This window comes from Fundulus heteroclitus, unplaced genomic scaffold, assembly GCF_011125445.2.
Source record: "Fundulus heteroclitus isolate FHET01 unplaced genomic scaffold, MU-UCD_Fhet_4.1 scaffold_614, whole genome shotgun sequence".
Taxonomy (NCBI): Eukaryota; Metazoa; Chordata; class Actinopteri; order Cyprinodontiformes; family Fundulidae; genus Fundulus; species Fundulus heteroclitus.
In genome coordinates this window covers 8,963-71,491 of record NW_023397049.1, presented here as the reverse complement: position 1 = coordinate 71,491, position 62,529 = coordinate 8,963, and the positions used below count along the sequence as shown (strand labels likewise).

General features: G+C 39.1%; 3 protein-coding genes and 1 pseudogene across 3 annotated transcripts in view; 1 reads left to right on the top strand and 3 right to left on the bottom strand.

Moving 5' to 3' along the window:
* Positions 1–2,404: 2,404 nt before the first annotated feature.
* LOC118556347 lies at positions 2,405–18,175 on the bottom strand (annotated as a pseudogene).
* Positions 18,176–20,175: 2,000 nt separating this feature from the next.
* On the bottom strand, positions 20,176–28,285 carry lamtor5 (late endosomal/lysosomal adaptor, MAPK and MTOR activator 5). Its single transcript, XM_012870563.3, has 4 exons — positions 28,143–28,285; positions 27,980–28,041; positions 22,388–22,505; positions 20,176–20,572 (listed from the first exon to the last, which is right to left on the bottom strand). The coding sequence occupies exons 1-4, from the start codon at positions 28,184–28,186 to the stop codon at positions 20,512–20,514; spliced, it is 285 nt and encodes a 94-aa protein (XP_012726017.1). The 5' UTR covers positions 28,187–28,285; the 3' UTR covers positions 20,176–20,511.
* Positions 28,286–35,265: 6,980 nt separating this feature from the next.
* Positions 35,266–39,276, top strand: prok1 (prokineticin 1). The gene is made up of 3 exons (XM_036133375.1): positions 35,266–35,491; positions 36,328–36,453; positions 38,212–39,276. Exons 1-3 carry the CDS (start codon positions 35,417–35,419, stop codon positions 38,329–38,331), a joined length of 321 nt encoding a protein of 106 aa, XP_035989268.1. The 5' UTR covers positions 35,266–35,416; the 3' UTR covers positions 38,332–39,276.
* An 11,435-nt stretch (positions 39,277–50,711) lies between these two features.
* LOC105931777 (zinc finger protein 335) overlaps positions 50,712–62,529 on the bottom strand; it is a gene marked incomplete at its 5' end in the record, with an annotated part of 18,413 nt that continues 6,595 nt past the window's right edge. The window contains 22 exon segments of the mRNA XM_036133374.1: positions 50,712–51,359; positions 52,320–52,425; positions 52,559–52,600; positions 52,683–52,766; positions 54,540–54,626; positions 54,737–54,834; positions 55,727–55,866; positions 55,958–56,100; positions 56,218–56,409; positions 56,503–56,611; positions 56,744–57,000; positions 58,823–58,911; positions 58,993–59,092; positions 59,182–59,402; positions 59,487–59,647; positions 59,923–59,996; positions 60,104–60,220; positions 61,064–61,082; positions 61,168–61,280; positions 61,377–61,554; positions 61,641–61,899; positions 61,981–62,145. Of these exon segments, the coding sequence (XP_035989267.1) occupies positions 51,238–51,359; positions 52,320–52,425; positions 52,559–52,600; positions 52,683–52,766; positions 54,540–54,626; positions 54,737–54,834; positions 55,727–55,866; positions 55,958–56,100; positions 56,218–56,409; positions 56,503–56,611; positions 56,744–57,000; positions 58,823–58,911; positions 58,993–59,092; positions 59,182–59,402; positions 59,487–59,647; positions 59,923–59,996; positions 60,104–60,220; positions 61,064–61,082; positions 61,168–61,280; positions 61,377–61,554; positions 61,641–61,899; positions 61,981–62,145 (2,876 nt within the window). The 3' untranslated portion in view covers positions 50,712–51,237.

Sequence of the window (62,529 nt, the reverse complement as noted above, 5' to 3'; positions counted from 1 at the left end):
ACTGGCTTTAACCACAATACAGGAAAATCCTGAGAGAAAACTGTTTTGAAACTACAAAAGAGACTAAGGCGGGGGTTCACCTTCAGCATGACAATAAACCTAAAGTTAAAGCCAGCTACAATGGTTTAGATCAAAGCACATTCAGTTTTAAAACGGTCCAGTCAAAGTCCTGACCTCCGTCCTACTAAGAATCCATGGCTAGATTTGAAAATCAATGTTCACAGATGCTCTCCATATAAATAACAATGACCCACATTTGTAATGTGCAAAACTGTTTAGAGACCAAAGGTGAAAGACTTGCAGCTGTAATTGCAGGAAAAGGTGGTTATACAAAAAATATGATCTCAGGAGAGCTAAATTTAAAAGCTTCCCACACTTTTCAGATTAGCATTTGTAAATACTTTGGAAACTATATATCCTCTCTTCCTTCCCTTTTATATAAAATATTTTTTTCTTGGTCTGTTATGTAAAATACCATAAAATATAATTGAAACTTGTGGCTAAAATGTGAGAAAACTTCATAGGGCAGGAACTTGTCACAATCCTTTTGTAGACTAGCTATTTTAGAAGCCCTTTGCTAGTTAATTTTAGCAGTTCTTGTGTAATCCTCTACAACTGAGCGGTATGACCTGAATCTTTGTTAACCCGTAAGTGTTGTGCAGTATTTTTAACTTCTATTTCCATCAATTTTTCCCTTTTTTCGGCTGGCTTGTGGTATTTCCCAACAAAAGCTAATAAAAAAATGCCAAATTTTTTCCTTGTAGTATTTAGTTTTTTCAACTTTCCATGCATCTTGTGTCCAATCATCAACATGAAGGCAAAACTTCACTTTAGTATATAAGAATTTGATAAAATTTTAATATCCCTCTTGTGACACCAGGAACAACCCTTATTATTAAGATTAATTAGAGAAAACTAAAGAGTGTTTATCCACTTCTGCAAAAGATACCAGTGTTCAGAGTTGGTACTCTATCTGAAAGTTTGCAGACAACCAAGTGTCAATGATACATTATACATTATAAAACATAAGTGCTTAAATGCAAAGCGGCATTTCAATTATTCACACTGCCTGACAAAGCAATAATAGAATTACATGTCCTTGTGGTTGGCGGTCAAATGTTAATGCCGTTTTCTGGTCATATGGAGGGGCCTCATCAATTGTATACTGCTAAACCCACCCATCCTGGTCAGTGGACCAAAGTTCAGCTTTTATGTAAGCGCAATCATTACATAAGACTGCAGAGTCTGAGCAGCTCACAAATAATTAATGCCTAAAAGTTGACTGAGCACTTCTTTTGCATCACTTAGAAGATCCAGATTGGAAAAAAAAAAAAACGAGATGGTCCTACCTCTTCACAGGCACTGCACAAACCACACGATTAGCCAAAAAGATATGAAGCGTGTTAGAGAAGGGCTCTGTCAGACTTGTAAACTCTGTGTGGCTCTTTGTTTTATACTATAGTGATCTATAAAAAACCCACCAGCTTTGTCTATCATAATAGGAGAATATGTTAAAGTCTAACCAGTTAAATAAATATATATTCTGGCATAAGGGCAATAGACAGGTTATATAGTCCTTTAAAGAGTATAATATCAAGCTTGATAATTTCCCTTAGAAGAATATGCTGTAGTAGAATCCTAAAAGAAGAATACAACTAAACTGAGCACTTTTTCTTTTTTACATGTTTTAAAATGGTCAGTAAATGGTGATCAGTTACTCTAATTGTCTGGTTTCTATGTATTGAAGGCTTTCTTCACGAAAACCTCCTGTCTCTGGTTCTTACATAACAATACTGTTGGTTCAAATTCAGGTGTATGTTAGCAAATTCTAAAGAGGTAATCTTAGTTTTTTTTCTTTTGCAGAAGGACACGTATGCTACATATTATTGCTGATACTGCTGAACCACCCACCACCTTCTTAGCCCTAAGTAGAAACTGCATCTACACGTTTTACTTAAACCGAAAGGATCTGATGAGTTGTCCACCAAACACAACCAAATATACTCTTCCGGCATTCCTCTACCTCGTAAACATATTTAACAATCTGAGCAAGGTTCTCACTAAGAGCAGTTGTTTTCTATTTGCATTCTTAGAAAAAAATCATTGTTACTGAGTGATTTTTCTGGTGTTGGACCCGTCCACGTTAACAAAAGTCAATGCAGGAGCAGTCTTTCTCTGTGTAAAAGATCCCCTGGGATTTTCTCTGAAATTATCTTTACAGGGCTTTCTTTTACAAAACTTTTAAATTTCATTAGTTTACCAAATTAATACATAGAGAACAATGTTTTTTTTTAAGGTTACAGAGATGCTAAAAGTTGTGTTTTCCGTTAAAAAAACAACAACCAAACAAACGGAAATTAGATGTCTTTCCCAAACACAAAACCTTTGTCATGCTTTCCACAAGTAAGTTGAATATTAAGGGAAATTCAAAGACTGATGTTAGTCTCACCTGCTACAGAGATGATGAAAGAGGCATCCATGGCATCGATCCCCAGGTTTCTGGCCCTGGCAGACAGGTGGAAGTACGGGATGAAGTAGGCCAGTTGACTGAACACCAAGGACCAAGTGTAGATGCAAAAGAAGGGGTCCTTCAGTAATGAGAAATCCAGTACTTTGTCTTTTACGACTGCCACCTCAGTCGGCACACTGGCCTGTAAAGGAACTCCAATGGTTGTGGACCTGTTCATGCTACCATTCATCTCCGCCGGGCTGTCGGGGTTGCAGGCCTTACACTGACCCGAGTCATGTTGGGGCTCGTGGCCATTTATGTTATTTAGGACCAGTTTAGTCAATTCAGGGTTCAATGACTGGCTCTCTTGTCCATGAATGCATTGTCCTCTCAAGTTTTCAGTGTCCCTGTCAGGTGAAGGAGAGGATGGGAGGGAGCCTGATTTGGAGACACCATTGGTTAAAGGAGGAGAGCTACTCAGGCAGTTTTTAGGGTAGTCCTTCTCTGCAGAGCTCTTCAGGGAAATGGCAGGGCTCTTTTGGATGGGCAAAGAAGTAGGGTTTAAAAGAGGCGGCTTCACGTTGATGGGTCTCAGAAGCATCCCGGAAGCCACCAAGTTCAGCATGAGGCCCCCGAGAATCAGCATTGCACCTAAGGATGAAAAACCAAACCCACGACATGAAATTTGCTGACCGACAAAGCGTTCATTTAAAGAGTTATCCCACGTACCTTGCCAAGCATACTGATCCAGAAGCAGCTGGGTGAATGGAGCCAGGGCAAAGGTCAAACCCATTCCAGATCGGCCAATCGCATATGCTGTTGCCAGGCGTTTTCTGAAGTACAGCGCTGTTATCACTGAAAACGACTGGTATAGTAGTGCAAAACCCATTCCTGACAGGAGAAAATAGGTTAGTGGGATGAATCTCTGTTTCATTCTGGGAACATTAAAGTCTTAAAAGTAAAAAGAATCAAGAAGCAATTATTTCATCCAAAAAAACAGCAACAACACAACTTATTTTCACAAACTTAAACTCACCGACTACCACTCCCATGCTAATGTAGAGGTATACCACACTGCTGGCAAAAGATGCTTAAGATGAAGCCTCCACTAACTAGCACTGCACCGGAGATTGAGGTCACCCTCGGTCCCAGCTTGGCACAGGCCACAGAGGCAAGGGGCGCTGCAGGAGAAGATTTTACACGGAGTTGGCTCTTTGGACATATTTTCCCCCTCTCAGTTATAAAACATCTAATTATTGCTGGTAAAGCTATTTCAAAGGGTTGACATGAAAAACAAAAAAATATATATATATTTGTTTTTCTCCAAACCTCCAGAAAGTCGTAAACTAGACATGATGGAACCGATCCAGCTGATGCTCTCGGCTGAGCCGCCAAACTCATCTTGGAATGCCACAAAGAAAATCCCAAAACTTTTTAATGTGCCCATCACAAGCACATTTACCTGCAAATACACACAGATGCCAATATACAGAAACGTCAACAAGTCATGTTTTTATCCACTGCCTCATAGCGTAGCGATATGTAAAACACACATGTGAGCTTGTGTAATCAAGGAGGTGAATTCTACCTAAACCTCCTCAACACAATCCATGTAACAAATACCCTTCAATGAAGTGTTTGTAGTTGTTGTTTTTTATTTTACAATTTAACATATATCTACACAGCAAAAGATTTAACTGAAAGTAAGCTTCATGTCAAATCAAGTACTAAAAATGCAAAAAAGAGAAAGGATAAGAAGAAGTAAAATGTCCAAAGTAGGATTTTTACTCAATCACACACCTCTTCATGCTTGTGCAAGAGTGTAAACTAGCAGTAGTAGTACTGCAATAATCAAGGTGAAGAAAAAAATATGCAATGTTTTCAGATACTCATGCTAAACCTTTTTATCAATTAGTCTAAGTTGTTTTTCTGTTTTTGTTTTGAAACTTCTTTAGGGGGAAACATTAGGCTGCCTTCAAGTAATTATTGCCATTGTACATATATCGGGGATACTGGAATTTGTGACAAATTGTGATAGAAATTTTAAAAAAATAATATTTCAGAAATCAGATCAACATACCAAGAAACAATGGAGGACCACCATCCAGCCCCACCCTCCATCTGGAGGGTCCTCATACTGAATCTCTTTCTCCTTCTCCTTCTTTGTGGTCATTGCATCTCTCCCGAACAGGTTCATTGTGGCCTTTGTTTCACTGGAAGCAAATAGAAAAATAATTAAAACACATATTGATTATCAAACAGCATTTTAAAGTTATGTACCAGATGTTTTTTTTTTCTTAGGTTTTCCCACTGCATAGTCACTGATGATTATTTCTGTGTAATAGTCAAAGGTTTTTGCATATATATTTAAAAAAAAATCTAAGCGGCAATGAATGTACATTCTTTCTGTATTTACTCTCAAAATAAAATAAAATAAAAAGAATCCAAGTAATTTCAGAGGCGTAAAAGGTTGTCGGTGTTTTATATCAATATTGCGCTATGACACAGAAGAACACTCTTAAAGCTCAGATATCTCCCTTATTCAACAATTTTGGCAGTGTATTATAGTACCCAGACATTATTGAAACGGATATTTACTTATTAAATCAAATTAATTAATATAAAGTAATACAGGGATAGCCAAACCAAATCCTAATAGTCCAATATTGGTTTGTGTTACCAAGGTATTCAACCTGGAGATGGTGTGTTTAAAAGGGTTGTTATTTAGAACAAAATAAATAGTGATGTAAAAAACAGATTATAAAGCAAGCTTGCTATATATATATATATATATATAATTATATATATATATATATATATATATATAGAAAGTCCTTGCTGGGATTGTCCTTAATGAAAAAAAAAAGCATTCATCCACTTAAAGATTACAGGACACAGTAGGTCAGTGATTTTTCTTTGAGCCTTCTCAAGCTACTGTAGTCAACATGCTAAAATGCGAGCTCTACAGCAGCATGAACACTTTATTTTGCAACGCAACTTTTTATTAAAATGTGTTTCGAGCAGCTAACAGCACACTGTTATTTGGTAATGCAGCTCCTACAAATTAAAATTTTTGTAGTCACACTGAGTTATGTGAATTCATAAATGAACTTTTAGTACACCCATCAAGATTTTAGATATGTCTTAGTTTTTTATGTTCTTATTCATTTATGTTCGTTTTGTCATGAATTAAATACGCAAGTACTTTTAAAGCTAAGTGACAGTGGACAGTAATTCCTTTAGATCTTTATAAGCTTCGGCTTTAACATTACTAATAAAGGATTGTTTTAAAATAGTGTCAAAGAGAAATAGGAATCCCTTATATTTTTTTTACAAAGAATATGCGTGGGGAAAAAACAATTAGAGTAGAATAGATTTTTAGGTTTTTATAGTCTCTCTGGTCACATTTTCAAAAATGGATCCTATATATCTAACACAAAAGTCGCAAAGAAAATCCAGCTATTAATGTTTAAATCGTGACAGTCACGGTGCAACCAAGGCTAGTTACTTTTCCTCCTCTTCTGCCCTTATTACAGCTGCTCCACTGGACTGAATGTCTGAGCAGCGTTCATATTATACAAGTCTGTGTCTCTGCAGGAGCAAATATTTAATTATGCATATGTTGGGGCCTACTGCCAGCATGAACAGCATGTTCTTTTCACATTTTGCTGATGATAGTTTAACTTTCTGGTAATTCAATTTTGCCCAAAGATGTATATTATTCAAGGAAAACAACACAGTGACTGATTTTGATACCCATAGGATGAAATCCAGTCTTGTACTGAAAAAACAAAGAATTGGCGCTGTGGCAACATTTCAGTTTCACATCAAACAACATGAAAAACAATGCTGACCAGTAGAAGAGGGGAGGCACCAGTTTTTGCTGCTCTTCAGTGTGTTGTGGATCATTAAATTGTGTAGGAGAAATGTTGCTCTATTGGTTTTCTTAAGTATTTACAGTGGATGAGCACATGCGTATCATTTTCTCTACATTTCAGTCTTAAATGGCCATTCACCAGAATCCATAATAACAAGGAACAGAAATTTGAACATGATGGAGGAGCACTTCTGCTTTCCCTTTTTAAGATTTTAAGATCACTGTGGACCCTACAACTTGACTGATTGGGTATCTGATTGGTCGGTTTCTTCTGTTCAGTTTATGTCTACGATGGTTTCGCATCACTGAGCAACCTGTCATTGTAATGGTGTAACTGGCGAAGGAAAAAAATACCTTCTCAGGTAAAACTGCTTATCCAGCAACCTTCGCAGTAATTGGCACCCCAGGGAAAGTCATTTTGTTGCTGTGGTCGACGTTGTGCGCCCCAATATCCCTTTCTTTGCTGCAGTTCTCTAAAAGCGAGCTTTGCAGATTTTCTTTTAACCTCCCTTACTCTCCTCCTCGCTGCATCTGTGGTGGCAAGATCAACTTGGGTCCTGGTTAAGCCTTGTGTATCACAGTCATGCTGGTTTTAAACCATCAAATTATGGCTCTGACTGTAGACAATAGGACATTTTTTGATGAGTGATATTTTTTGGTTGCCCTTTTCTGACTCAGAAAGGTCCACACATGTCTTTTTTAATCAAACGCCATGTTCTCTTGTCTTTCCAATTTTGCAGGGATGCTAAGTGAAACCATGTGTTACATTAATCCCCACCCCAGAGAAACAAGAATTCATGGGTTGCAAATATAAAGTTTGCAAGACTCTGTCTACCTTAAAAAAGTATAATAAGTATAAATAACATTTAGAATAATTAATTTATTTTAGGGCTTTTTACATCTTTAATCAGAGGTGGCAATTAATGTGGAGATGGTATGAACTAAAATTAAGGCAAAAAGGAAAACAATATGGATTCCAACTAACCAACATTTTCCCAACTTTTCCTTTCATTGTCAAGTTTCCCACCATTTTCTGCGAGCTTTAGCATCTCAACCATTAATAATATACACAGACCAATTCAATACATATTATTAAAGTTAATTTATTTCAGTAACCATGTTCACAAAGTGAAACACATTACATAAGTTAAACACAGGCTAATGTTTTCAAGCCTTTATTTCCGTTAACTATGATGATTTTTCACCAACAGCAAATGAAAACACAACATTTAAGATACGAACTTCGCATCAGATCAATAAAACAAACTGTTGGCTTGAAAAAGACTATGTTTAATACCTCCTTAAAGGTTATTTTCAAAAGATAATTTTAATCTAAAAAAACAAGTCTCATTGAAGCGCATATTCTAATTTATTGAATAGGACGGTATATAGTGTGCATTAAGACCAGTTAGACACCATCCAACTGACCAAATATATTATTGGCATTGTGACCATATATATAGGCCTTAAAATAAGATATCAAACCAAATATTCAGTATAAGAATCTATTATAATATAACGTAAATAATACACATATAAATACTACTGTACTGTATACCGTGTCACTGAAGCTTTATAAAACAACTCTGTAAAACTTTTGTGCTCCAGTGATTAAGTATCAACCTGTTCATGTTTCAGGCTGTGCTGTGGTCTGACACCCAACAATCCATGGTTGACCTTGGACAGCTTTGAGCATTTCTTGGAATGTTCTTTCCCATAATCATCCTCCCAAGACTTTAACAGATCTTTAACAAACTTTGTTGAAATAACACATTGCAGGTTTTACATAATAATTAATTCATTTTACCTATCTACGGCGAACCGTGCCTCTTGCCAAATGACTGCTTGAGACATGCATGAGCCCCAAAATAATGGATCCCTTGTGGGACAATTGGATGGATTGATAGATGGATGGATGGATGGATGGATTAGGGTGGCTGACAGGTGCAAACGTGCAGCAAATGGCTGAACATGCGGCAGACACATGAACAATGCAAAATCCAAAACACGTAAACACAAAAAACACATGCAACAAAAAATGCTGCAAGAGAAAAATGCTGCAATCACAGAAAATAGAAGCAAAATGAAAAAAAAAATGTGGTGTAGTGGTCTGGCGCAGTTCCATTTTTTTAGAGTGAGTTTTATAAAAAAAAATGTACTTGTTTTTGGTACATGCAGCATTTTCTTTTGCAGCATTTTTCTATTGCATATTTTTTATGTTTTTGCATGTGTATGTATTGCAGTTTGCGTCATTCTATTTTTTCTGATAGCAGCACTTTTCTGTAGTTTGACCATTTGTGGCACCATTCAGCCATTTGCTGTGTGTTTGGACCTGCCAGCCACCACAATGGATGAGTAAACAGCTGGAAACAACGTGAAGACAGAGCAAAACACAATGAACTGCTCACAGACTAAACTACAACAGCAAGATGTGCTTTGCTGGTTAAGAGAAGGAACAACACATCACTATTATTGTAATATGCCCGTATTAGTATTATACTAAATAAATCAATGACTGCTACCTTTTAACTTTAGTATTTACATAAAGACAGTGTAGTTATTTTTTCCTAACTGAATTGTGTAAATTGACACACATAGGGAAACTGTTGCATTCTGAATTTGGGTACCTAATACTACCAATTTACAGAAGCTGAAGTAGAGCATTTTTTGCAGGAATTTAATCTCGCTCTGTGTCCAAAGGATGATACAAAATCTACTAATTTAACTGGGTACAGAGGTAAAGTATGGGAATAAGAAGACATTGGATTTGATCTTGTAGAGCTGACATTATTTTATTTTGACAAATCGATTTAAAAAATTACACTCATCTATTATTTGGGCCTCTTGCTACTGATAACAAATCATTTGTGACAAACATAGTTGGTGAAAATTATTTTTTTTTTAAAGGATATGAAATTAATACAGGTTTTGCTGCTGTAATATGAGGGTTGGGTATACACCATGATACTACTGCTTTCAATTTTGATTTTAAATCAAATGAGCCCTAAATAAACCTTGTTGACAAGCTCATGGGCTTTGTATTTTTCTTTTTTGTTGCCTTACTGTGGAGCTGAGCTCTAAAATCTGCTAGCATCACAGTCCAAAGATGATCCAAGTGCTTTTGCTGATGTAAATGTGCTTGTTTAGCAATAAACATTTTGCTCATCAATTATCCTGCATTCCAGATGTGGAAAACATCACAATAAACCAAGTTCATCCTGGTTAGAGAGGCCGACACAGTTCTTGAGAGGCAAGTAAACCAGAAGTCGTCATGTCTTGTTGTAAAAATAGACTAGCCAGTATCATTCTGCTGTACCTACTAAATAAGGCAATGTGACATAAGATCAAATATTAACCATTTGCTCCTGAAAAACAAACCAGTGGATGGATTTGAGGATGAAGCATCATATAAAGAAATTGGTGGAATTATGCAATAAAAGGGTGATGGCAAAAAAAAAATAACATTGATTATAATTTATTGAAAACTTCATCATCTATAATTATCCTGTGCAAAAATTTTGGATGACTGGACAATTTTATATGGGCAGCAATTTTCTTTTTCTTGAATAAGATGCCCTGCATTCAACCCGGAAGAGATGTGTGATACATTATGCTTTCAGGGCACATCATGCATAAATACTGAGCAGAGTAACCATAAATTCTAAATGTGTGGCAGCGAAATTGTGTAATATATTTGGTTCAACGCATTTGAGGGAAGACTCTCTAAAGGGCAAAACCTACTGCTGGCGTATAAAGCTAATTAGTCAAACATCGAAAGTGAACGAAAAATTATGGCTCTATTAATTTTTCTTATTACAGCCCTGCTGTGTGATATCTGACCAGTGACTGGCTCCCTTTGGTGGTGGTGGTGGTAGGGGGGGGGGGGGGGGGGGGTTTTAGGACTGCTGCGATGCTAGCTTGATTGCATAACCACACATCTTCATGGCACGCCCAGAGGCAGCTTGAAGGAAAGTTTGTCTATGCAGCAACATCTCGGAGGAGTTTTGTGAAATGACCTGTAATCTGAGGAGCTGGTAAGCACAATCAACTTTTTGTATGTATATATGTATGTTTGGACAAACTGACATGTGTAAGAGTTAGACCTGTATGAAAAGCCAGGACCAAATCAAGACAAAATGAGTGAACTGGATCTGTATGGTTTGACAAAAATATCACCAGCGCTTTAATAAATATACTTTCAACAAATCATACTCATGGTTTATTTTACACATTTTGGAAAAAGGCTGCAGAGCGGCAACTACGTTATCACTAACACATCGCAAGAAGTTCCTCTCCTGCCCCAGGCTTTTCTGTCTTTACCTGATATCCATATGCATGTGTGGATTTTTGTCTGGGTACTTCGATTTCCTCCCACAATCCAAAGACATATATGCAAGGTGCATATTGTTGAAGCTCTATAGGCATAAGTGTGTGTATGTGTGTGTGTGTGTGTGTGTGTGTGTGAACATTTATTAGTCTGCTAAGGTCTGCTAATGGTTAAACAGATAGATTTTTTGGGATATTAAGAGATATTAACAACAACAGGTACACATTCTACCAAAACTAGTTAACAGTTCAGTCTTCAGCTACGTAAAACAAAACAATGCATATGCTTTTTGATAGACAATGATTAGACATCGGTTAGGTTTTCTTTTCTCCTCAGATTCCCCCAATTGCAAATGCACCAAGATTGGTTGGCAACTTGGGGTTCAGTGTGTGCCCAAGGAACAAATGGAAGCTGATATCAAACAGACAACCATCCAATTGCTGGACTACTACTCTTCCTGCTTAGCAATAGCCACACCTCTGCTGAAACTAGGACAGATATTATTTGCCATCTGGCTTCTGGTATGGGTAATTGTAGTCTTTTGGAAATATGCTGCAAACTTTCAACTTTTTTCAATCAAAGCAAATGTCACGTACATATTAGTGATCCCAAAGAGATTCCCAATAGGCACTCTTCCATTGCATGTGGAAAGCCCCAAGCTTTTCAAAAACCCGGGTCTTAAAGTTTTAACATGTTACGTTCAGAGATGGTTTTCTGCATAGCTTGGTTGTGACAAGGGGCTATTTGAGGGTTTAGTTGAGTAGATCAGCAGTTTAGGAAATAACTCAGGCCTCCCTGTCAAACATCGATGGCACTGCCACATTCAAAATCACTTAGATCTTTCTCCCTCATTCTGTTTGAACTTCAGCAAGTCATCTTCTCCACATCTAAATGACTAGAGGCATTGAGTTATTGCTTTGCGATTGGCCGATTCATTATTTAAGTTGAGTTTAAATAACTGAACAAGTATAGATTTAAATAATGTTAGACTCTGGTAAACACCCGATTATAAGTAAAAAAAAAAACCACAGTTGACAGAGTCCACTTTCTTTTCCCAACAAAAATTTATTTGTGCTCTAAAAGTCTTTGTGACCCCTGACTGCAAACATTGACAACAGTGTATGTCACTTGCAAGCTGGAGAAATTGATTTAGTTTATCATAATCTACAGACTGCAGACATCTCACTAATCAAGAGAAGATACAGGCAGTATGGCCAAAGGTTTTGGCTCTGGTCCAACAGGAGTCATGGAGCCACAAAGCTGAAAGTCAAAGTTTCAACATCAACTTAAAAGTCCTGTGGGCTACACTGATTACACAGTATAAAAAAAATCAAGCTATGCACCGGTGCAATAACAGAGACACTAGGTGAAACTGAGGGGGATAAATACTTTTAGGTGAAGAAAAGACAACTGGGCATTGAATAGGTCGGCTTATGGATCATGAACAGCCGACACTGAAACTCAAACTTTAGCATCATGACAAAACACAAGTAGAAACAAGTTTTAGACAGCTAATATTTTGGAATGGTCAAGTAAAAGTCCCGACCTTAATCCAAGCGGAGGATTCGATTTCTTCCAAGATCTGAAGTGAACAGTTTCTGTGAGGAAGCGCTTCAACATCCCAGAGCAGAGGCTGCTCAGTACAGATGAGGCTAAAGTTCCTCCAAGCTGATGTGCAGGCTGGATCAATAGTTTACCTTTAGTTATAGTTACTGCTGCACGGGTGGCAGAAGATAGGTGCTTAAAGCTAAAGCTAATGTGCTTTTCACACTCAATATTGTTCTATTGGATGTTCTTTCTCTAGTTTAAGTAGCAGGAATCTAGAAATGAGTGCTGTAAAAGAGCATTTTCCCCTTAAAAATTACTATTGAAAAAACATTTCATTATCCTGGGGCGATGTGGAAAAGTAATTTTTGCCTAAAAGACCTGAAAAAGCAACTGATCACACCCTGATCTAAAGAAATTCAGGAACAGATGAGAAATATAGTCAATGGCATCTATTAGCCTGGAAAGCGTAACAAATGTTCAATATTATTTTGTGTGTGTGTTTGTGGGGGGGGGGGGGGGGGGGGGGGTCTTTATTTGTTTGAATCTTTGCCTTGTATTTTGCTTTTTGTGCAGCACTTTGGTCAATCATGTGTTGTTTTTACACACACAGTGAGAGCCCTTATCCACACATGTAACGGGGAACCTTCCCAGTAGTGGCCGGTCTACCAAAGTTACAGAAAGAGAGCATCAACGAGTCTTGCAGGAGGTCGTAAAGGGACCCAGAACATCCACCAAAGCCATGCAAGCTTTATTTGCCTACGCTGAAATCTAGTATTTCAACAATAACACAGAGACTGGGCTAACACTGCATCCATTAGAGTTTCAAGCCCAAAACCACTGCTTACAAGGTTCTATAGTACATTTCCCAAAAAACATATTTTTGGGAAATATCCAGTGGACCGATGTGATTGATGTGACCTTAACGGGCTTTTAATGCCCAAAAATCCTCCATAAGGTGAAATTAAAACATTTGTACAAAGAAAGTGGGTCAAAATACCTCCACAGTAGTTTCAAAGATTAATTTCATCATCATTTATATCATCATTAATGATAAATGGCAGTTGTTGCCACCAATGGGCCAAAGGCAGTTATTAGGTTGGTTAGATTTTTTTTTCTTAATAAATGAAGACATCATGATATAAGTTGTTTTTGAAATTTGTAAGAGGTCTGTAAGGAAAACTTTTAGAAGCCCATCTCTTTTTTTAAATGTGTTTTGAAACACCACATGCTGCTATGTTGGGAAATAACCTTCACCAAGACAACAAAAAACAATTTGCAATCCAAATCAACACATGCCCTTATTTGTTGTATAAACGCACTAATGAGTGCATGCGTCACTCTCTAAAGCCAGCCACCATAAATAATGGGGGCCAGACCAAATCAGCAGAAGTCAAATTGGCATTACAGCAGCATAAAATAAAAAAATAAAAATTCAAAGTTACAACCACTATGACATAACCCATTGAGATTAAGGCAGGGGCAGCCAGATGCGGACCAATAAGATTTTGACATTTTTAATTAAGATACTGCCACATATAGTAGGGGAAGGAATAACGTAGCAGACATTCAAAAGGAGTGCTCTAAAAAAGACAAAAACCGATATGAAAACCTGCCCGTCAGGTTTACGTACATTCATCTTCAGAATAAAATCATTTTGGATTTGTGATATTTTAATTGAAACATTGTTTTTTTGTAGGGTGGAATGATGATTTCCCAATATTTGGAAAACCCCAGGAAATTGAACAGAAATCCTACACTTTTTAAAACCATGAACAAAATTTGGGCATAATACTGGCTGGGTTTCTGACCACTCTTCGTTTTGGAATTGGTAGAATGCATTTGTGATGTTTGACTTCCAGGTAGGCAGCTGACTTCAGAACAAACTCCTACCGTTTTTCAATGGGTCTGATGTGTGCTGAGCTAACCTTCTTTATCCATTCAAAACCCAGTTTTGATGTACTTTTTGGACCATAATCTTGTTGGAACTCCCAACTATGTCCAAGTTTCAACTGTCTTACAAAGACTCCTACCCTTTAGATGAAGAGGAAGTTGGCTGGATGCTCCAGAATAACCCAGCAACCAACGACACATGGGCTTACCATAGGACTGAAGATGCTGAAACACCAGTGTTACTGTTCAGTTAACATCGCTGACTGTGTGCGTGGTGACCAAGAAAGAAGCCCCTGCTCAAAAATCAAAACATTTGAGCTTAGCTGAAAATTGAAGCTGCTCACTTCATCAGGCCAATATGTTCTGGACAATGGTTTTATGGTCAAACGACACAAAAATCGAGTTATAGGGTCACAACGATGAGAAAAATGTTTGGAGGGTTCAAGGTGAGCATTTCAGTCGGGAGAAAAAAAAGGTCTCATTTGTCAAGCATAGTGTTGGTAGTGTCATGCTGTGGGGCTGTTCCATTGCCAGTATGACAGGTGTTTCCCACAAAAGTGGAAGAAATAATGTAAATGTACCTGCAAATTCTCCAACTTCACCTCCAGTCAACAGCTAGATGATCAAACTTTGGACAGAATTGGTTGTTTAAACAAGACAGTGATCCAAAACACACATCATTCAGAAATAGTTTTGGAATCGATCAAGCAGGCTGACATTAAGCTCATGGAAAAGTGATGACCTCAAGATTATTCAATATTTATGGAGAATGTTTAAAAGGTGGGTTGATGGCAGGAGACCAAGTGATTTGTGTTAACCCTGTAATTCTGATAGGGAAAATTGCCAAGCATCGAACCAGCATTATGCCAGAGGTTTGCTAATGGTTACAAAATGTGTTTGGTTTCTCTGCAACTTGCCTGGGAACAGGTGATCAAATATTGGTTGGGCTTTTTATAATTATTCCACCCGCAAAAAAGAAACGTTTAAAAAAATCTTTAAAAGCTCAAAATCAATATGACTTTTGTGTCTATGAGTAGCCTCTATGTAGGTAAATTCTGACCAGCAAAATAAATACATTAGACTGTCAGGAGATTTATAGAGGTACACTTATTATGCTTCTCCATTGACAATTTCCACTCCGCACGGCTCTACTCCAGTCAATCTGTCTCTACTCCGCATGGAGGCTGTTGCATTTCCACTGATGGCTGGAGCTGTGGCTTTAAGCCCCACCTCCACACTGCAAAAACAGAGCTAAAAATAAGTAAAATGTTCTTAAAGTTAGTATATTTGTCCTTGATTTGAGCAGGAAAATAAGATGATTTGCCAATGGAATAAGATTTTTGCACTTAAAATAGGAACAAATCATCTCCATCATCTTATTTCAAGTGCAGTATATCTAATTATCTTATTTTAGGGGTAAAAGTACTCATTCCATTGGCAGACAATCTTATTTACCTGCTCAAATCAAGGACAAATACACTAACTTTAAGAACATTTTACTTATTTTTAGATCGGTTTTTGCAGTGCAGCCATCAGTGTTGTGCATTCTGCCACTGTTAAGCGTTACTGTGTGACATTAACATGTTAAAGAAATCTGTGAACAGTGAAGAATAAAAAAAAAAGTACATAAATCGTTAAAGTAAAAACAGAAGTAAAACTATTTTAAAAAAATACAAATGTTTGTATTATTGTATATGCAAGAATGTCTTGAATCTTTTTTTTTCAAGATTAAAAAAAAATGACTGGGATAAATAGCTGGATTCCAGATCAGCCTGGACAAAGAGTAGAATAAGGCCCGGCTTCTCTCTGCCTGCACAGGTAATGGGGGTGTGGGGCAGAGACAATGTGTCCCCTCCTATTCAGATTACTACCCAGAAGAATCCATATCAAACTCGCATTCTTCTCCCATAAGCTTAAACTGGAAATACCTGGTGCTCACTGATCGTATTATCTTAACTAGATCTTTGCATTTAATGCAATCAGAGCCCCAAAGGGAAACTTGAGAAAGATGAATGATCACATCAAAACTGACAAAGAATGAGGGGGAAGAATTCTTCTCTGTTTACGCCTCTAACCTCTGTAACTCGCTTTTCAGCTATTTGGCTTCTTTGTGCTTCACAAAATGAACTTTCATTTTAATTACCTTTTTAACTTTTTTCATTTTTAAATACCTTTAATGCTGTCTTGGTATTTCCCCTGAAGGCACTGCAGGTGAAGAAAGAACTCACAGGTCCTATAGTGTCATTCTAATTGTTGGCGAAGAGCAGGTGGAAGTATGGTTTCAACCGGATCGGCTTGAAACCTGCAAAAAAAAAAAAAATTGATACGGTTATTCACGGGTAATTGTGTTTTTCTGATCAGAAAGAGTGATCTAAGTGTGAAAAATAAGCAAAAACGGGAAATCTGGCTAAAAGCTTTTCACGGGACTGTATCAAATTAGCCTCTGATGAAGCCAACTTTACTTGTCACAGGGTTATATGATGCCGGAGCTAACAAGATGCCACTAGAGGATAATTCTAATCTATTTCTTTAACGCTGAAGAGGAAGAGCAGTCAAGGATGAATTCAGTTCAGTTTGACTTGGATACAATAATTGGCAACATGACAAGAAGAAGCAGTTCCTTATATATTCTCATGCCCAGACAAGTCTGAGTACGGCAAGTGTCTGGAGCAGCACCAGGAACAAAATCTAAATAACACAACATATATGAGAAGGTGCCATCAAGAGACGTTGTGGTGTAAACACGTTGGGCCCCTCCTTCGAACCTAACAATTCGACACACCAGGTTCAGCTGGTTTTCATGCTTTTGCAAATTTACAGTCTACATCGTCTCAGAGTGAGTGGTACTTTCAGGCAAAAGAACAAACATAAAGAAAGCACTCAAAGAGTGAGAAGAAAAACCAAGATTTAGACTGATAACATTTTTTTGCACAATCAGCACCAGGATGGCTTCAAGCAACATAACTCGAATTTGTGGTTCTGAAATGGCTCAGGGTTACAGCAGGATAACAAGCTTCTTGACAGAGCAACCTGTTCCAAAAAGTGGGTCAAACGAACGGGAGGTCTCTTCCAAAACAGTTGCACATGTTACTCTTGACAGCACAAAACATGTATAGCACTGGGTTGCAGTCTAGAAAATGTCCACAGAGAGCTCATTTATCAAAAAGAAAGTTAATTACATAAAGTATTTAAGGGAGATTAGCTTTCATAATCCCCTCCTGCAGCATTACTGTTGTCAAAATGAATCCAAAGATCTCTAACTGAACTTGCAGTCTGACGAAGTTTACTTACAGCCAGTCATGCACCAGAGGTGAAGCGGTCTCACTGGACTCCCCAGGTGATCCAGCGAATACTTTTCATCCAAAAAAAAAAAAAAGAAAAAAAAAGAAGGGGCGATTCTGTCCAGAAGGGACACTCATTTACGCATAGTAAAAGTATCAGGATGTGGGCATGTTCCAACCCGGCCACTAACCTACTTTTCAGAAGATTATGCATTCATGGCTTAACTGTTTCTTGATCTAACTTAGCGATTTATTCTCTCTAAAGAAATCATTACTATAGAGTTTTATGATTTAACCATCCCCCCTCCCCTCGCAGCTTTTCGGCACTTTTAAATCTGACGCTCCAGCTTGGACGACTGCATGGGTTTGGCGCTTAAAATCAGAAAAGCCATGGACCAGGCTGTGCAGAGAACCAAGAGGTGTTCAACCCTGAGCTGCAGGCTTAGTCTCTCACAGGAGCAAACACAAACCCGCATTATTACGGGGTGGAGAGAGGGAACAGGGTGGTCTTACCGTGCGGTAGCTGCGGGTGGGTTATCTTTACTCGGCAGGCCTGTTACATTGCGCCCCTCACTCACTTCTGAGAGAATAAACTAAAAACAAAAAAAGACACACAGAGCCGCTTTAAACACAAAACTGCAACGTCATTCAGCAAGAGCCCAAACTCTGCAACGACTTCAAAGTTGGTTGAAAAGTTTTCAGCGTATAAATAACTTTGGAGGGTCCCGGGAGGATGACAGGTTTGGGGCAGCAGACGAATGATTCAAACGTGGCTGACAGCGGCGGAATCTGTTCCCTGTAATAAGGAGCAACACGTACCTGTCAGTTCTTCCTCCCCTTGTCGGCGGCGACACCCTTTCGGGACCTATATTCTCCCCCCACTTAGGACTGATAAGACGGGCTGCGTGAGGGGGATTTCTGGCGTGTCTGAGAGGCAGTGCGCGCTCCCGGTGCGGCACCGTGGCACAAGCTGCTGCGGGACGCTCTGCTCTGCGCGCAGGAGGATGGCCGTGCCATAACTTTCGCCTCTACGCGCCGGAGCAGCAACGCTTCATCTCCCACCGCAGCCTCAGCATCGCCGGCTGCGCAGAGGAGCAGAGAAAGAGAGAGAGAGAGAGAGGGGGTGGAAGTGGAGGTGGTGGGGTGGAGAGAGGAGTCCTCGCCGATGGGACAGCCACGTGATCGGGACGTCGCAGTGAGCCCCCTGCCCTGTTTAAGGGCTGATATGAGGGGGCCCAACTGTGCGTGTCAAAACATCCAGACTTGACTCAGGTGCGCCACTCAAAGACGCCCTGCAAATGGAGTGTCCTTCAAAAGTATTCATGCCCTTTAATCTCACTCACGTTTCATCGCATAGAAAAGACTTAGACTTTCTTTATTGTCATTTTGTATACACAGAGTGCACACAGAACGAAATTTCGTTTTCACACAGCTCAGAAGGATTGCAGTAACTCTACAGGATACCTGACAGTGAATTACAGTACAGGATAAAGTGCGGTGATAAATCGCAGTCACTTACAGGATAAGTTTCAATTGACTTCCGGATAAAGTGCAGCAGTGAACAGTAGGCAGTTGAAATGTAAACAATGTAAAACAAATGTAAACAAATATGCAGTGAGGTGCAGCAGTGATTTAAAAGTAGACAGTTGCATTGTAAACAGTTTTGCAGTACGTTTCTGGGTAAGGTGCAGCAGCAATTTTGCAGGATACGATACAAAAAAAACTTACACAAACTTTAATTGGGAGGGAAAGTATACCTCCCCCCTAGCAATTTGTAGGCTACCCCCCCCCCCTTTTTTTTGAGTGACGTCACCTGTAATTGGTCGAACAAAAGTCCACCTTGTGTCATTTAATCTCGGTGTGTATTTTAATCCAGCTGTTTTGCAGCAGGGCAACCATAAACACATGCCACAGATGAGGGATGAAGTTAGACGTTTAAAAGATGTAAAACACAAACCCAAGCTTTGAAGCAGTAATCTATGAACTTCTCCGTATTGTTGCGTGTCACTGTGGTTTTTCTTCCTTTTCTTTTTGTACCCGTCTCACTCTCTCTCTCTTTCCCAGGGTGTTATCTTGTATTTTCTTAATCTTTATCTCTTCTATTCTTTTCTCCTTTACGCTCCTTTTAACTTTATCCCACCTTTCTCCGCTAATTGCCCTTCCGTGTCTGTCTCAGAGTCCACTGCATTAGAATAAAACCCCCAAGCAAGTTCTAACCGTCAAAAGTTTAGACACACCTTCCCATTCAGTGGTTTGTCTTTATTTTCATCTCTACCTCTGGGAACTCCTTCAAGAAAAAACCTTCAGGTGCCGAGCCTCATGAAGCTTATTGAGAGAAGGCCAAGAGTGTCTGTCTGGAGAAGTAATTACACACACACACACTTCTGAGGGGTAGAAGTGTGAGAGGCAACCATTACTGTCCATCGTTTAAACAAACCGTTCCTATATTGAAACATGATGGACCAGCCTCATGCTGCGGGAAGGCTATCCTTCGACAGATGGATGGAGCTCAATACAGAAAACTTGAGGCTGAGCCTGTGGTTCAGGTCAAGGAATATTCACAACATGTAACAGGTCTTGCAAGACACTGCAAAAATATCTCCACTCAACCTTCTTAAGGGTTCTGCTGCTTGTTTTTTATTGTATAGTGGAAAAAAAAAAACATCTTATTTAAGTGGCGCCAGTTGATAATTACCATCCGTCAACCCGGTTCTGCATCTCATGTTGCTGCCAAGGACAATTAATGGGTTAACCATGTGACAACGAGCAAAAGAGAAAATAATGAATACTTAGCACACAAGGGGACAGTTCAAAGTCAAGTTAACGTTTATTCAAAGTTGTTATTCAATGCAGGGATACTTCGAATTTAAGAACAATCCTGGCCAAAAAAAAAAAAAAAAAAAAAAAGGACAGAGGCAGGCAGCTTACAGAAGCCTCCCTATAACATCACATCGTTACAGAAACCATTGACATAACAAGCAAAACTATTTAGGTCTAAATATGCACATATGGAACATTTAGCAAATCAATGCAGAAACTAAAGTTTACCATCTTCCAGATTTGTTTGAATTGCATAAATTCGGTCACTGTTCGTGTGTTCGTTTTGTTACAATAAAACTGCTCCAGAGTCCTGCTGCCTTCAGGATGCGATCTTGTGGACTGCTATTGTGATGCTTCCGTGGCTCCTCACCAAAATGTTCCTACAGCACAATAAAAGAAAGAGCAACAGCACAATAAGACAAGCAGAACTACACAACAGTAGGAAAATGTGCAATGATATCGGAGAATGTGGTAACTACTTATGACTTGCAATAAGTAAAACAGATAAAAAAGTACAAAGGTTTTTTTTTCCTGCGTTGGGTTTATAGAGAATACAGAGCCTAGATAAGAAGCAGTTCATCCAGCTACTGAAAAAAGGTACATCTGTTTTGGCATTTATTCTTTAATGACCTGACCACCTTATCACCACTTTACCTTGGAAAACCTTTTCATGCCACGTTAAACAACTAGTGTCAGCTAATTTATTACAGGCAAAGACAGCCTGAATGCCTGTTTCTAAAGTAATTAGATAACACTAACTGTAGTCCAGCCACTGCACAATATGCATGTTGCACAAGGTGATTTTGCAATAACTACCGTACAAGGTAAGGCAAGATTATTTGTATAGTACATTTTCGTAACAAGACAATTCAAAGGGCTGTACATTAACAGAGCATAAGAAAAGAAGGAAAGCACGTTGTAGTGGAATAGTAGCAGTAGATTAAGATACAAGACAAGTTGGACTATAAACTAAAACAGTGACATTCATTGGCAGTTGTAAACAAATAGGTTTTTAAACCTTGATTTAAAAAGAACTCAGGGTTTCAGCACTTTTAAAGTCTTCTGGGAGTCTGTACCAGATAAGTGGAGCATAAAAACTAAATTCTGCTTTTCCGTGTTTGGTTCTGGTTCTGGTATGCAGAGTAGATTTGAGGCATAAGACCTGAGTGGTCAGGAGGGTTGATACACAGTTAATGGTATAAACGTGTGATATATCGGTGAATAGGTGTCACACTTTGATATATTTTATCCATATCAATTATACCTATATGAATTAAGTTTCTTCTGTGTTTACACGGTGCATTTCTTTCATAACAGTCATACACGTATAGATAGGAAACAACAACCTGTTGAATATTGTTGAAGCCCAACAATTTACTCAAATGTTTAACTGTACTTTACAAAAGGAAACGTTTAACTGTACTTTTTGTAAAGTTTGAAAAAGATAAATGAATAAATAAAATAAAACATTTTTTTTTTCCTGAACACTTTATTTGAATGTTGAAACTTGAACATTTCTGCACAAAAATCACCCCCAAAATCTTGATGTAAAATGTGTAAATTCCCCTATTAATAGAGGACGATAAATTATGAATGAAAGATTGAATGCTTATTGGATTTCTTTTTAAATCAGACGTTTCCCACTGTGGATGTCAGTTATAAATAGATGCCGGGCAATATCACAGTTAATATGCACACAAAGACTGTGGCTTTAAGGTTTTGAGGACATACAGTTCTTTGGCCATCTAAAATGTTTACTTCTGCAGCATCGACTGATGTTTTACACCACAAGGTGGCAGCAGAGGCACTAAGATAAAATCCTGTAGGACATGAACAAAACACCCATACCAGCTACCTCAGCTGTCGGTGGATGGACCCCTAAGCTGAGCAGGCTCATGTGAATTTCAAAACCCCAATAACCTCCTTGGCATGTGTATTTAAAGTGAAAAATTTAAGGCCAAGGCTTGATCAAGACATTTCTTCCAGTGAGCTGTCAGAGAACCACTGGATCACTCTGCCACCCAAGGTACTAAAACTGAATTCCGTCTGCTTCTGGATTTCTTTCAGCAGCTTCCTCTCGCCTTATTGATCTCCTTAAGCATTAATCAAAGCCCCCACAGGCTTCCCCCCAGACAGATTATAAATATAAAGTAAACTGAAAATACAAGTCAAGCAGAAACAGCATCAGGCCTCACCCTGAGTCAGACTCCAGGCAGACGGTCGGGGAGTCCGTTGGGTCTTTGGGAAGAGCCGCAGCTTGCTTTGCCAGAACCGACACAACACCGCCGTGTTCGTCGGACAATGACCCACGGCCTGCAAAATATAAAAAGAGAACATTTAGGATAAAGACAAGCTGCAGAAGCTTTTGAGCGTATCTGTCTATTTAGTCTTACCCGCTACTTTTTTCTGTGCAATGAACAAGGTCTAGGGACTTTGTCAAACAGTGTGGCACGGTTATTCCTACCATCTCTTTCAGGTACCATTTGTTTTTCTGTAATGTCACAATGCCTTAGGCTTAGTTGTATTTTAAATCTTGTTCATTTGTAATTCTCAACAAGAAATAGATCAATTACGAACTACTTAGACGTATAGACGCACCGATCTACTGACAAGACGCGGCCGATATTCCCTCCCGCTGCTCTAATCAGCTGACAAGTCAGACGATGTAAAAATATCTTATTATTAGTTGTGTTGCACTTCTTTAGTTAAGCAAAAAAATAAAATAAAATAAAAATAAAAAATCTATATTTATGGAAATACGTTAATGAATAAAACTGCAGCAAAATGAGCAGCTGTCTAATTAGCTTTAGTTAGCCCCTGTGATGGATCTGCATCACAGCAATTTCCTGCTGACCTGGATTATTCTAAGAGTTAATCTCATCATGCACAGGCTGCAAATACTCATTCTCCAAATGGTTTGTGGGTTATTATAACTTGGGGGGCTAAAAGTTAAACAGAGGATTTATTTCTGGCGGAAAAAAAATCGAAACGCAATCCTGAAGTCTAGATAACAGTCACAGAGTAAGGATCATGTGGGTCATCACAAAGGCACAGAGGGACCGTCCTCAATGAAAGGAGAGGGCAAAGGTAGACACGGAGGCTTTATGCTGTCTTTTCTTACAGAACTGTGAAGAAAGGTGGACTCTTTTCAGCTTTTGTAAAAAAAATCCCTATTTGCACAAATTTGTTGCATAGGTAGAAGTTTTCAGATGAGTCACTGTATATTAATAGGGAAGTGATCAGTTTCAGTGAGGGCCAGTGATTCCTACATACAGCTAAAACTGTTTATACATGTAAGTTTACACTATTGATTTGGGCAAAGTGGATTGCAGTCATCTGTCTTTTGACATCCTTGAACCTCCGCTGTCTCGACCCAAGCTGCGACAGAGGGACTTCTCATAATGGTGTCCCTTCTGATGCGATTACACCTTTGTTTACTGTAAAACCTCTGACTCTTTCTGTGGTGCAGCTAACTTCTTATCTTCCTGATGAACTACTTTCCAAAGCTTGGATGTTTAAGCCTACAGGTGACATCTCGCTGCCGGCAGTATTTATTTTACAAAAGACTCTTCTGATTTAATCACAGACGTGTTGTTGGCAAACCCCCGGAAAGGGAAATGGATGTATCAGTGCTTTGCGAAACATTTACGAATGTTGCACAGATCAGTTCAAATAGTCGAACATCAGACTGTGAAAATTCTTCAAGCATGTGGAGGCAGTGGACAGCTGATTGCACTGATTCATCAACATACCTCTTGGTTGTTGTTGTTGTTGTTTTTGTATGCTTTATTTACCTTTATAGAAAGTGCGCACACCTCTCTTACAAACAGGACAACTACCACAATGATAATAAACCATCTGCGAGTCCTCGGTGCAGCAGGCATACAGCACCCCACCATCTTGGACCAACGATGGCAAATGTCGTCATGAGATGCTTGCATAACCTGTGAAGTTGTGACGGCACACTTACGACGTATAATTTCTGCTTTGGACTATAAAATGCTCATGATCAACGAAGACACAAACTCTAAACAGACTAGACCTCCAAAGGTCTGCCGTGACATTAAGCATCAAGTTGTCAGATGATATTCTTTAGTGCTGATTATTATTATATAGTGACAATTTACTACGGCTGAGTATCGATTCAAATTCTCAAGACTTGGAGTCGATTCTTTTCGATCCAATCTCAAGTTGGATCGCTGGTATTAAAAACATTTTTAACTGTCACTTGAATTTTATTACTGTGTAGTTATGCAACACATTCAACAGCAATTAATAAAGTAATGATAGTTAATGGCTGCGGTACGGACCACACCCTCTTCTTGGATGTTGAGACAATAGCTTTCACAAGAACACCCAAAACGATCCAGGATAGAAAACAGAGGACGGCAGAGATTTCTAGAGCTGCTATTGGGACACTAACCTGGTGCATTATTAAAAATATGATATAAAAATGTATCCTCCCGGAGTACAGTGTGAGCCGAAATGCCAGCTGTGGAAAATGCATTGTTTTTTAATCAATCTTTGGTTATATGAATATATCTTTAGGAATTAATATGAGAATCGATTCAGAGTTGGATAATCAATTTTTTTAAACACAGCCCTACAATTCACGACTAATGTCATCTAAAAGGAACTTTACACAACAAACAGATCCAATTTATATACAAAAACGCAACGTATAATCAATTCGGTCCAGTCATACAGGTTAGGGTTACATGATATTAGAAAATTTTACAAAGGCAATAATTTTGGTAAATACTGTGATGATAATATCAGGGGCAAAATAACCGTGTTTTCATTTCTTTTTTCACATTTGTGCTTCCATTACTCTGTAACCTTTAGCCTTTTGGGCAACGTAATCTGTGTCCAGTGTGAGCGTCTGCTGCCATGACATTCTGTCTAAATATTCTGTCTAAATATTACATTTGCATGTAAAATGCAAGTTCATAACACTTGGAATATATTAGCCAACAATTATTGCTCTCCAAACTGTCCTTTGCGATACACACACTGATTTTAGGATGGTGATATGTTCACGGTATATTGTACAGCTCTAACTTAGATATATTGAAAGTCAATTCCATTTGTTCCATTTTGACACTAGTTCTAGACCAGGGGTCTGCAACCTGTGGCTCTGGAGCCGCAAGTGGCTCTTAATAACTTTGGCTACAAATTATATTTTTATTATGGTATTTAAATGTAATAATAATAAATGCAAGTTTTAGCAGTTTTTTTCTTGGAATAATTGCTTTTAATTTCACAACAGAATGATTCTAAAAGTGCCAGTATTTTATACATTTTCTACATATTTCCTACAGTAGATCTTTATCAAAAATTAAAACTTGTCCTTTTTCAAAAGGCCAGGTACATTTGCGGCTCTGAACGAGTTTAATTCAAGTGGACTGTAGGCAAAATGGCTCTTTAGACTGTAAAGGTTGCAGGCCCCTGTTGTAAGGAAAATCAGCCGATTGAATCGAGCCACTGCTGTAGCAATCCCTCTCCCGAACAAGTATGTGGACAGCTCGTTGCATTGAATCGTTAACTTTAACAGCAAGAAATCTCCAGCAGAACCCGGTCTAGTATGAGGATCCATTAAGTTCAGTTGGGCTTTTCCTCCACCAATTGTTTTTATTTGTCAAGCTCATTTCAAAGATATTTGATTTGGATAGTTCCAGAGCTACACATTTCAAACTTGGGTTTCTCAAATCATTTTGTGCACCAGGAAATATTTTCCTGCAGAGAGGCCACTGCCATCCTGGAATACAAATTCAAAGGGGATAAAGGTGTGCGGATATTTAAAGTAGGGTTAGGTAAGAAAACAATATCAGGATTCAAACATGTAAAAGAGAAGCGATTGGTCCATCATCTGAAAATGAAATGAGTTACTTTGCAGATGCCACAAGAAGTGCAGGGAAAACAAGAAACATGTGGAACCAACTCCCAGTTTTGGTCCGTGAGACAGACACCCTGTCTACTTTTAAGACTAGGCTTAAAACTTTTCTTTTTGACAAAAATTATAACTAGTGGCTCATGTTACTCTCAGCTACCTTTATAGTTTTACTGCTATAGGCTTAGGCTACTGGAGTATATCAGGATCTAATTTTCTCACTCTATTGAGTTCTACTGTTCTTCAATTATGCATTATGTGTTGTCATTTCTGCTTTAACTTTCTGTTCTCTCTCTTTTCTCTTCATAGTAGGTACACCTGGTCTGGCGTTCTGTTAACTGTGACATCATCCAGAGAAGACGGCTCACCCGCTACTACCATCTAATGTAGAACAGATTACTGGATCAATGTGTGCTTCTGTGCTTTTTTGTCTCTCTTGTTGTGTCTCTGCTCTGTCTTCTGTAACCCCAGTCGGTCGAGGCAGATGACCGTTCATACTGAGCCCGGTTCTGCCGGAGGTTTTTCCTTCCCGTTAATGGGTGGTTTTTCTTCCCACTGTCGCTTCATGCTTGCTCAGTATGAGGGATTGCAGCAAAGCCATGTACAATGCAGATGACTCTTCCTGTGGCTCTATGGTTCCCCAGGAGTGAATGCTGCTTGTCGGGACTTTGATGCAATCAACTGGTTTCCTTATATAGGACATTTTTGACCAATCTGTATAATCTGACCCAATATGTATAATATGATTGAACTTGACTTTGTAAAGTGCCTTGAGATGACATGTTTCATGATTTGGCGCTGTATAAATAAAATTGAATTGAATTGAATTGGTAGAAGGTCAGGTCAGATGAGACCAACAGAAAACATATTTTCCTTACATGCAAAACTCTGTATTTGGTTAGAAACTAACAACGAAAAGCACCATAAATGCAACATTCCCACAATGAGACATGGTGGCGACAGCATCAGGCTGTTTGGAGGCTTTTCTTCAACAAGGGCAGGAAGCTAGTCAAAGGAAAATCTACTGGAAGATGCAAAAGACTCGAGATTGGCAATGAGGTTCACCTCCCACAAGGAAAATTACCCTAAACAATAGGGCAGTTTCACAAGTTTCAGAGGAAATTGATGTGCTAGAATGGCCCCCAATCAATTTCCTCACATAAATTCTGTTCAGAATTTGTGGCAAGACTTAAAAAGTGACTGTCCAATCTACCCGAGCTTGTGATATCTGGCAAGGAAGAATGGGGAAATAATTTCAGTCTCTAGATGTGCAAAGTTGTTGGGGAGGGCCTAAAACACTAGCTCGCTGCTAAAAATGTTGAAACCTGTTTATCATTTCCCTCCACCACACACTTACGTGATAATTTGTGGCAGTGTATTACATTTAGAAAAAACAATAAAATACAGTTAAGTTTGTGAACCTTTTTTGGGTGAGCGTAGCTGTTCAGCAGCCACGTGTCAAAGAAACATGAGGATCATAGTTAAGACAAGGTGTCTCACTGCCTCGGACAGCTGTCCCTCAGAAGTTACCATGTGTCCCAGTTTTAATATCTGTTGTTATCCTCTGTGACCATGAGTCACCATGAACATCCTAAATGACCATGTATGCCACATGCTGTGACACTTTTCAATATGAACATGTATTACGTTGTTGTTTTTTCTTTGTTTTGTTTTTTGCTATTTTGCTTATTGATTATATTGATTTGTAACTTTTCAACTTGCTGTGAGTTTAACAAATATCCCTTCCGACAGTGGAGTTTCACTGACAAACTATTAAATAGTGTAAGGAGATTTAATTTAGAATTTTAATCCATCAATTGGGTACAACATTCCTTGTAACGCTCATATTTGTTTTCCCGCGAATCTCATTAAAAATAAAGGCTGAATATAATCTTACATCCCAGACTGTGTCCCTGTTCATCTGTGCAGAGGACACCGACCACAGCTGGGTTCTTCATTCTAAGAAAGAACACAGAAACAGACAAACGGAGAAAGAAAAGTCGACTTTGTGCTCACAAAATGTGAAAACCAAACAAAGCTGCCGACCGGTTTCCACTCACGTGTCGTCTAGATGCTGTTCAAGCGTCGACTCCATCGACGACATTTCGTAAAATTATGTAAAAGAAAAATCTCTGGATAAAAATCTCTTTTTGTTGATATCCGCTTCATGTAACGTTTCCGGGATAGAGTCAGCTGACTGTCACGTGGGCTAAGAGTCCTCATGAGGACAAAAAATACGAAGCGCAATTGATTAGAAAAAAAAAAAACTGAATTAAAAATACTACAGTATCATGGTATTAACACAAACTTTAATAGATCTATTGAAGGAAAGATATTTGCTTGAGTCAAAAACAACTGGCCAACCAGCTCATAGCTGCCACAGAATCACAGTGAACTAAGAACAAATGTTAGTAGTGACTATTTACTTCCGAGGTCTGAATGTGGATCACACCAAACACAACTTAACTCTTCTGACCTCATTGGTCAAGCTATCTGCTAAAATTAATCATACACCTGGCAAATTTAGATTCAAACGTATCTATTTAACCAAGTGTTTTGTTTTTTTTTCTGATAGGAAACACAAAGCATCAATTTAAATAAACTGCCACCTGTTTTCCAAACATGAACATTCAGGCACAAAAAACTACATCCTTTAATCAAAAATAACAACTGACAATAGATACCTTTTATTTGGTTTTGTCCTAACAAAAAGACAGCAAATAAAAAAAGTCACATTTGTTTTTAATAACTGTTTTAAAAATGTCTGTTGATGTGGTGGTTTTTGGAAACTTTAAGTTATTTTACATTATATCATGAAATAGACCAGTTTTGACAGCAAACCACGATTTAGTGACACAGATAGATAGATAGAGAGGTAGTGAAACAGCTGCTTGTTATTTCCTCGTTGTTATTTCACTCATTTCACCCAGCCCCACTGAGGAACTGACGTTCTCATTCAGAGCTGCATAAATTCATAATTAAATTACTTTAATTATTTTTCCCTCTTGAATAGAGGCTAATAATCCAATTTCCACTTTGCTCTCTTGCACTCCACATTTTGATGATACTCATACAATAAGCAAAGATTTCCTAATACTTTCATCCAACCATATTGTCTCCAGTTTTAATATAGTTAAATGTGAAATATTTTTTGCTCAGTGATGTAGTTAAAAAAAGTCAACCCACTTCTGGATATGCAGTCATGCCCAGAATAATCACACCAAAGCTGTGCAAACATGATGCACCATAGCAAACTTGAACATCTGAACTGCATTGACTTAATAAGAGGTACTGATGGTTTAAAAACGTATTTTAATTAGACAAGTCCAATCACCCTATTGTTAGCAAGATAACTTCTTTTTGCCAACATAAAAAGTATTTTTATGACAGCGCTCATTAGTTTGAGCAATACTCAGAACATTGGAAATGTCCAAGAAACTCAGAGAAGACATGAAAAGGAGAACTGTAGCATGACATACATGCGTTGGGATAGTATAGAGCCAAAGAAGTACAGGATCTAAGATCACAAGTTATTAAATGGACTCCTTTTCTATTGTACTTTTTTAGTTGTGCCGTTCACTGAAAGCGTCTAACACTGGAGCCACATTCACCCAGTCGAATTCACAAACACGCACACACGATACCCAGAGGCTGCATCAACATGTGACAGAAAGAAGCTGGAATCAAACCCACAACCCAAATTTCCCTCTCAGAAAATAGTTCCTTTTCCTTCTGAAAATAGTTTGATACCTATCCAGGAGTCTTTGTCAATTCTGGTGTCTCGCTCTTGAGCAACCTGCAGTTGGCACGCTGCTGTTTTTAAGGACATGGAGGTCCGTCCTCCAAGGTGCATTCCAAGTCCGATGCAAATCAATGACACGCCCGCCACTGTCCTGGATCATAAGAGGCTATTACTTGGTGTGAGTGGAGTACTTGGGCACCTTAATCATGACAAGACTGCTGATGTAATCTCTTTGGAATTTGTTGAAGAACCAAACTGTAAACACTGAGGAGTTGGAAGCCAGCCCTTGTTCAGTGATGGCTTTTCCTTTTGACCAAGATGGCTTCTTTCAACCCTCTTTCAAACCATCTGTTCTCTCTGTCCAAAATCTAGACACCATTGTTGTCAAAAGAGTGCCCTTTGTTCTTGTGGTGAAAGTGGACTGCTGAATCTTGCCCCGAGCTGCTGGCCCTCCTGTGCTGGGCCATGTGTTTATGCAGTTATTGTTTGGTTTCTCCAATGTAGGAGTCCGAGCAGTCCTCGCTCCATTGAACCACATACAATATGCCGCTCAGCTGTGGTGTGGGTGTTCTGTCTTTGGGATGAGCCAGTTTTTGTCTGAGAGTGTTATTAGGTTTGGAAATTTACCGGTATGTTGTGTTTGGAGAAAATTCTCCACAGTTTCTCAGAAACTCCTGACATATATATATGATGTGATGTGATGATGTGTCACATGAAAGGCAATTGTTTAGATTGCTCAGCAACAACCCAGGAACCACCAAAGCTCAAGCCTTCATGAACCAGAACCTGTTGGAGCAACAGTACCATTGTCTATAGTGAAGCCTGTTTAACATCAACATCCACTGGAAGGGAGAGAGCAAGAAAAAAGTCCCTTCTACAAGAGTGACACCTTCAAGCTAGTCTGAATTTTGCAGCTGCCTTCATGAACAAGGATAGTCCCTTTTTGGGGAAAGGTTTTATGGTCTGAGCAGACAAAGATTGAGCTTTTTGACCTCATGATAAGAAGTATGTTTGGAGGAGTTTAAGGTGAGGCTGTCAAATGTAGGGACATTGGATCAATTGATAAGCGTGGTAGTAGCAGCATCGTGGGGTTGACTTGCTGTTAGTGGTACTGGTGCATTGCAAAATCTGGATGGAAAAACAGAAGAGAGGACTACTTCCAAATTCTTATACTTCACATAAAACCAACAGCAATATAATTGGAACTTGGACAAAACTGAGTATTCCAACAGAGCAAGGATCCAAAGGCACATCAATACTCGTTAATAAATGTAGCCAGAAATATACCAGAAAATGATTGATGGCTACATAAAGTATCTCACTGTGTATATTAGGGCTATATCAAAACAAACTTTCAAATAATTTATAAGAAAATCCATCTAATTATCCATCTGACACCCCCGTTTGCATTGAACAATGAGTTTTTATACATTTAAAAATGAACAGGCGTTAGTCTATAAATATAGAGTATAAGGAAGGGGTACAGCGGAGGCAGTGAGTCAGAGGGGTGTGTATTTATCGCCATGTTCATGTGTGTATGTGTGCATCAGTGTAGGCCCATGACTTCCAGTAGCCCCCCTCCAGCGATAGTCTTAGATGGTATGTATATCAGCAGTTCAGAAGAGCACTGGCCCAGGTCACAGGTGTCATGGAAGGGGCGGGAAGGGGTAGAGCTTGAGATACCAGCCTCTAAGGCCAGCATCGGGCAGCCAATTCAGATAGCAAGGAAATTCTTTTGGACTGCGACATTTCTATCTGCCTTCAAGTCTTTGCTGGTCCATCTTCATGGCATCCCAAACAGCTGAATTTGTTGGTCTTTCCACCGTAAATTTAGCTTAGAACTTCCCAGAGGTCTATTCCATTTCACCATTGAGTTCAGATCACAGCCGAAATGCAATGCTGTGCCAGGATCACATCCAGCTTGCGGTTTTGCTCACAAAGCATCTGAGTCTGGGAGTGCAAAGCTGAATCTAATCCATCACACATTCCTGGCAGCCTCACCATGGCTAGAACAGCCGCCAAGATCTTGTGAATTTGCCGATATACCAGGTATACCAGCTCCAATAAGCAGAAATCCTGTTACCATAAATTAAATTATGTACACATCTTCCACATCCTCAATAGACAAAATAGACAGACATAATCTTCCACTTTCCCCAGGAATCCAGAGTGTATCCAGCTGCATGTGTCCTCTCGGGACAGCTAGGTTCCCCTGTGCCCGATCTTCTCTTTGAAAAATTTGACTAATTGCGTTGAGCGACCAGCTGACCAGATCCATGGTTTGCAATTCGGGTGATTTGCAGAAAAAGACTCTGCCTTCCCTGGAAGCCAGAGGAAGAAACCAGACAAACAAAAGCATCATCTACCACAAAAACAATCGCTGAACAACTAGCTTCCCACTGAAAAGTTTGGCTAGAACAATGAATAACTCTTTGTTTTGGCAACTTATCAGTCAACCAAATAAAGCTCTAAGAACTTTAGAGTTTTTTTCTCAGTTTTTGATAAAGTCCTGCGTTTCCACACACAGAGTTTCAGCTTTTTATCCAATATTTGTCTTTCAGAGGAATGGGGACAAGAGGGCAACAAGAAAAGAGGGGAACAGCTTCATCCCTTTAGGCCTTTTTATGGCTCTCTCACATTCAAATATGAAAACTGTCATAGAAACAATATTATGACATGAGTGTTTAAAAATCTTTGTTAAGACTCACATCATTAAGTGGAGTAACTAAGCTTCCACTTGTCACAAAGCAATGAGTCCATATTTACAATTTGTCAGCAAGGAGGAAGGAAAACTCTGTTTAAGGCCTTGTTTTATCTATATAGGGAAACCAAAATTATTCTGTTACAAATACAAAATATGATGGTGATACAGTGAATGATGTGAAAGTTTGACATCTTTGGAGTCTCTTAGGTTACAGTAGTTATGAGGAGTGTATGCAATTTTCTAGGTCAGTCTTCATATCAGGAACCTTCTTTCCCACTGCTGTTACTTTAAAGAACATAATTTAAGCCATTTCGCTTAAGTTACTTTGAAACATGTAAGCTCTTCTTCCTGGATCATTTCTGTTGCCTTTTCCAAGAGGATGGGTGCTCCGTGCTCCTGCTGACGAAGCAGAACTGGGTGAATATAATTATGTGACCGCAGCACAGGAGGAATCCATCACCTGCCCAGCAGCAGGGTAATTGTCCTGCTGACTAACCCACCGGCTACACGCCCCTGCTAGACTTAAATTCTTCTCTTTATGCTTCCCTTCTTCTTATTCTCATATTTCTCTTTATGCATCTTAAATCCCAGCCTGTCTGCTTCTTGCCGACAACCAGGGGCCCTTCACCATCCGCAGCTGCAAATATGCACGTAGGCAAACGGATATTGAAGTGCACGTTTGCATAAGCAGAATGATTCATTGCAGCTACGTGTCATTGCGTATTTCCTGGTTCCAACATATTTAAGTAATCTTCAATATTTTATAAACACTGATACCATATTTTCGTATTTATATGATCATGCTAAAGTGCGCAGATGAGATCTGACACAGAGTCACCATATAATTAAACCTTCACAGTGTTCTATGATTACCTTTTTTTCCACATTTTTCAAGACTAATTACCTATTTTCCTAAATTTGATTAAATGACAATATAGCAAGGTAAAACCTTTCACATGAGGAATAAACTGAAATTGCTCCAATATTTCATTGTTTTCAGAACAGAATAAGAAAATTGTGCTGAAACTGATATTATACCTCACAAAAGTTTAAACACACCTTCAATTCTTCCCTTTTTTATGTAACAACCACAAACTTAAAATGTATTTCACTGGAATATTTCTGATAGACCAACTTAAAGTAGTGCTTAAATGAGCAGTGGGAGGAAAACGATACCAGGTGTTTCCAACCATTATTTTTACCAATACAAATCTGAAAAGTGTGGCGTGCATCTAAATTCAGCCAAGTTTACTATTTTACTCATAACTACAAATAAAAAGCAGCCAGAGCATATGCATATAATATCAGTTTTGCACTCTGTAAATCTGATGTATATGGAGAGGAGGCAATATTATTCAATTGTTCAAAGAAATCAAAAGGATGAGGATGATGATATAGAGGAAGGTGCTCTGCTCAGATCGGATTAAATTTTATCTGTTTTGGTTGACATGAAAAACACTGTGTTTGGAATCCTGAACATCTAAACACCCTGCACACACACAGAAATAGCTGCGGCAGCATCATGTTTTGGGGATGCTTCTCTTCAGCAGAGACAGAGAAGGTGGTCACACTTGATGGGAAGATGATAGGAACAAAATATGGGGCAATACTGGAAGGCAAACTGTTAGAAGCTCCAAAAGTGCCGAGGCCGTGGGGGATGTTCACCCTCACCCTAAACTTACAGAGCTACTGTACAATGGAAGGGTTTCAGTTCAGTTAAATTCCTTTATTGTCCCCCATGGGAGAAATTTGTCATGCAGCTAGATGCTAGCTACATGCATACATACGGCACAACACAGATTTCCAACATTATAAACACGAACTTGTAAGGATGAATAAAAACTCCATTAAAAATTTATATAAAAACAATAGTCGAAAAATAACTCGGGCTTAGAGACCTGATTGCTGTAGGTACAACATCTGTTGGTTTTTATCCTAGGAAGCCTAAACTTCTGCCCAGAGGAGAGAAGCTGGATCTCCACATTGAGAAGGTGGTCAGGAAACTGTAAAATCAACTTGGCTTTCTGAGTGGTATGACAAATAAAAATGTAATTCAGAAGAGGTTGGGCAACACTGATAATCTTATTTGCTACCTTAACGATTTTGCTTAGTCTGTTTTTATTTTGAATACTCAGATTACTGAACCAGGCAACCATAGAGAATGTTAAAATGGTTTTTATGAAAGATCTATAAAGAAAAGCTTGTAATTATTCTGTTTACACAAAAAATATTAAACTTCCTTAAAAAATACAATTCATGGAACCCTTTTAAAAATGATTAAGTGTTTGTGTTAAACGTCAGTTTATTGTCAAGGATTGTATCCAAATTTTTGTAATTTGTAACCTCTCAATTTTAGTTAGAACATGTTCAGTCTAGATAGAAACATACCCCAAAGACTTGCAGCTGCAATTGCAACAAAAAGTTCCTCTACAAAGTAATGACTTACAATGACTTTTCAGACACTTCTTAAAAAAAAACTCTTTTATTTAGCCCGAGTTACCCAGTTTCCTATGTTATGTTTAATCACTAAACACTGAAATGGTGGTAGCCTCTGTCTTTGGGAGACTAATGTCATGCAGCAGGCAGAAATCTACAAGCACAGGAGAGCTGAGGAGAACCTTCATCATCCCGATGACTAAGATGACAAAGCTTCTCAGCAGACGAGCAGGGAGGGCGTGGGGAACTGTCAAACGTAGGGAGTTGGGGTGGGGGGGGGGGGGGGTTGGGTGGAGGCTGCAGGTGGATAAAGAGAGAGAGAGAGAGTAAGGATCCCCTCTGTTTCTGAGGAGTTCTCCAGACCTTCATGACTGCCTGAAGAAGCTGGACCCCACCAGTGTAAGGTGCTGCAGAGTCCGTCAACGTTTCCGAGAGTTCCTGTTGCTGCTGCCATGGACCTCAATGCAGTGTTGCTGTCATTCCTGCTGGTGTCTCTGAGCTGGTCCAGAGGAGCTGTGATCACAGGGGTGAGTGGGAAGTTTGGGGCTCTCAAGCTCGCTCTTACGTACCTCATTTATTAACAATACCTTTTTGGACTTTGGATGCAAATATAAATATGTTTCAAATTAATCAGCTGATCCTGATTGATAATAATTAAACACATTTTGCTTTTTTAATCTGTAAAAGTAAAAAGGAAGCCTTGAAATTGCAGTAATACCATGGTTTTGTATCTGTTCTCATTTTCTTACTGGGAAACTTTGCTAAAACAGTTTCATTTTAAAACAGCCTTTTTAAAAGATAGCAAAGTAGCAGCTTTTAATAAATGCAAAGGTTGCTAAGAAAAATCTCCTCCATAATTATACATAGTTAATGATGCATCTATTTTTTGACCTTTAAAACACTAGTAGAAAGTAGCACCCCACAGGTGTTATATGTTTTGATTTAGATCCATAAAACCAATCAATTAAATATTCTGCTTTCCCCGCAAATATAAATATGAAAACGTGGTGCCTGATGAAAATCAGCACTTGTAATAGCCAAACGGAACAGCTTGCGTTTCTGGACAATTATGTTTAACTGAATTACACATGACTGACAGCAGACCACATCCTCCTCCGCTTCAGTCTCCTGGAAAAATCCAAAAGGAAATCATTTCAGTCTGCCAACTGCTAGTCATTTATAAATCAATTAACAAGATGACAGATCACTGAAAAAAAAATTGCTGTTTGAAATTATTGTAGAGCGTGCCTCTGTTACAGTGTTGAGAATGACGTAGAGTAATTATGCATCTGTTCATCTGTTTCTTTTTTTCAGACACAGTTGTCTGTATTGCTGCCTTATTTTCCCTCTGCTTGTCCTGCAGGCCTGTGAGAAAGACATGCAGTGTGGTTTTGGTCTCTGCTGTGCTGTCAGTCTCTGGCTGAGAGGTCTGAGGATGTGCATCCCAAGAGGAGTGGAGGGGGATGAATGCCACCCCTTCAGCCACAAAGTGGGTCCAAACACAGCAACTCGGGAATGTCTTAATAACCCCTGAGCGTTTTCATTTCAATTACGAACTTCAGTGTGTTTTATTGGGATGTCATATGATGTACCAATACGGAGTGGTGACCACCTGAAAGAAAATAATACAAAGTAAAGATCTGATAGATTGGTATTCGTTTGTATTGAGCCCACCTTAACCCTACAACCTGTAAATAAAACCCAGTTACCATCAGCAGTCGCCTAATTAGTAAAAGAAAAGTCCACCTCGGTATGATTTAGTGTCCAGCAGTTCTGTAAAGGCTTTAGAGGTTTCTTTAAAAACATTAGTGAACAAACAGTATCATGAAGATCACGGAACGCAGCAGACAGGTTAGGGAGAAAGATATGGAGAAGTTTAAAGCAGAGTTAGCCAAAACAATATTCCAAACACTAGACTTTTCATGATTGGTCCAAACGATCATTCAAAAATAGAAAAACATTTTAAAAACCATGGCCGTCCACCAAAACTGACTCACCTGTCTGGGCAAGAGAAGCAGCCAAGTCCATGGTAACTCTGGAGGAGCTGCATGTGTTCACAGCTCAGGAGAGATGATTTGGCAGCAAGACAGCTAATAGCCATGCTCTCTACCAATTTTGCCATTATGGAAAAGTGACAAGAAGAAAGCTGATACTGAAAGAAAGCCATTGGAAGTCCTGTTTTGAAGTTTGCCACTGGAGAGAGGGGACAAAGAAAACATCTGGAAGAAGGTACTCTGGTTAGATGACACCAAAATATTTATTTTTGTCCTTAAAACTATAACTGAACATCATCCTTCCTGTGAAATAGAATGATGGCAGCGTCATGCAGGGACAGGGACGACTGTCAGAGGTGATGGGTAGATGGATGGAGCTGAACACAAGGCAACCACTGAGGAAAACTTGTTAGAGGGTGTAAAAGTCTTGAGACTGGGACAGCCCTAAATATGTAGTCAGAGCTAGAAGAGAAGCAGATCTATATGTTAGAGTGGCCTAGGTAAAGTCCAGACTTAAACCCAGATCAGAATCCGTAGCAAAACTATAAAGTTTATGTTCACATATGCTCTGCATTCAGTCTGACTCTACCTCACCAATTTGACAAAGAAGAATGGGGAGGGGGGGGGGAAATCAGTTAATAAATGTTAAAAGCCGATCCATCCACCATTTATTGCTGATTATTCTTGCATACTTGTAGCTGTAGTAGCATTTCATATTTTTATTTCACTAAAAATACAAACATAACAATAGAACCCCCATGGTTCAACACTTCTGTCATGCTGATACCTAACAGCATGACAGGATAACAAGTTCAAGGTGTGAGAATACTTTTGTAAGACACTATCATTTCAGTTATCTTCCAGCATCGCCGTCTCTCCTTCACACACACACACAAGAGCTGTCACACATGCTTCTCACACTCGCCGTCAGAGGTTTAGATTGTATCAAGTGCTGGCAGGTTGGCCGTAGCTCTGGAAAAGCTGCTGATAACTGCAGAGGATATTGATCGTGTCCACACCGAATGGCGCGATTAGAGTCATATATCTCCTTGATCATCTAGACGAGTGAACAGTTTGTTCAGCAGGGAATGACTCCACCTCTACAGTTCAGTATAGAAGTCGTTTTAAAGCCCACTGCTCCACATGTCAACTGATAAAAGATTTTGAATGTCACATTAACCCCCCACCCCCCACCCCCCAGCCCCTTCAGACCACCACTTCTGAATTCTTATCGTTTTTTCCCCCTCTTTCAGGTACCATACACTGGGAAAAGGCTACATCATACATGCCCCTGTCTCCCCCACCTGGTGTGCTCCAGGTTTGCTGACAGCAAGTACAGATGTACTGAAGACTTTAAAAACATGGACTTTTAACAGATGGCCAAATGCTCAGATGGATACAATTTGAGCAAAGAAGTCGAGAAGGCTGTGGACCACAATCATCTGCAACAACTTCATTTTTTTCTTTATGTACTATGCAGTAAAACCCAACTTATGACATAACAACATAGTGCAATTTACTGTAAAGCACCACAGATGTAGGAAAGTTGGATCTATAAAGCCAAAGTTTACTATCAAGCTCTTTGTGAACCATGCATTTATATTCTGCACACTTTAAGCTAATTTATCAAGTGAGATGTACATAGAAATATATATTATTGTCAATAAACCTACAGTCCTATGTTCTCCATGTGCGATCAAGTCACATTTTTTAAAAAGGTTTGATTATATTGAGGGTCCTGATAAAGGCTGCACAGATAAATTTTAGATTTTTAAAGATCGATTCAGAGGGAAGCTCCTGGTGAACATTTCCAACAGCAGACTTGCTGACAATCTCAAATACATAAATCTTTGGGGTAACTATGGCAAGAATTCAACAAAGTCCAGTAAGACGTATTTTTGTTTAACCCAGAAAAATATGTTGGAAATTGGAGCATAAATTGTCCAAATTTCGCCTGAACAAAGACACTGAGAGTCAGACTTTGTTTGCCAGTTTGATCGACCCTGCAAGTTTAAAATCTTAGACGTCTTTGTGTGGACTTTCACCTTTAATTCTGCAGCCTTGTTTTCTTTATTTATTTTGATGAACACCACATTTTGCTTGGAGGAATGATTGGAAAAGAATGTTGAGAATGACAAATATGATATAGTATTATCAGCACATGAGAAATGTGAACAGTTGTAAATCAGACACAGAATTTTAGAAATCATTGTTTTTTTCATTTATGTTCCTGAGAATTCGTTTTCCTCTTTTCTGCAGGATGAATGTTATAAAGGAATGTAGTTACATATTATTTTGCTCATACATATCAACAATGCTACTGAAATAGATATATAGATATATATATGGAAATTAAAAATCAACTAACTATTTGATCTATATCAAACAATATTAGCATAACAGGTATTACAGTTTAAGATGGAAACATTCGGCATTGAGATGCTGTTTGATGCAAGAACACATCTGAGTACATGTGTTTTCACCAATTATGTCAGATTCCTACCTTTGTCCAAGTCCCCCACGGCCTCATGGTAATCTGTACCAATTTTAGGTGTGTAGTTTTTAAATTAGTTGTAAATGTACAACACCTCATAGGAAACTATTAAAATAATGCTCTGCTGTAGGACATACACCCAAGATAAAAAAAAAAAGGCTCAGACACAAATTCTTATAAACTGCTGAAAATAAAAATATATATTGGCACTGGTAAACAATACCACGGAGTAAAATGTTTTTCTTGTAGTTGTTTTTTTACTTGGTGGAAACATATCGCTTTCATATAATAACAGGTGGAAAAGGGAATGCTGCAGCAGTGCACTCCCAGGGTCTCAAACAGATCAATGTGTAAAAAACTGGTTTAAAAATCGGTTATATTGATAAAAAGCCACATAACTGTAGCAACAGCAACACAACACTTACAGCTTCAGATTGACTGCAGAGACCAGGGTTGGGCGTCATTCAGTCCACCTTCAAGAAACTTCCACCAAAGGACTGAGAAATGAGCCTCACCTTTTTACACCCGTTCCATAATAACCAGATAGCCCAGTGACATAAACTGATTTACTTCTTTGTGCAGATTATTTGTCGGTGCTCTTTTAGTAAAGATAGATAACATAATGTTATTGTAAACAACATTCATTCGGCTATTTAACTTTATCAATCACTAACAGACTCACCGGCCTGCCCCAACGACCTTTTGAAGTAGCAGAGTTAAACATGACAAAAAAAATCAATTAGGGTTATAATTATTAGTATTTCCTTGAATGTAACACTAAGAGATAGAAAATATCCTGTGACTCCGAAACAGAGCCTACCAGATGGTAACCCAGGTGTGTCCAAACTTTTTGTCACGTGGGAAAAAAATGTCAAGTCAAAAGTATTTGAGGGTCAGAGAACTTAATTAAAAAAATAATAATGATCCCAAAACTGGAATTGTTATTTTTTTTCTTACTTCCTCCACAAAATATGATCAGGCAATATTTAACCGAACAAATCAGTCAGGTTTTCTGTAGCAAAAGCATAAATATATAATTTTGGATCCAAAACTTAAAAAAGGGGTTTTGCACATTTGCCTTATTAAAAGATGGTCACCCAGTTAGAAGAACAGTTTGCAAACTGGATGACCATCTTGACAAAAAAAAAAAAAAAATAAAACATTTTTTTTGTTTAGTCTCAGCAATAATTTTTTTTTGGTTTGTCTTTCTTTGAAAACGCTTTGTGTATTTGGCCAATGGTACAGGTGTCAAAATGAATATTTTATATTGTACCTTGCATTATCAATTGTAAGAATATTTTAACTTGTCTGTAATAATTTTGCTCTAATTAAACATGAAAAGGACCCATCTGCATCAACCATCTCTAATGGTGGGCCAAACCATTCTTGAATTGCAGAATCCATCCAGGGGCCACAAATGGCACCCGGGCATCACTGTCGTCCTCAGTGGGACTCGTTTTTATATTTACATTTGAAGGTATGGCTTGTACTGTGTTTATTAAACTTCACTGGGGTTTTGCCATTATGCAGTTTGCTTTATAATAACCTTTGTATTATATTGAACAAATAAAAAAAGCAGACAGTATATGTTTCATAAAGAAATGCAAGAAACCTTACCAAAATGATAGATATTAGATTATGATTGGATTAGATTACGGGATTAAAGCCAGACCAAAGTACAAGACGGGTTTTCTGTTAAATTGATTTAAATCTGGGATCTAATGTTTTCCTTGTCTAGCCGTTACGTAAAAGGTATGAAATTTAGAAAATTACTTTATAATTTTAGTGAGGCAGAATCAAATGAGATTCAAACATTAAACAGGTAGAAAGCTGACAGGTAAACTGAGTTGTTTTTACAAAGCCATGGAAGTGTACGACTTCAATAAAATACTCAGTTTTGTGCTGGCAAGATGAAGGCAAATATTGGAGCAAGAACACCGGAGGAGTAATGGCTGAGGGAGAAATCATCCACACAAAAGAAAAGATGAGCAAACTAGCGCTGAGGAGCTGCGCTTGTCGTAAATCACACAGTTAGCACCATCCATCTGCAGAGAACCACAGCAGATTGAACTCTCCACGGTGCTCCACATTTAAGCATAGAGACCAGCTCTGTCCCTACAGCAAGGCACTGGCAGCACGCCTGAATATCTGGCCAGCAGCACCATTTAGGTCATCAAACCACCTGGAACAAAATGCAAAGTGTATTTACACTTCAAACCGGCGTGTCCCCGCAGTCTGTTGAAGGTTGACTGACAGAGTAACCCCCCCCCACCCCTTCATGGCTCACATGCAGCATGACGACAGTGTGGACCGTCCTTTCACTCCATTGCCTCTGAATGCGCTGCCTGCCATGGACAACACCATGAAACAAGAACAGATGCCTCAGCTGATTTCCTGAACTGCTCCTCTAAACATTCGTTACTTGCAAAACCCCTCGGATTCAATGATTTTAACACCTTTGAGGCAAAGCTGTACAAATTAAATCTTATAGGAAAGCTGGTCTTGAACATGCTGCTAATTGAAGGTATCTCTCAGGACATATGGAAACACACAAACAGATGCTCAAGCTGGATGTCATGTCTTCCTGATACAAATGTGCTTTGATCAGCGGGTGGCAGCAGGGACGTTCTTTTCCCTGGGAGACAACAGCAGACACAGATATGATGAATGGACAGTAAATGGGACTTCAGGTAAACTCAGGCTTTCGTTGCAGCTGACCGCAGCCATCGAGGTGCACAAAGCAGAAGACCATGGCAAGGCAAAAAAAAACACAAAAAAAAAACACGTGTAATGGTATTTTACAGTTTTGCAGCTGAAGCAGAAAACCAACCCCCTGCTTCATTGTTTTTACTAGACGGTTTTGACGTCAGAGAACTCAGCAGCTGTTTACTCTGGGTTAAGAAAAAGGGGGATTGATATATGGCAAATGTTGTGGTTTAACGGTGTGACTCACATCTCTACTGGTTAAATGAGACTCCGGCACAGGCACTCGTGTTGTTGATGTCACAGTCTTGGACGCATCTATAGAGGAGGTGCGGGTGTTGACGACGGCCTGGCGGCATCCAGAGCAGGCCACAGTTTCACCATTTACTCCTCGAGGATGTGTAGCAGATGGTAGAACGCTGTCAAACCACAAAGCAGATTACTCGTGCTTTGTATTACGTGTTTGTAATTGTGAGTTTCTTTCTCCCTGTCTGTGCTGACGTAAATGACTGAGGTAGGAGGAAGGTGATGCTGTTATTGACATCACTAAACTGAGTCTCACTCTTGCTAACAAAAAATAAAGCCCCAAATCTCTCATGCACATATGAATTTATGAAAAAAGAAAGATCCATCCATCCATCCATTTTCTGTACTTTCTCATCTGTGCAGGGTCTCAGGGTGCGTCCTGAGCCCTGGATGTGCCTTACTAGCATGGTGGCCAGGATGGCAGATCAGGACATCAAACAAAATAGAAAACTTTTATATTCAAAGATTATCTGAGCAGGTATTTTATATCTCACACGAAGTTCATGCCCCCAACCAACTTCAGACCTCTGATCAGAGGCCTGATTCCCTGCCATTAACTTTCTTCAACCTTTTCGAGTTTTCTCTCTGACCCTATATGTCTTTCCTAGACAGAATCAATGATGGAGTTATTAACGTCATCAACTTTGATTAATGTTTTTCTGTTTTACTTATTGAAAGTATCGCTAGCCCCCAATATTTTTCTTTTCATGGATGAAGTCGTTGCTGAGCTTATTACTGCCATTCACTCTCTGTTGTCTTTCCCAGACAATGTCATCCTGGACCAGTGAGTCTGTGATTTTTTTTTCTGTCTTCAAAATCCTTAGGGAGTCAAGGGAAACCTGGTACTGAATCTAGTTCTGCTGGAGGTTGCTGCTCTTAAGGATTTCTCTCCACTGTTTTCCTGTGGTTGCTAAAGATGGAGGATTACTACAAGGCGGATGCAATCAGCTGGACTTTGATAGATAGTATAACTGTATTGTGTTTAACTGTATGCAGTTGGATCTGAGTCTAACTATATGACTGGACCTGTTTGTCTAAAATAAATCCCATTATGACCTTTGTTGGGAACTGGTGCTTTCTAAATACACCAAACCTTATTCAACTGAGGCTGTCTTTGGCAGCAAACCCTTTTCTGGAGAACGTTTCAGTGAATATGTTAGCTTGATAAGGGTGGCTGTCGATTCATATCTTTTCTTTGACAGAAAAAAAAAGTTGCCAGAGACGTCGGAATCAGTCAAGTGTGCTCCTTTTGACCTTCTTCTAAAGATATAAAAAGAAACCTCAGCAGCCTTTGTGTTGAATAACATGTGCCGAGAGCTTGGTATTGATCGGTTCTCAGAATAGTCGAGGGTTAGGTTGCCCCTGATGTAATGTGGGAGATGTTGATAAGACCAAACATTGATGGCGAAAATTAGATAACATGACAACTTGATCTGGCCAGCCTGATGCCATCCCAGTATGTGAGCAAAAAGAGAGCTGGAAACTCACAGAAAACACTAAATTGTTGCCTTGGCAACGACGGTTTAATGTTGTGCTCTAGATTTTCATGCACACGTCAACATAAACAGAGCGCTTAATGGGAAATTTAAGTAAATTACTTTATGAATGGGTATTTACGACAGTGCTATTTTCAAAAGGTCCTGTAGAGGGAGCACCACCCAAAAATGACTTACTGTAGTATGGCTCAGAATAAGCTGCCATTGGCCTCTGCAATGGCAACAGGCTGCCTTAAATATACCACTTGAACTTGTTTTACATTATGTCTAATTACAACTACCGATTTCAAGGTAGCTTATTGAATTTATGTGGTACAACAACGCAACATAGTACATGATTACAAAATGAAGACAATAAATGGATGTCACAAATTCTTATCGATAAAGTGGAAATTTGCCCAACCTATCCAGCCCCCATTACCCTGACAACCAGCTAGCACCAGAAGTAAACTTTTTGTCAAGAGTCCATCTGTGTATCTATATAATCTAATAATAAGTCCAGCTCTTCTGGGAATACCCAAGCAAAGCGCAGAAACAGCTCAGCAACACAGTAGACAGGTGAGAAATAAAGTTTTGGAGAATTTTAAAGCAGGAATGGGTTGTATAACAATATCTTAAGCTTTGTGTATCTCACAGGGCACTGCTCAGTCATCTGACCATGGAATATCTGGCGCTGCAAACCTACCAAGAGTTAGTTGTGCAGTCTACAACCTTGGCCTTAATGAAAACCCACCAATAGAAAGCCATCATAAATCCCTTTCACAGTTTATCACTAGCCATGGACACAGCAGACCAGTGGAAGAAGGTGTTCTTTGCAGATGAGAACATTTCCTAACTTTTTAACATATATGCAAAACGATAAAACATAGTGCCGGTTAGCACCATGGTTAACATATGTTTTCTTTAGCAGGTACAGGGAAGCAACACCAAGATGATGGGAGGATGGATGGAGCTGCACACAGGGCGTGTTAGGAACTGCAAAAGACTTCAGACTGGAATGGAGGATCATCTTCCAGCAGGACGATGGCCCTAAACGTACAGAGTTACAGTGCAATGGTTCAAAGCAATGCATATTTCTAAATGTTCATATACACTCTCTATATAAACTGACTGAATTTTAGGTTTTGACAGGAAGAACAGCCAAAGAAAATCAGACTACATGCACAAAGATGGTAGAGGCTCCCTAAAGGCTTCCAGCTGTAACTGCAGCAAAAGGTGGTTTTACAAAGTATTAGAATTAAGATGGATTTCCAATTTCTAAAAAGGTTTTCCTCCTGCACTAACTTTTTGTTGGTCTATGACATACAATTCCAATAAAATATACTGTAGTTTGTGTTTGTAACATGACAAAATGTAAAGTAAGTAAAGTAAACTTTATTTATATAGCACCTTTCACAGGATAAAAAACACAAAGTGCTCCACAATAAAAACAACCATAAAACAATCAATCAATCAATCAATCAATCAATCAATCAATCAATCAATCAATCAATCAATCAATCAATCAATCTTTATTGTCAACTACAATTTTCATTGTAATCGAAATGACAGTTTCAGTACAACCGAGGCCGAGGTTGACTGAGGCCTTGCGTGCCAAAACAACGCAGCCGTTAGGCGCATTCCTTCGACTGCCAAGGACCCCGCCGTGACGCGGTTTCCTTAGGACGCTGCCTAAAACAACACAAAATAAAACGCTAAAAACAGCATAAAACATATTAATACATAACAACGTATAAATACTCTCAAAAGGCTCGGCACATTTGAGTCAATCTGAAATCACAGCCAGTTTACCAACTTGGAGAACTTCATCATCATCGCGTGAGGAATGCCAGCTCTGGCTGCTGTGAGTTACGGCCACTGCTGGTCCCCAGTTCTGCACCTAGTTCACTTCTAGTTTCCCAGACTCCCACAGAGTTTCTCAAAAAATGGCTACAAAGCGGGAATAATAACAACACAACATTATATTGGCTGACCCTTCTATAAAACAAGAGACATTTATCACTGTCGGGCAGACTGGCAGACAGTTGCATCAGAGAAGTGATAGGTTTCAGGAAAATGCTTACTCCACTTTTTAAATTTTGCTCTGACTTTGCTGTGACCAGCACCAAATACAGAAGCAGCAGAAATCATGGCTGTGATGGACACAGTGACAAAGAGCGGCACACCGAAATTCCAGGGAGCTCTTACAGAGAGTCGAGATACAAAATCCAGTGATACATGACACGTGAGAAATAACAGCAACAACAAAAAAGGTACTTAAAGGTTGGCAACCTGTCATTGTCACTGTGGTCCTGCACCAGAACATGTCCAGTACAGTCCAGGACTGCTGTGGTGCTGCTGTGTCAGGCTCTGATTGTTGCTGTAGATGTCAGTGGAAGCTGAGACTGGCTGTGGTGAACAGAAGCCTCTGCTTAAATCAAGATCACCAGTTCAGACTTCTGATTTTAGAGAAATGGCTGAAAGAAAAGGTTTGCTTTGCAGATTAGGGAAAAACATATTTTTTCTTTGACTACAGTTTATAAACTTGTATTTAGGTTTACTTACCAAATCCCTTCACATGATAGTCAGCATAAATTTGGTGCCGAGTACCCAGAAAGCCACATTTTTTATAACCTGCATCTCCAACCTGCAATCCAGCCATCTTTCTCTATTATGGTAACTCTCACCTTAGTGATTCACAGATGAACCCTGAAAATTCCCAGCTGTCAGTTGCAAAACACGTATAAATATAACTTCTCTGAGTCTCAGAGCTTGCAAAGAGTTTTCCCTCTCGTAAGCACCTCCACAAAGGAAAGAAAAGAGAAGTTTTGTTCATCAGCTAAAAAAAAAACAAAAAGTAAATATAAGACTAGAGGTCCTCTGAGAATGTTTCCTGAGTGCACGTAAAGCAGAAACCACATTTTTTTAAAGAAAAAAAATAGTATTAAGAAGACTTTTTATTATATAAGTCAAAGTATTAAGTATGTAATACTTAATACTTGAGTATATAAGTCAAAATATTACAAACATACACATCCCTCCAAGTAAACTGAATTAAACATATGATTGAGATTAACATAACATTGAAATTACCATAACAAAAACCATAAAGTTACAAAAGGGAAAAAGAAGGAAAATTAAAAAAAGAAAAGTTAAATTAAGTAACAGCACTCCCAATCTATTACATTCATATTGTATATGATGTGGAAGTGAATATTATACCTATTATTGGTAATATCTAATTTGTCTGTATGGCCTAATAAAGGTTTTCCATACACCATATAATTTTTGAATATAACTTCTTGTAAATTAACGGATCTTCTCTAGCATCAGAAGGTGAGGAAGGTTGTTGATCCACATCTTAAGGGTTGGGGGGAGTTTTTCTTTCTACTTGAGGAGTATTTGCCGCCTAGCTATGTGTTGCAGGGCCATGATGCGTTTTACCTGATGGTAGAGATAAGTTGTCCCAAATATAGACGTAATGGCAGTGACTTCTATAGGTATTTGTAAAACATCTGAAAGAGTTTTGAATATTAATTGCCAAAAGTTGTTTAATTCTGAGCAAGACCAAAACATATATGAAAGGGTGGCTGGCATTACCCAGCATCAGTCACAAATATGGTCAATATTAGGCCTGAACTTTGCTAATCTCGCTTTAGACCAATGACGGTGATATAGAAGTTTAAACTGAGTTATTATGCGCTGTAAACATTTTGAGGAAAAGTGTATTCAATCCAAGGCACTTTGCCAGATTGCTTTGGTAAACTCCAGCTCTAATTTGTCATCCCATTGTTTCCTTATTGAGGTCAAATCTTCCATATTGTGTGTATATCTTTCCGATATCCTGTTTTAAGTCTGGTTTAAATTTCAGAGTGGAATTAAAGAGGGAATTAGGTGGCTGAGGTGGGAAGTTGATGAAGGATGCTCGTACAAAGCTGCAGAGCTGCAAAAAAAAAAAAAAAAGACTTAGGCATATTGAATTTAAGCATCACATTTAATCAAAGGATGCAAAGGTATTGTCAATGAATAGATTCTATATTGTGGTGACTCCTCTATTGACCCACTCATGAAAAGCTCTGTCTATATTTGATGGTTTAAATTGGTGATTTTTTTTTACTGTAGGAGCACAGGTGGGCAATTCACAGAGAGAAAAGGCTTGTCTAAGTGGTGTCAATATTCTGAAAGAGTGTTTTACAACTGGATTAAACGTGAACTTGGATATAGATTCCAAGAGAAGCAACTTCTACAGAGTAGAGAGTGTTTAGACAGGAGGAGTTTTCCAGTGGTTCCAGATGGCGACATCTTCCAGTATAGCATGGAGCTAATGTTAGCGGCCCAATAATAATATTGGAAGTCAGGAAGTGACATCCCTTCATGTTGTCGATGTCTCTGTAAAATCTTATTACGTATTCTGGATTTTTTCTTATTCCATATGAAGCCTGATATTAATTTGCCCACTGTTGTGTTGTGAAAAAGGACCTGAATAGGAACACTTTGAAAAATGTAAAGAAATTTCAGAACATTAATTTTACTTGTGTTGATTCTGCCTCCCAGTGACAGGGGGAGTAGATCCCAACGTTCCAGATCCTGTTTGAGGTTAGTTAATAATGAGGCAAATTAAAAATAAATATATTTAAAGCAATGTTTTGTCCAAATTCCCAAGTATTTACATTTCTGTGGACTTATTTTAAGGGGAGATGAATCAAGGTCGAGCATTTTAGCTGCTGTATTTACTGGTATAATTTCACATTTTTGTAGATTAATTTTGTATCCTGATATCTTGCTAAACTTTTAAAGCAAATACAAAGTGTTTGGTAAACTAGTTAAAGGGTGGGACAGATATAAAAGCAAATCATGGGCATATAGGGTCTAAACCATATCTCTGTGTTCCCCTCATACCAGCCTCACCACGAGGCGCTAATTGCAATTATGCAATTAGCGCCTTACGGGACAGGCTATAATCCTGTCAGGTGCCACGATGAAGAGAGAAGTATGGGGAAAGGTTATTGCTTGTTTGAACAGCTGCCAAAGAGGAGGAGTACAGGACCTTGGTCCATGATATGAGTCCATTACCAAAGCCAAATTTTGTGAGGGTGTAGAAGAGGTAATCCCAGTCCACCCAATCGAACGCCTTCTCTGCGTCGTGATATAAATATTTTGGGAGTATTGGGCGAACTGGAACCATAAATGTTATGGTTAAAAAAGGAGTGTTGACTTGAATAAAGCCTGTCTGGTCCTCTGCTGTAATGGAAGGCAGAACCGCTTCTAAATGGTTGGCTAGCGTTTTGGAGAGGATGTTACTGTCTAGGTTCAGGAGTGAAATGGGACGAAATGAGCCGTAATCTAACAGATCTTTATCTTTTTTAGGGATAAAAGAGATGACTGCTTGTCGCATGGTTAAAGGAGGGAACCGGTGGAATGTGATTCTACAAATATATTAAGCATTATAGGGGCAAGTTTGACTGCACAATCTTTGAAGAACTCACTCAGGAACCCGTCGGGTCCTGACTGCTGGAGATTTTCCAGCTTGCATGGATTTAATTGCATTAATAACTTCTTCTGCAGAAAACAGTCCATCTAAGTTGGATGAATTACTGTTTTTGATTGCAAACAGCTGATATAATTTCCTGATTGAAACATTACTCATTGATTCTGTTGTTTACCCCATAATGTGTCAAATATTTTTAGAAACATCTGCTTGTTCTCGCGGATTCTTGCTGTGATGAATCACTAATGTTCTACGAATGCAAATAGATCATGTGCATCTTGTGTACAGCTTGCAAGATGAGACCACTACTGCTGAGGTCTTTACATAATGATATGCTGAACTGCTGTTTGATCAGAAAAGCCTAACTTGCTCAAGCGGAATAAGAGACACGTGTAGGAACCTCTGAGCAGAAAACGGAAATGGTTCAGTGAAAGTAAAGCGCTGCGCCTGACCAAGGGCCGGCACTGTGGGTCATACCGTCACTTTCTCCTGATGTATTGTGAATGTTCTGGTGGGAGAAGCCAGTGGATAAATTGAATTACTTCACCTTTTTTCCACTCCCTTTCATTTTTTCTTAGCTTTAGGTATTAGGACCTAGCATCAGCCTATATAACTCAAGGGAAAAAAATGACCAAAAGTTAACTTCAGACGTTAGATTTATTAGCTTCAATAATATTCTGAAAGCTACGTTTTCTACAGTTCAAGTCAGTTTAGCATCTTTATTATTGCTTTGTTATTGTGTCTGTGTTATTTAATTAAATCATAAAAAAACATGAGATCAATAATAAGCTTAATTCTTGATTATGTTAAAATCCAATTTCCTGTGGCTTTTTCTCATTTTCCTTGACTGAAGTGGGAATTTCTTTAGGTGATAAATATTTATTAATCTGGAAAATATACAGGAATCCCATTACTTCTTTGAATCTGTAATATCACTTGTTCAGTAGGTTGCTAAATAATTAATCTTTGATACAAACTATTATGGTGTAAAGAGTACGAAACTGTAACAGGACAAACTCCAGAAATACACAATTTAGGGAAGTAAAGAAGGTAAAGTTTGCTTTACATTTCTTTTGACTGTATGTCATTGCATAGGAATCTTTACTCTTCATTTTCAGAAAAGTAGATTTTTATGAATTTCTGTTAGCTAATTGTTGGATTACAAGCCAAAATATTTTACATCCTCTAAATAGTAATGAGTTGAATGCCTGCGGCTGATATACCTAATTTCTAAAACAGGAAGAAAAAATAAACTAAACATTTTTGTAGACACATGAAAAGATCGTAGGCATTTATACACAAAGCGATTTATTTGGTGTTAGCTCTTAACTTATGATACATTGTTTTTTACAAACTTAAAACAGATGATCCATAACAGAACAAAAAGCTAATGAAAAAAAAATATTTACATAAATATACCATAAGTGAGTTGTAACATACTAACAATTAACTTAATACAGGTATAATATAAACGCTCCCTTTTTCCCTTCATTTCACTCAAAAACTAAAAAACAAATTAACATTTTCTAAAACATGTCGTTTTTCCGCTGATATTGTCTTGCAAGTCCAAGCAGTCCAGGCTCATAAACACTGTTCTTACACTTACAAAAACAGACAAACCTTGTTCCAATCTACTCTGAAATGTGCAGCCCCTATTAATAATTTAGAAGCAACTAGTGTGGAAATGTGATTTTTTTTTTTTAACAAGCTGTTGATTTTTTTGTAGATAAGACTTCTGCTCACAGCCTTGTAAATGCAAGGATGCATATGAGTCGAAGTCACCGTTTTCTGAGCTAACAGCAAATTTATATTCCTACTCGTTGGTGAAGGTAATGACATCATAGGGGATGCCCTGCTGCTGCAGCTGCTCCAGCTGTTCAGGAGTAGCCTCAGTGTAAAGTGTTTGCGTCTGCCCCATGGCTGCGTCTGCTACAGCTGCAAGAAAAAGTTTTAGATTTTCAGTATAAAGTGAAGCCTGCGTGCTGACGGGACAACTCTTTTTCACAAGATTGCTCTCATTCTTCAAGGTATCGATCTTTAATGACCCTGTGAAAAAGTCAATTAAACTAAACGAGGCAGGAAGAGCGTTAGGTTTGGGACCCAGGAATGTACAAACAATTCGGTCTCCTTTGCACCAGAGTAAGATTGCACCAAGACATCAAAAAGGAGCCAGAACAGGGATGGTTTCAGCAATGGCTCAGCGAGTTCTCCTGGGGTGCTGGATAGGAGAGCCTGGTAGCACCAGTGGTAGGGTATCCATAATGCGACCTTCAGGGACCTACCCGTCTTGGTCAGAGACAGTTAGAAGCAGGGCTGACTACATAAAGGATGGCTGTGTGCAAGACCTTTGCACACAGAGGTCTGCATGTGCTGCACTTCCTGTGGAAAAGGACTCTCAACCGGGCAGAAGTGCACACACCTCCAAATTGGGCATATACTATAAAATAGAGGAGAGGGTTGAGCTTGTAATTTATTCACTCTGCAGTTCAAACAATGTGTTGCATTTGTGATGCTTTCAAAGAGAAGCCCTGGCATCCACTGTAGGGTTGATGAGGACGGAGGAAGTAAACAGCAGCCCACATAATGTAATGTATGTTTTGAAATAGTTTGGTGCAACTAAAAAGAAACACAAATCTTCAGGTTTAAGTGATGGTGGTAGCATTGTAATAAAATATCAGCGTCCGTAGTACTTAAATTTCAGGACGGTCCAAAGAGAGTTGATATTTGATTAATTGATTATTTTTTTTATATCTGCCATGGTCATGAAAATCTTAGGGTAGTTAATCTGGTATGAAGGAGTCCTTGATCATAATCTTTTTTATGTTACAAACTATAAAAAGTAAGTGATGTGCATATAAAATAATATAATCCGTGACTCTTTTCCACCCAGCTAACCTGTGACAGCAGAATGGGCAACAGCTTCCAGGTCCTCAGCGTTCACCATGTGAGCCTCCGAGCTGATAGGTACGTACTGGATCTGCCCGTCATGACTTACAGCAATCTATGCACACGCACGACAGAACAAAAAGACAAAAAAAAAAATGTCTCACTGCAGATAATCCAGCCTCAGCTACTTCCCTTTAACCAGTTTAATTGCTCTATATTAGGTTTGAATAGATTGAAATCTGCCTTACCGGTTGCTCATGCTCGTATTGGATGACTTGTCCATCAGGCATCTGGATGACAGAAAACACCCTCAGGCACTGGAGGCTTTTATCCGTAAAAGGGATTAACGGTTAGAAATTAAGCATTGCTCACCTGTATGTGGTTCCCATCAGCAACTACAACATACTCCTGGGGAACTATGTGCTCAACTCCATCCTGTGAGATGATGTACTGAACCTGAAACAACAAATATCAAATATATTGCAGCTTGAAACTTCATAAATGTAAATAATGTATTACATGTGACCATGTGATGTTTAGTTTCTTATTAAAATGACATAAAATCAAGCAAAATATACTGAAAACTTTGTATAGGGTTTTACCGACATAAGAAACTTTTCAAACAAAGAATATTATTTTACTGATTTATAAAGCCTTTCCCTATAGTTTGGCAAACAACATCTAACTCCTGAAGCCCAGAGGGGTTTAGGAGTAATTTCTGCCTGAAATTACATACCTGATATAAATCAAGTACCGTACAGCTCCAAAGTTATAAAGTGTAAACATAAACTTTTAGTATTTGTGTGAAGCTAAGGCACTAAAGAGTATTTTCCAAGTGGAACCACTATTGCAAATGTCACTATGTCTGATGTATAGGTGATTAAACAAAGTAAAGAAAAAAAAAAAGAAATCACATTTTCTGAGTCTCGCCTAAATATTTTTCAAAGTAAACACAGCAAAACTACATTAAAACCCTTTTTGGGGTGGAGTTAAGCATGCCTGGGCAGCGCAGGATTTTTCTGAGAGTCAGCAATCTTTGATAGACAGTTAAATGGAATCTTGTGTGTTTAAAGTGCTGTAAAACCAACATTAAAGCCTCCTCCCGGAGGTTTTTAGGGAAACAAAAGTGACTGTTTATAATATACACATGAGATAGAGCTCAGCTGGCAATTTGTAGAGACACCACAGACTTTTTGTGGCCATCAACAAGCTTCTGGCTTAATTCTGGTTGGATGTTTGAGCGCACTTCTTGTCAGATTTGGTAGAGTTCATTTAAATTGGTTGGTTTCCAGGCAAGGATACAGCTTTTAAGCATAAATTGTCAACAGCGTTGAAGTTGGAGAATATCAAAGGCTATTTTAGACTAGTCTCCTTTGTGCTGAAATTCAGATTAGTCCTTATTTATTATTATTTTGTTGTTGTTATGTTATGTGTTTGGGACCAGACAGCAGACAACTGTGTCCACCATTAGTATATGGTTTGTGATTTAAGGTAAAGAATTTGGTGGTAGTCCTCCTACATTGTTGCATCCAGTTCCTCCAGTGCACCTGTGCTCCTGGCACTGAAACAGCCCCACATCATGGTGCTACCACCACCATTCTTAAGGGTCTATACAGTTCTCTTAGGTTTTTCTTCCAAACATACTTCTTGTCATCATATCCAAGCAGCTCAATTTTCCATTGGAAAACTTTGCTCCTTAGAACATTTGCCTTTTCTATGAAAGTAGTAATAAAGTGTTTCTTTTGTAGCCAAGACTTCATTCTTAGTCAGCAGCACCCTTTCAGTCCATGTTGTTAAATACTTTTGTTGGTGATATTGACGCTGGGTAATATCACGGGTGGCTTGAACCTCTGTGATTGCTGGGTTTTCTGTTGATATTATAACCAAGCATTTTTTTCTCTTCCCAGTTGGGTCAAATGGTGAAACTTAAACACAAGAGGATTTTCTGACGGAACAATGATCCCAAACATATTAAAACTGGTTCTGGAAAGAATAAAGCTTGCTAACGTCACACAAGGCACATTTAACAAATATAAGTTTTCTTTAGCGAGACAACCCTTTATCACGTTGAGCCTGTGTGGTTAAGAGAAAATCCACAGTAACTTTATACTTTAGCACCTAATTCTTGCTTCCAAATACATTATATTGCTGAACCATCACTCAAGGTGAGTGGTTGTAACCTCCTGATCAGAACAGCGTGGTCCAAAGAAAGAGTGAAATGCCTCTTACTTCAGCCACTTGGTTATCTCCAGTCATCAGGTGTTGAACAGTCTGACCGTCTATGGTGGTTATCTGCTGGATGTATGAACCTTCCTCCTGGTGAATGCACAAAGAAATGCAGCTATTCAAACCAGCAAAAATGGTCTCTCTGGAGAAGTAAATGACCATTTTTGTAAAGTTACAGTAAAGAGTGTTGGTGCTGGTACCTGGTCTGACAGCGTCTGCTCTTGAGACACAATAATGTGATCCTGGCTCAGGGCCTGCAACCGCTCTGGAGTGATCGCTGTCTGATGTGCCTGCAAGGCTGTTGCAAAAACAAATAGAAACATTCTTTTATGTTTCATAAGCAAAAAGTGCAGACATCTGTGTTTGGTCAATTTTTCGTTGTTGCAATGATGCTTATTGGCCATTTTATTTCCCTTTAAATGATGCAACTGTGGTAAGAAAAATGCATTTCTGGGTTGAGCAGCAAAGCTGAGCATGCTGTTTGTCCCAACAAAAACCTCTCTGCCAATGTGAAAACAACCTCTGGGGCACAAATGAGATCTTTGACCTAATGGGGGACCACTCTGTCAGCAATTGACTTTAACTCAACAGGTTATTTTTGTTCAAGTTGGGCTTTAACTAGCCCTCAATTAGTTACTTCCCTAACAGCGTATGGGCCAATAGTTAGCACCAAAAAGCCAACGTGGAATTACTTGAAATGATAGACAACAACGAACACAGTTAACCCCCCTAACCCTAACCAAGTGTTTAAAGGGGTTGTAGTCTGGACGGCAGACAGGCCACATACCAACCCCCATAATTTCTGGAGGTAATCTCTGATAAACCCTGCTCTCTGGGGCGCAAGCATTGACATCTCCTCTTGATTCTGTCAAAAGAGCGGAGACATGAAATCACCTCTAAGCAGAATGTCATCTCCTTCTGACTTGATCACCACCAATGATGAAAAACCCTTTATTCCAGTGACCGGGGAGTCAACCCACGCCATTATAGCGCCTCCATCTAACGCTGTTTAGCATTTGGTCAGTCTTTTATGGCCACACAAACCAATCTCTTCTGCTTAACCCACAAATGCCTTTTCCTTACAAATGCGGCACCATTTTGTAGTCTTGCTTAGATAAATTTAAACATATGTTTGCTAAACTGATCTGCCAGTCCAAAATAAAAAGTCCTTGTCTGTGAGTGTTTCTCACACTGCAGGGTGGCTAAGGCCTCTTCGTCACTGTTCACAATGATCGTTTGCTGAGACGCGTTTCTGAGGCTTTTGCGAGTGGGATGATCCTGACTGTGGAGACGCTCCATGTGGAACTTCAGATGGCCATTACGGTTAAACCTTGAAGAGAGAAAAACACAAAACACAGTCAAACTTCCAGCTGCTTAGCACGTCTCATCCTTAAATCTTATTCAAAACGTGTGCTTCCAACCTTTGCCCGCAGTGTTTGCAGGTGAACGGCTTCTCGTTGGTGTGGGTCATCATGTGCCGGCGCAAGTCTTTCTTATTCTTTGAGGCAAAGCTGCAACTTGGACACTTGTGGGGGCGCAGGTAGGAGTGCATCCCCATGTGAGACTGAGGAGAGCATGCAAAACGATCTCTACCATGTGCTTGATACGAAACAGTGCCGAGATTAGCAATAATAAATATAGGAAAAAGAAACGAGCATGAAGCCGCTGCTGAGAGCCACACCTTCACTTCGGGCCACGAGGTCGACGTAAAATCACAGTCAGGACACTTGAAAGTGTTGGGATCCAAGTGCGCCCTCTTGTGGTTCTCCATGTCGGAGCGACCGTTGAACGACTCCATGCAGATGCGGCAGGAAAACCTCTTGGTGCTGGGGGAGCTCACCGCAGTGGGCGAGGCTGGAGCTTCACTGCTCAGCTAGCAGGAGAGAACAAGCAGACGAGTGTGAGAAACGAGAAACTCCATGCATGCATACACACCATAACATAAACGCACTGATCGTGTCATTACCTCTACTTGCTGCAGTACGCCATCGGCCAGGGCGGAAGTGAGATAATACTTGTCACTTTTCAGGTTCTCTGATGCAGAGACTTCTAAACCCTGACTGCTTTCATCAACACTGTAAAACAGCAGTTTAACAGGATTACAACGTGAAAACACGCGTTAGGACAGTAACAATTTAAATGTACTCCCTAAAACCAGATATTGCGTCGGTAATCAGACAAACTGAGACAGTGTTTAGTTATGTTACCTGTATGCTGGGCTGTGGATTTCTCCAGCAGACTCTTCTACTACACTGAACTCCCCTCCATCCTCGTAGGTTCCTATAGCAATGTGGGTAAGCTCCCCGCTTTCAGAGGTGGCTGCCTCGTAGGCCTCCTGCAGCACCGCTTCACCATTCTCAGAGACATGAAACGTCATGATCTTCTGACCTTGGCAGGGTGCAACAGTCACAGCACTTACTGCTGCCCTTTCAACTTCACTTCCTTCTGACTTCAGCACTGCCACCTGTGGAGCATGAGGAGATCATTTACCTACACGCTGTGCATATCTTACCATTCAGATCCTTGCAAAACTATGAATACCCATTGAACTTTTTAGCTGCAGACTTTAATGTATCTTTTTGAGATCTTATGTAATTGGCCAACACAAAGTAGTGAATAATTGTGAAGCGGAAAGAAAATGAAACGTGGTTTTCCAAGAAGTGTGGGAAGAATAAATCAAATTTGGTGATATCAGCTATATTCAAAGGTCACCTGATTACTAAAAGAGACCACCTTTGTTCTTTCCAGGTGTCAGAGGTTTGATAGAGATCAAACTGCATCGCACAGACTTAAGACACACAGCTGACGGGTCAGGGAGGAGAATGTGGGGAAATTTAAAGCCAATTTAGGTGCCAAAACAAGTTCTATCCCACGGTTTACAATGCAAAGTGTCTGAGTGAGGCACAACTGGAAACCAACCAAGACACTTAAACTTGCCTGTCAGGTAAGGAGAGCATAGTCAGGGAGGCGTGGTGAAAGAACAGCCGTGCATTTAATTTTCTTTTGTTGCCCAGAAAATACAGTGCAGGTGTTAAACAGCTCTGTGGGGACATTGCAGAGAAATCCGAAATCCTGCAAAAAAAGGACAACAGCACCTTCTGCTGTTTGGTCTCTACCTGCAGTCAGTATTATGAGTAGGAAGATATTCTCTGTAAAATCTAAAAAAAATAATATGTTCTACTTATTTGGAACGAACTGTAAGACTGTAAAAGTACAGAAACCCTGAGGTCTTTAAAATCAAGATTAAAACATTTGCCTTTGGCTATTTTAGTTCAGCTGTTACCTGAAACATCATTAGTTTAAGTTTGGAGTTCAACTGGTTTTAAAATCAAAAACATTTTCCTATTTTGTTTTATTTTGTTCCAACTGTTTTTTTTAACTATCTTTTATTCTGTTTTTATTTTCCTATGTTTTAATCATATAAAGCACTTTGCATTGTCCTTGCACTGAAATGTGCTATACAAATAAATTTGCCTTGCCTGAAAATTTTCATAATATTTTCAGCTCATCTATTTAAAGTCTTTGTATTTCATTGATGACGAGGTTTATGGGTAGCTAGAAGTAAATATGTGCCGTCTTTCCAGAGAGAGAACATGCTGGGTCTAGTTTAACCTGTTGTTTTGACTGTGGGGTGTGTCAGGCTAAAAGCTTTTTATATTGTTGCTAATACTATATAGTTTAAAAATGTGGCAATATTAAAAAATTCTAGAATGTATTTTTTTTTCTTCTGCAAAAAGGGTGGGGGGGGGGGCGTAACAGACAACATTTAACATGCCTTTTGGATAAATAAAGGGTTTTTGAATCAAATTAATTCTTCAGTAGGGACACGGAGGAGTAGAGGGGAACATGGATAAAGCTAAAAAAAGCTAGGTAAACTTGAAAGAGTCTGCAAAATTAATTGGACTGGGATGGAGGTCCACCTTCCATCACGGCAATACAGCGAGAGATGCAGTGGGAGGGTCATGATTAAAGCATGTTATGGTCTGATCAAACCCAAGACCTGAATCCAACCCAGGTGTGGCATAACTTTAAAATGTTGATGCTCACAAGCACTTTTTATCCATTCTGACAGAACTTGAGCTATTTTGCAAAGAATGGGAAATGTGTCAGTCTAAACATGACAAGCTCGTGAATATCCATCCTAATACATAAAATCCCACTAAATTTATTGACGTCTGTGCATGAAACTTGACAAGCTTTGGGGACATTTGGGAAGGTATGCATACCTCTGCTAAGCATTATTCTGAATGTTTTCTACGCGAGTAAAATTACAAATTTTGACAAACCTGCAAAGAGTCTCCAACAACTTCCCGAGCATTGCTCATGTTTAGCAACAGATCCAAGGCATTTTGAGCAGTCAGACCACCAGATTCATCTGAGGAAGAGATTTAGGCAAAACATTAAGTTAGTCTATCACATAAATACTAGAAAAGTGTCTTACTAAATACTACCTGACCATGTTCATAGATGATAGTTGTATTTCCCAATGCATCCTGGGTCACTGAAGCTTTTTCAATGCGCTGCATAGCTTGTAGCGTCTCAGGATCCACAGTAATCTAAAGAAAGAAGTTGGAAAAATGACCAAAACGGAGTAAAAAGCAAAGAGACGTGTTCCGGGTACTAAAAACACCTGAAATGGACTCACTATAGTGTTCGGTGATGTTGGATTGTCGTTATGCTGTTGTTTGAGGTCCTCGATCTGCTGCAGGGTGAAGAAGGGTTTCCGCCGTCTTCTCACTGGCTCCTCGGGGTGAGCCAGTGACCACTCCTCAAAGGCCTCCGGGTGGCGACACTGCACATGGAGACGCAGGTTCTTCGTGTGTTTGGTGGTGAAGTGACACATGTCACAAGAGAACGGTTTTTCCCCTGCAGAGAGACACACACAATAACACTGAACATCGCAGAGGGTGAAACGTAAAGAGGCCAGGAGATCTTGACTCAGATGCCAACCTGTGTGTTTGATGGCCATGTGTGAGACCAGGAACTCCTCTTTGGACGTGGAATATTTACAGTAGTCACACTTGAAGGGCCTGTCGTTGGTGTGGGAGAGCTGATGGTTCAGCAGCTGCTTCTTGTTTTCACACGTAAAGTCGCAAAACTCACACTTAAACCTGGAAAAAGCACATGAACATGAATTTAAAAAAAAAAAATATATATATATATATATATATATATATATATATATATATATATATATATATATATATATATATATATATATATATATATATATATATATATATATATATATAAATCAGAATCAGCTTTATTTGAACATGGTTGCGCACACAAACATATATTTGAATTGTTATTGTTTTTCTGTTGCAATTTTGCTTGTGAAAAAGCAAAGAAGAATGGCTGAGAAAGGGAAGATTTAAATACTGACTTGTCTCCGAGACTTTGGATGTGGGTCAACAAGTGCATCTTGAATGTGTACCTCTTCTTGAAGGATTTGCCACACTGCAGAAAACAAACCAAAAAAATGAACAAGAAATCCTCTTTGCACGCAGAAGATTGTGGCATTAAAACAATTTTTGCTAAACTGTGGAAAAGAAAATTCCCCAGACCTTGTCACACATGTGTGGTTTCTCTGAGCTGTGGGTTTTCATGTGCTGGGTCAGTCTCTTTTGCATGGGGTACACCTTGCTGCACACAGGGCAGGGGAACTCCAACACCTTGGGAGCCTGCAGGAATGAAAACAATAACCATGTTGCTGTTAAATAACACAGAGCTATGGAAACGAAAAGACCTTCCCACTAAAATGGAAACTAGCAGCAGTGACATTAATCCTAAACAGTGGCAACTTTAGAAATCGGGGCTTTCTGCCCCGGGCGGCACGTCCTGCGGGGCGTCAAGAGGCCAAACAGAGATTTTCTCAGTTACACCTTGAACAAGTTTTCTGATTCAAGTTGGTAGCTGATTCACAGTTTATTATTAAGTGCCAAACAAAATTTGCATTTCTGTTTTTTTCTAATAGTCTGGGCAGTATTTGACAATATACTTAATTTACAATCTTTTTATTAGCCTATGGGGTAGATTAAGGGTGCTATTCATGCAACATATGTCAATGGTGCTAAACAGAATCATTGACCAGCAACAACATTACTTATATTTACAAAGATATTAACACATTTAAAAAAAACTCTTAAAGGCCTCTCAGTCAGGGATATTTAAAAATGTATATTGGCACCAAAAGCTCCTTTATATTTATCATCCTTTGTGTTTTTATAATCTTCTTTTATATTATGCTTAATAACCGTCTGATGTCATTCTGTCAATAATATTATGTAAAGTGTTTTACATAATATTCACTCACTGGACAGAAATATAACAAATTATATATGAGCCTTTTTTTAAGAATTTTATTTCCTGATCAGGGGAAAATGTATTGCCTTAGTAAGTTACTTTCAGGGGCGTTAGGGATCTTTAAAGCACTTAACAGTCGGCTTTACATCTCACACAGATGTTTCCCTTTCAGTCGAAGATCTCAGACAAGCACTCTGAAGAGCATGCTAAATATTACTCACCAACTCTTTTTTTCTTTTCCTGTAAAATAATAAAGATCTAATTAGTTGCAATCTCAGAAAAGATGGGAAATGTTGATTTTAAATTTGTTAAACAAGTTAATTACTTCTCTTTGCTGTGAACTATTGAGTGTCGAAGGACATCTTTATTGTAAACACTTGAGTAATCACACTCTTCGCATTTGAACGGCTTTTTCCCCTCGTGATTGAACATGTGTTCCTGTAAAAAAAAAAAAAAAAAAAATAATGAAAAGTATCTGTGATTGTAAATTATTGGGATAATATTGGGATTGCGACTTGCTTTGTTTCTACAGACCTTCAGTGAAGACCAGCGCTTACAGCGATAGCTGCACTGCAGGCACTTGAAGCGCTCCGGGTCATTCCCTTCATGCGAGTCCACATGAAAGCGCAGGTCCTCCTGAGTCAGGAAGCGTGAGCCGCAGATCCAGCAGTTGTGGGGTCTCAACAGAGGTTTGAGGGATTTATAGTACCGACTGGAACACAATGAAGACAAATTACCTATTTGTGTGGGGTTTTTTTTGCACCGCTAATGAAAACATGGAAATACTTTGGTGCTTACTTGCGATTTATATATTTCCTATATTTCTTGCGTAGGAAGCGTTTAGATGGTCTGCCGCGTTTCCTCGGGAGGAACTCCTCCTCTGGTTGGGAGTTTGATGAAGGGTCTTTGTTCTCAGAGTCCGATTGGCTAATTGCTACCTCAACTGTATACTCTTTAATCTCTCCAACCAGAACCTGGCCCAACCCGGAAGAGCTCGCCTCCTCGGATGCAGAGGGATCCCCACTAGGTCTGGACCGCTTGGAAACGCTTTCCGCCTCTGTGACAAACATCGGACAATGAGGAAGGAACTGACAGTGATCTAAAAGGTTGAAGTCATGTTATGAAACCAGTGTCTCACCTTTGCTGCTGTTGCCTTCGTCATAAATGTTGTATTTCCTCGGGCGGCCGACCTTTCGCCGAGGAAACCTCTGAGAAGAGGAGGATATGGGCGTAGAGGGGTTCTTCAGACAAGTTGAAGGTCTTCCTTTGATGTTCTGATCTACTGGGCTGTAATCGCTATCCTCTGGAGTTAGACGGAAGAGCATCGTCAAGGTTATCATGCCTCGCAAAAATATTCACAGCACTTCAACTTTTCGCACATTTTGCAAAATTAAAAATCACAAACTTCAACGTATTTTGAGCTCATGTGCGACACACCAACAGAACATAGCACACACTGGTAAAGAGAATTTGATATATTGTATTTCAAAATGTTTCTAAATATAAATAAGGCAAGTGTGCTGTGCATTTTCATTTAACTTGCTTTACTCAGACATCAATGAATAAAATTGTGAACAATTAATTGCTGTCACCATACTTCCCCTAATAACAAATTTAAATCTGACCTGAAGACCCAGCTCTTTGCGTTGCCGTTTGACCCACTACACTGCAAAAATGGGACTAAAAA

Excerpts from the sequence above, each read along its gene's own strand:
- lamtor5 (XM_012870563.3), bottom strand. The coding sequence starts at position 28,186 with ATGTCGTCGATGGAGTCGACGCTTGAACAGCATCTAGACGACAC. Across the intron at positions 28,042-28,142 it reads GAACAGCATCTAGACGACAC|AATGAAGAACCCAGCTGTGG; the intron begins GTGAGTGGAAAC and ends GTTCTTTCTTAG. Across the intron at positions 20,573-22,387 it reads TGCCTGGAGTCTGACTCAGG|GAACATTTTGGTGAGGAGCC; the intron begins GTGAGGCCTGAT and ends ATTGTGCTGTAG.
- prok1 (XM_036133375.1), top strand. The coding sequence starts at position 35,417 with ATGGACCTCAATGCAGTGTTGCTGTCATTCCTGCTGGTGTCTCTGAGC. Across the intron at positions 35,492-36,327 it reads GAGGAGCTGTGATCACAGGG|GCCTGTGAGAAAGACATGCA; the intron begins GTGAGTGGGAAG and ends CTTGTCCTGCAG. Across the intron at positions 36,454-38,211 it reads GCCACCCCTTCAGCCACAAA|GTACCATACACTGGGAAAAG; the intron begins GTGGGTCCAAAC and ends CCCCTCTTTCAG.